Source organism: Scardinius erythrophthalmus (genome assembly GCF_964197995.2).
Source record: "Scardinius erythrophthalmus genome assembly, chromosome: 2".
Classification (NCBI taxonomy): domain Eukaryota; kingdom Metazoa; phylum Chordata; class Actinopteri; order Cypriniformes; family Leuciscidae; genus Scardinius; species Scardinius erythrophthalmus.
The window spans coordinates 32,247,708-32,319,796 of record NC_138222.1 but is presented as its reverse complement, the minus strand read 5'-3'; the positions used below and the strand labels follow the sequence as shown (position 1 = coordinate 32,319,796).

Sequence of the window (72,089 nt, the reverse complement as noted above, 5' to 3'; positions counted from 1 at the left end):
AACGGAACGAAGACATGAGGTGTAGCCGGTGGTAAGTAATCGGGAACAAGAGGCGCTGCGGCGGACGGTGACGCTGGGACAGGACCCACAGTCTCCTCCACAGATTCGAAATCCTCCGAAACAGATTCGGAATCCACACACTCCATCATTGGCTCAGAAACAGACTTCTCTGTAGTAACTATGGAGACCGCTCCTTCTGCAGCTGACTTGAAACCCGCACTCTCCTCTGCTGTGGACGCAGGACTTGAGGGTAAAACAGGTCTGACAGGAAGTTCCATAATCTTTACAAGACTAGACAAGTAGTTAGACAAAGTCTTGGCCGTAACTGCAATCGGCATGTCCTGAGGAGCTGATACTGCCCGGAGGAGTGCTTCTGCAGCTGTGTCAGCCTCCGCCCTCTCTGAAACTGACTCTGAGATATCGTTAGTGGCAACAGACTCGAAAACCATCTTTACTGCTGCAGGATCCGGAACAATCCTCTCTGCAGCAGCCTCAGGAACAACTCTCACCAGTGCTGACTGGGGACCTGCACTCTCTGCAGCAGCCTCAGGAACAACTCTCACCAGTGCTGACTGGGGACCTGCACTCTCTGCAGCAGGTTCGAGAGTCCTCGTGGACTCAGGCAAAGACAGAGAACAGAAAGTTCCCCTCTTCCTCCTCTTTCTTCTCGGCCGCGGAGCAGAGGCCAAAACCGGACTTGAGACCGGTTGGAAAGACTCAGAGGGAACCACAGCAGGAACTGTCGTCTCTGTGGAGGATGACTCTGAAGCCGACTCCCAAGACAGCCGTCTCTCTCGTTTTCCACGAAGACTTGTAGCTGTGGAGGATGCTTCAGAAGTCACGCTGGGACAAATCTGGCTCACCAACGTGGCCACGGTGAGAACGCGACCCTCCGGAATCACGGGCAGCATACCAGGTGATGACGGTCTGATGGAAGTCCGTGATTCCTTCTGTGCCAAACAGGTAATCATCTCCTGGAACGGATAACGAACCAGTTTCTCTCATTCAGCCAGAGGAGGCGGCTCATTTAGGCCCGCGATGAGATAACATTTTAGTAGTGCGTCAGGCAAGAAACCCCTCCTCTCGTCCACAACCTGGGCGTACTCTCTCAGGGACCACTCACCCTGGGGAGGGAAGGGAAGTTTGCCCCTCCTACTATCGGCAATCGTCTCCTGCCACCATTGTACCAGAGGGTCCGAATGCTGATCAAGACGTGGTGGCGTACTGTTTGCTGGGTTCTGGTAGGGTCAGTTCATTCTGTCATGATAAATACGGATGAACCCAAATGCAAACAGGATATATAACAAATAGTTTATTTACTAACAAACAGGGAAAACAAAACCCACGAGGGGGCAAAACGTAGACAAAACACAAAGAGACTAAACTAGACTATAACTAACAATAACTAGACAATACTCTGGAACAGGAAACTCACAAGATATCACAAGGTCTCAAAAACTCACAATGATCACACAGAGGTAAAGATCACAATGAACCGACACAAGACAGCAAACACAAGGAGACTAAATAGGAGAACCAATAAGGGGAACAGGTGATGCTAACTAGACAATCATGACAAACGAGGATAACAAGGGGGCGGGATAAGGTAACGAGACACACAAGCACATGGCCCAAACCAAGGACTATGTGTTGTACACAAACATGGGTCTGCCATGATCCTGTCTCAGAACTAGAGAACTCAAGGAGAGAATCATGACAGTATCTTTTTAAATATTACTAATAAGTATTCATTAGATAGTACTTATTTATTGAACACAATTACTTTTTATTCAATACTAGTACCTATTTAATAGATAGTAGTTATTCGTTAGGTAGTACTTATTTATTAGACACTAGTATCTTTTTTTAATTGTAACTAACATTTCTTATCTTAGTCACAACTGTTTTTTTTACTCGTCTTATGTTATGACTAGTCAGAACGACCACTGTAGAGTTCAATTAAAAATCTTACTAGTAAAATAAAAAATCTTACTAGTAACATTTGGAATACATATTAGTACATAGTAAATAGTTACTAGTATCTTTTGAATAAGTAGGAGCTAATGAATAAGTACTAGTATCTATTTAATAGGTACTAGTATCTAATGACTAAGTACTAGTATCTAAAAAATAAGTACTAGTACCTAATGAATAACTACTAATATCTAATATATAGTCACAATTGGAATATATACTAGTCAGAACTGAATAATGGATATCTGAATGACCGATCCCCATAGAAGTCAATGGCAAAAATTTTAAATTTGTTACTAGTAACAAAATAATGGTTACTAGTCACTATCGAAATAAGCACTAGTTTCTAATGAATAAGAACTAGTATCTATTTAATAGGTACTAGTATCTAATGAATAAGTACTAGAATCTAATGAATAAGAACTAGTATCTATTTAATAGGTACTAGTATCTAATGAATAAGTACTAGTATCTAATAAATAAGTACTAGTGTCTGTTTAATAGGTACTAGTATCTAATGAATGAGTACCAGTCTCTAAAAAAATAAGAACTTGTATCTAATGAATAACTAGAATATTTTAAAAAGGTACTAGTATCTAAAGAATAGGCACTAGTACCTAAAGAATAATTGCAATAGACATTAGTATCTAAAAAACAAGTACTATGATAGATACTAGTAGGTTTGTTAAAACGGCTTGCCATATCCAGCTCTCTCGTCAACCGTAGCTTTAGATTTGTAGGCAATATAATCCATTTTTCAAGTTTCCAGAGAGTTTGCCACCAAAAAATAGGCCACCATCTTATCACCTGCTTATTTGGCAGCCGAGCTAACGTAGGATAGACACAGGATAGCCTACATGGCAGTTTCCACCAGGTGAAATCAAGGGGACTGAGAAGGGTTACTCCTGGCTCTTATTCTGTTTTTAGACTCCAGTGTTTTCTTGGTAATGGCTGAAATAAACAGGAGACCTGAAACCAGTCTATGCATGGCCAATCAAAGGTATTATATGGGATTATTTGTAACACAGCTGATCTCAAAGAAGACAAACACAGCCTATTTAACCTCCTGAGAACCAGAACAAAATCAGTTCGCGATTGCGTTCCAAACGATTTTTAGGTTTCAGGCTAAAAACCAAACTTTAATGACTCTCAACTATGTTATGTAAGGGATAATGTATAGAGAGGCGGTCGTTATAGCGAATAACAACCCCGACAGGCTGAACAGGACCCCGACGCGAAGCGGATGGGTCTTGAATCAGCCTGAAGGGGTTGTTATTCGCTATAACGACCGCCTCTCTATACATTATCCCGCTTATTACATGGCTACCTACAAAATAAATAAATAATTTGACACGAATTATTGATTTAAAAAGGAGTTTATTGATTTAAAAACGATTGTATTGCTTCCGCCAAAGAAAATAGTCCGTTCCGCGTCCATAGCAACGCGCTGTTTTTCATGGCAACGGTCTATTATACTTCGCAGCGGTCTGTTATCAAGAAATAACAGACCGCATTCTACATTGGAATTCAGCCGAGCCATGTAATAAGAAGGATATAACATAATGATTTGATATACTATTTTACTTTATACAACATGTGTGTAAAAATGTCCATAAATGGGTTTACCCATTCTTTACGTAACTACAATGCTCTTGGTGCAACATGTGATGAAAAAAGAAGTGTAATGATTCTCCTTAGATGTTTATTTACAACAAGCTATTTGCAAATTAGTCCAATTTAGATAATAATTAAAAATAGTTCTGAATTTAATTATTCTGTCAATGTCGATCATTAAAGACCTAACTTTAGGTGAGGAGGTTGTCATGGTGAAACCTCAAAACATTTGGTATCTCTGAAAAGCCCATAGTACAGTATCTCTGAAGGACATGACATGGTCTCTGAGAAATTCACAAAAATATAACGTCATCTACAGAGGACAAAAGTCTATGCCTGGGTCTACCAATCAAAATTATGAATCCATGGGAGCCTATTTGTGCCACTAGTGATGAAACTCAACTGAGAAATTGATAAAATCAACTAAGAAATAAATCTAGTATTTATTTGCTGGTTGCAAGTAATCATTAATAAATGTGGATAAATAAGTCAATTCATAAAAACAAATACCTAATACATTATTGTTTTTGTTTTTAGGAATTGATTACAAAAAAAAATTTTTTTTTTTTGTTTTTGAATATATTATGAAGTTGAGTGGATAAATAAGTCAATTAATAAAAACAAATACCTAAACAGAAAATGCATTATTGGTTTTTTAGGAATTGATAGTTAACATAAAAATAATAGTTGTTGTTGTTGTTTTTAAATATATATGAAGTTGAGTTAATACCTGCATTTGCATTTTTTTTCTATTATCTATGACCCTATTGATTTTGTACTAAACCAGGAGGGGTAATCAATCTGTGGTCATTGTTTTTTTTTTTTTTAAAGAAGATGTAATTCAACAACTACTGTAAAGCTCAAAAGAGGACAAATTATTATAATAGTCCATATTACTTGTGCTATATAATTTCTAACATTGTAGATTTACTTTTAGGTTTATAGAAGATTAAACTTATTAACAGTGGAAGTTACATGACGGATTTAGCTCCATACAGTTTGGATTCAGCAACTACACCACCATTTAAAAATATTATACAGTATGTGTGTATGTAGGTATGTATGTAATACACACTGCTGCCCCTGAAGTTTAGAAAATTTCACTGCTGTCCATGTCGACCAGCAGCAACTTTCATAGATGACAGCAGGACGTCTGCTGGTCTCCAGGGTTTAGGGGGGAAAGGCAGGGGTCGGGCAGGCTTTCCAGGAGATCTAAGCAGAGCAGCTGTCTCACTGGCCTGTCTAAACTTTAATGCGGCCATATCGGGGCTGTTGTTCCTGGAAGAGCACAGCAAGATTAAAACCACTGATAGTTCCCTCACAGTGGGAGACAAAACAAAACGTTCAAATTGGGCTCTCTGCCTGCCTGCATGTAAAAGAAAGGGTCAGAGGTTAACTGTTTAAAGGGAGGGCCTGAGCAAATGGAAAAACTTCAAGCCCTACTTGTCACATTTAAGATCCATAAGGTTCGAAGCCTCTCAAAGGGGACAGAGAGGTGATCATTAAAAATGTGCGTTTCTGACCAAAATTATTCTTAGTAATTTTTAATAATTTTATTAAACTTATTCTTGTTTTTACCTATTATTTATATTTCATTTTATTTCAGCTGTATTTCAATTAATGAAAATTATTTTAAATCGTTAAATATTCACTTTTTTTTTTTTTTTAAAGTTGTCAGCCACCGCCAGCGTTTTTGATCATTTTCACAAAGTTTTCATGGCCCCCAGATTATTTTGTTGTATGGATATCTGAACATGCAATATATCAAAACAAAGAACAGATACTCTGCTTTAAAAAAAAAAAAAGATGTTTTATTCTAGCTTCATGCATCCTTTTTTAATCAACACTTTGAAAAAAGCAACATTTTGAGCAAGTAGCTGAAAAAAATGTGTTTTTGTCTAAGACTACGTCTGAATGTACGGAGCCCCTAAAGGGACGTGGTGGTGGAAAAAATTTGGGATGGGAAAATTTGCGTTCCCTCGCAAAACTTTTGCGTTCCCTCGCAAAGTTATTTGAGTTCCCACGCAAAACCTGTTGTGAGCTCGGACAGACACCTCATGTTCAAAGCTGCAGTCCGTAGTTTTCCTCTTTGTCGCCATCTCTGTTCAAAATCTGCTATTGCAGTTATTCACGGAATTATCAACTTTACGTGGGTTGTGCCTCGGCACGGCACAGTGCGGATGAATCCAGTGTTTTGAGGAGAATGTGCAGCTGTCAGTCACCGCGCCGGTGTGGAGACTGTCATTTGGAATCACAGCTTCTACTTTTTGGAAGTATGGCCAACATAAGAATTTTCACCGGAAAATGTCGTCTGAACAAGTAACATCCACTTTTGTTCTGATCAACTAAGGGAAAAAAAGCATTGCAGTAAAACACGCTGATTAACGATCGCTTATCATATCACGTCAAACTGTGCAAATTATACTTTGTTCTCAAATTGTTAATGTTAACAACATCAGCATTGCGTGACTAAATTTAATGCCCTTCCGATATTTGTCCCTGTTTTCGCATGGGCCCGGTTGCAGTCTCTTTTTTTCTTTAGCCACTCCGAAGTTGCATTTTACACTGGTGATTGTCGTTTGAACCTTTCTGGATTCGCCATCAAATTGATGTTTAATTATATCAAGTGCTGTGAGAAAAGGCTATAAATCTCCACCTCCAACATCCTCACACGCAATGTAGCCTACTAGCCGAGACGTCTTCTTTATGTGTACAGATGTGACGTAATGACGCAAAGACATGCTTGAATGTCCCGCAGAATTCCACCAGTACCACTGGAATTAAAAACATTATTACAAGCTTACCGTTTTGAATTGAAGGCAAGTAGATAGTTTTGAACACTGGCTGGTTATGTACTTGCTCAAAAAATTATTTTGGATAATTTTAACCCAAAAAAGTTACGGACTGCAGCTTTAATGTCCCGCTGGCAGTGATTCAGAGCTCCGTATGTTAATGGAGCATTTCATAGTGTTTGAACTTGGACTCGACTGTAAAGAAATGCGGTCAGTGCTTAGCTCAAGGAGTTATTTAGCTATCACTGATTCAAACTTTCCGGATCAATAACTTGTGAGCTAAACGTTGTTAAAACACAAATTACAATTATTTACAATCACAGTAAAATAGGCAACGGGCTTCATCCAAATTTCCCTCAAAACGAGCTTTATATTATAAATTAATCTCTATGAGCAGGCGGCTGAGAGACAAGTCTGAAGGAACCGTCTACAAGGCCTATAACCCCAAAAAATGTGACAACAAAAATAGTCATTAACTTCAATGTTACACACTGTAGTGTCACCGTTTACACATCAATGGTCTCCCACTGGTCATACTACACTGCTTTTGCACATTTTATATTATGAAAAATATTCAATAACACTGTAACACACCAAATTGCAGTTCAGCAAACTAAGTATTGTAGTATAACCAGCAGGAGAGCAGTGATGTGTGAACTGAATTTGGTGACAGTACAGTGTCACAGTGAAGCTATTGAATATGTTTAATAATATAAAATGTGCAAAAGGGCTTTGGGTTTTGCACTTTGCAGACGGTCCCTTATTCAGACTTGTCAATCGCCTGGTTAGAGACAAATAAATATTAAAGCTTTTTTTGAGGACAATTGGGTTGTAGCTTGTTGTTTGTGTTTTAACAACGTTTAGCTCACGAATATTGATCCGGGAAGTTCGAATATGTGAATATATTGCCAACTTCACTGAACTCCGCACAGACCGCATTTCTTTATATTTGAGTCCAAGTTCAAACACTATGAAACACTCCATTAACGTACGGAGCTCTGAAACACTGCCATCGGGACATAAACATGAGGTGTCTGTCCGAGCTCACAACAGGTTTTGCGAGGGAACGCAAATATCTTTGTGTGGGAACGCAAATAACTTTGCGAGAGAACGCAAAAGTTTTGCGAGGGAAAATTTCTCCCAAATTTTTTCCACCAGCACATCCCTTTAGGCCGAGGCTCCGTATGAATGGGATTCAGAACGATGATCAAAACACAGATGGAGTAGATCGAGTCCATCAGCTCGTCCTGGGTTCAACATTTCATTCTGTAACATTAGGCAGTTTTGATTTATATGCTGTTTAATGTTGGTGATTGCGTAATTTTACATATGCATACGATTACATACGCTATCGCTTGTTTCTGCCGCTTCTTAGCCTGTGTTTTGATCAGGAGAAGATTCTCTTTCAGGAGATGTGTAATAGCGCCCCCTACCCCATAACAGTGAAAACACGGAAAGCCGGAAATTCAGAGTTAACAATAACAGCACTGTTGTGTTATACAACACCATGATGTTGTGTTAGAATTAAAGCAAGAGTTGTACATTTTCTCATCATTTACTCACGATCACGTCATTTCAGACCTGGCTTTATTTCCTCTTTGAAACACAAAAGAAGATATTATGGAGAATAAACTGTCTTTGTCCATACAGTCTGTGTGGTCCAAAACAACATTTGTCCCCATTGACATTGTGACACGAAGGTTGGTAAATTATACCATTTTAAAGGTACAGTTTTTGGTGAACTATTCCTTTATTTTTTCTATTTGCTATTTAAATGTATGCAGTAGCTATGGCATAATTAACTGTAAATGGACAGCATTATACTGCTCCATTTTGAATCATTTATAAAGCCAAATCACACAGAATAATAAAGAGTGAATCATTGTGGTGTCGGCACGCAGTAGTCGGTGTGGAAAATATCACAATGATAATGCACATGGCCCACATGGGTTCATAGTAGTGGATGTAGGCTAATCCCACACATAATGCCTACAAGTCTGCTCGTGATGGCCTGCGTTCACACCACCTAGTGAAGACTCAGACAGTGGGCGGCTCGTGTGGGCGAATGGGCATATGACTGTAGTAAGACTGAGTTCAGTGAGCTTCACTACCACCAGCAAGACAGAGTGGCCAGTATGTGTAGGTGGGTCATGCTGTAATGTTAAAAGTGAAAAATACACATTGATCTGAGGACAGACAGAGCTGTATTTGAACTGAACATTTTCTGTCACATGGTGCATGTAATAATTGAGCTGTAGCTCTTCATGTCTGGCTTCATCTGGAATAAATCTTTTCATTTTGCAGAAGGACGCTTTGTGAGCGCACTGTCAAAGGTGTGGATAAACGCAGTTATTTAAGTGCTAGTTTTGCTCAGCAGGATATCGTCGACACAAAAGAGAATGACGTACAGAATTGTTTGTCGTTCAAAAGGGAAAAGAAAGAGAATCAATCTGAATTAAAGGCTCAGAATTGGGCTGTTTCTATGACAACCGAGACAATGCAGCGGATGTGTCCACAGACAAATCAAACTTCCTATTCAAGGTACAGAAGTATAGCATAATTTTATAACATTAAGATAACCCCTTGAGTAGGGGTATTCACTGTGCAGTACTGCCTATAAAAAGGTTTAAACTAAAATAATGTCTGTCTCCTTATGTGGAATATAACATGTAATGAGGCTATTATGATTGGGCAGTATTGTGCTCTCACATTTATACTTGATTCACTGCTTTCATTCTGGCTATGAATCACGGTGAACTATTTCTCCAGCTGTGTGATCATGTCTCTATGTTAGAATCAAACCAATCTCAACAGCCACACTGTCTTTGGCACTTATGTCATCAGTCTTATAGGAAGAGAATAAACCGCATGCTTTTAACTAAAGCTGAATGTCACTGAGTTAGACTGAAGTTTTGTTCTGTGAATAATTTTTACTTTGATTATCCATTAAAGAGTAAATCTCTGACATATTTTGATGATGCATTAGAGAGAAGACGCTTTAGTGGCATACAAGCATTGACCATAAAGTTAAGGGTCACACTTTTTAGATTATGGTCCAATTCTCACTATTAACTATGACTTTTACCTAAATAAACTCCTAATTACTGCTTATCAATAGTTGTTAAATCTAGGTATTAGGCAGGATTAAATGATGTAGAAAATAGTCATGCAGTATAAGGCATTAATATGTGCTTTAATAAACAGCCAAACCCCTAGTAATATGCTTGTTAAAATGTGGTTAATAGTGAGAATTAGACCCTAAACTGATGTGTTACCAAGATAACAGTATGTACAGTCAGCTGGTCAACACAAAATAGAGACAGACAGGGTGATGATCCGCAGTGTTATTTTAGTATTATTTATATAGTATTATAGTACCAATCAGAATGAAGTATTCCAGAGAGCTGTGTAATAGTAAACAACAACTTTCAAAGACTGTATGAATGTTATAAAGTAGGTACGGTTGCTGTAGGCGGTACTGTTATACAGTCAACCCTTCTGTTCAACATGCTGGTATTTAGAGATCTTGACAAAGACAGACCATCTGATATGTAAAGCATGTTGCATTCTCCACAGTGTAAAAATCGCTTTAATGCAGTTAGCATGGCCAGGCACCATTTTCACTGAGAAGCAACTAGCCGACATCATAATGCAATAACAGAAAGGTCTATTCTATTAGCCCCAAGTCTGTAGCTTTCTTTGAGAGATAACTAGGGCCATTAGCTTTCAGGCATTTTTAAGCAACAGGACCTCTTTCTGAAAATAGCAAATCACGCGGCCATCTAAATCACAGTAAATGCCAACTACAATCTGATCATTTTAATGACAAAGTCTGCTGTGTTGTTATGACACAAATAATAATAGAGGTGCACATACTGAAGACCAAGCTGACGAGACAAGAAAATGTCATTTTATTTTTAAAACAGGGAAAAGGAAATTACAAACCAATGCAGAAGTTGATAGTCATGGCTCTTGACCTATAATGTCCCTCAAACCCTCAAAGCACTTGCACCTGTGGCTAAACAAATAATGGCTGACGTGGCTCTGGAAGTGAGTCTTTTTAACTGTGGTATATTAAAAGGTCACTAAGGACCTCTGTGCAATATCAGAAGTTAGTCAACACCCGATAGCTGCAAAATCAATCTGCCTGGTGTATATACATACATACATATACATATATATACATATATATATATATATATATATATATATATATATATATATATATATATATATATATATATATATATATATATATATATATATATATTTATATATATATATACACATTGCATGGACTGTAATTTATGCAACCATCTAAAATCTTTGGAAAAATTAGTGCTTTAGCCACTTATCAGTGTGTAGGCCTACCATATTCTATAGTGGCTGGCAATCAGCTGTGCTGGTATTTAGACACGTTTATAACACCTTAATTTGCAACGTGGTAGTATATTTTCTGGGAATGTGCAAGACTTCCAGTTCATTAGCCACTATAATAACTAAGAATAACAAAGTACAACTATTTTTGCTACAAACACGTGTTTATAATTACGGCAATACATTAAAATTATTTGGTAAGAAATACCAGTTTACAATATAAAGCAGCATAACGAGCTGTTTTGTACAGGGAAAAGGACACAGAAAGCTAGCTGAACACATTCAATTTACAAATGGCTGCGCCCGCTTATACGTTAAAGGCACACTATGCAGTTTCCGTTTTTGTCAAACAGCGACCCCTAGAGTCGCTGTGGACTTGTATTTAACGTTACTGTAGTAAATAGTTTCTCGGTTTCTTTTCCTTGACTCTTCCGACCGTGCTTTCTTCGTTTTCTTCGTCGACTCTGCCATGATTCACATCTGCAATGTGTGCTATAGAGGCTGCTTCATATGTTGTTGATGTATGTGACGTTGTGCCGTAAAGCAAGTTGTGATTCTTGCGAGATTTGTCGGGGCGCCGCTCTCAAACCTGCATTGCTGGTTTTGGGAGCGGCGTCCCCACCTGCTTTGCTATCGGGATGATTCGCCCTACTATAAGTTTGTTTACCATCGAAATGACTTCGAAGCTGTTATATTAAGGTACAAATCTTGCACAGTGTGCCTTTAAAAATAACGTGGATACAACAAGAAGTTTAATAAACATGATGTTAATATTGAGTAACTTACATTTAGATAAATTTAAGTTAGTTTGTGTATTCTTGCTCGGCCAACAAATATAGTTCCAAGCGATGCCACAGCCAAATGAAAAACGCAGTAGCTGTGTTTTTGTATAACAAATAATTTTGAGCAAGTCGGTTAAAGGGGTCATATAATGGTTCTAAAAAGATTTTTTTTTTTTGGGGGGGGGGGGGGGGGGGTATTTGGTTCAATACAATGTGTTTACGCAGTTTTAGTTAAAAGTTAAAAAGTCATTATTTTACACACATTATTGTTGCTCCTCTATGCCCTGCCTTTCTGAAATGTGTAGATTTTTACAAAGCTCATCGTTCTGAAAAGCGTCGTTCTGATTGGCCAGTGACCCAGTGCATTGTGATTGCCGCAAATACCTTAATCGTGTGACGGAAATGTCACGCTCCTTACTATATTTGGAACATCAGCTCCCAAAGCAAGAATGACAAGTGATAATGTCGGTTCTACCTTATCAATTCGAGCCCGAATCTGGTCCGGAAAATGCAGATGACCAAGCTTATTGATCAAATTTGCCAGCGCAACTGGACCAGATTGTATCAGATTGGTAAGGTTTAATTTCATTGGGGACATTATAATGCTCTGATTATAATGATTTATACTGTCTTTTTACGCGTTTCTATGGGTGTGAGAAGACTATGTAAACATAAAACTATGTCTGCATTTGTGATTGTAGAAACCACAAGCAAGTGTTACTCTATACTGCTCAAAACTCGCGTTTGAATAGTCAGTTGCTAATTCTTAAACTATGAAAACATACTTATAGGCTGTGTGAGTCAGAAGCGCCAGAATGTACATGCAAAGATGGAATTGCCCCACTTTTTAGAATCAGCCTTTGTGCACAGCCGGCCTTGTACTCTCCCAGGTTCTGGAAACAGTCCTCCAAAAAATGCGCAGCACACAGTCAAAAAATTTAGTTGTACTGTTCTGGAACAGTGTTGTAAATCAAGCTTAAACATTGTTTTATTATTGTGTCCTCTTTTGGAAGGTCAAACAAACTACAGGGTGGGCCATTTATATGGATACACCGTAATAACATGGGAATGGTTGGTGATATTAAAGTCCTGTTTGTGGCACATTAGTATATGTGAGGGGGCAAACTCCTCAAGATGGGCGGTGACCATGGTGGCCATTTAGAAGTCGGCCATCTTGGATACAACTTTTGTTTTTTCAATAGGAAGAGGGCCATGTGACACATCAAACTTATTGGTAATGTCACAAGAAAAACAATGGTGTCAACGTAACTTTATTCGTTCATGAGTTATTTACAAGTTTCTGACCACTTATAAAATGTGTTCAATGTGCTGCCCATTGTGTTGGATTGTCAATGCAACCCTGTTCTCCCACTCTTCACACACTGAATGGCCCCCAAGGTCTCCCGATCTGACCCCCTTAGACTTTTATCTTTGGGGTCATCTGAAGGCAATTGTCTATGGTGTGAAGATACGAGATGTGCAGCACCTGAAACTACGGATACTGGATGCCTGTGCTGGCATTTCTCCTGCGTTGTTGCTATCATTGTGTGAAGAGTGGGAGAACAGGGTTGCTATTATGTTTGTACACTTACCCGTGACAGCTTGCTGTACCATCAAAAAGTTCAGGGAGAAGTAAATTTTTAATCTCAAAACAAATTTCTTATTTTTTTTTTCATATTTCAGTATTGTCTTTTGATGACGAAAACATGTTCTATCATAGTAGCTCAAAATTGATCAGAAATTACTACTCTGCTTTGCACTTTGCATTTTTTTTGTTCTTCCTCCTCCTAGTACCCCTATTTTTACAGTACTGTACCCTGCATCTCACAAACTTGTCCTTTGTCTCTGTGATACTGTAATTCTTGTTCTTTGTTGACATGAACCTGCAACCAGTCAAAATCTATTGAGCAGTCAGTACTGTTAACAAATGGAAAGCACAATGGTCAGGGCCATACAATTTGTTCATTGTACAGTATATAGCCTACAATGCATTGTACTACAGTATACACTACTAAAATCAAAGGAGTAAACATGTGATCAGTGTGCTTCTTCTTGTCTTTGGGCATCATTTGAAACAGGTTAAATCAGTTTTGAGTGGTTGTGTTCAATCAATGACGTGTGTTCTCTATTTGTATTTGATCGTTGCCACTTGTGTCTACCAGTATGGATGACATGTGCAATAGGCAGAATGTGTTTGGAGAGTAAGAATGTGTTTAGCATTTTGCTGAAAAGTCTAAGTGAGATCTGCAAATTGTGTTTTACCATGCGAAATGGTTTAAGGTATTGACAACAGACTGCACAATTAGCTAAATGAGTTCAGGCAACTGAGAACTTTATTCAGCCAATGGGTTTTAGTGTTTTAGCAATTGAGAAAAACTGTAAAAAGAAATGCCTCAAATTGCCTCACATTTATGCTTCCATTTTGTAAAAAGGATGTGTTATAGTTACAGTAATCAGTACTTCTATTTTTCTACACAGAGACGATGAAATGGAAGAAGTCTGCCAAATATTTCAGTTGATACGTGCCAGCGGGGAACAGGTATGTAAGTGGATTTAGGGCCTGGTTAGGGCCATTATAGCCAGGGATGTTGATGAGATGCTGGTTGACGAGATGCTGGGGCAGAGTACTTATTTTTGTTTGTTAGTTTGGTGTATTATACAGTACAGCAAGCAACGTAACTTACCAGTTTTGGAAATGTTGTTTTGAATTTACTGCACCAGTGTGTTAGACTATGTTGTAGTGGTTGTGTTTGTGAGGGCTTGTATGTGACAAAGTTTGGTTTTTCAGCAAGAGTGAATGGTTTTGTGTTTAGAGCTTCATTCTGACCAGAAAATAGGATCTTTGGGGAATTGGGTTAGACGTTATGGATTTGTGTTTACTGTTTTGAGAATACGAGGCATAGTTTCAAGAAACGTGTTTAAGCAATCGAGAAAAACTGTAAAAACGGTCACATTTCTATAGTAGCCACGCAATTACAATGATCATTCAGTGCAAGGTTGGAGTCAGAATTGTGTGTAGTTCAGTTGTAGTGTAACACAATACAGTTTGACCCATATTTATGATTAGGACCCACAACTCCTACAGTGAGCAAATGCCAGTAATGAGTTGTATCACTGCTGCCCGGTAAGGTGGTTAAATTTAGATCTGGTATTCTCGTAGTTGCGAAGTCTAACAGTCTGGAAACTCAAAAGTACATGCCTCACAGCATGTCGAAGATCAAATTTATCATGTGCTTGACTGATGCAGAACGGACAAAGCAGAAATGTGATACTGTTCTCCACATACTATGTTAAAGTACCATAAGAAAAACATGTGAGATAAAGGAGTCTTCAAAAATGAGTCTTCCAACAGAGATAATGTTTGTTTAGACCAACAGAGGGCGCTATCAATTTCCTAACTGTACTAATTACTTGTTCACACTAGACTATTGTTAATCACCATGGATTAATCAGATATCATCATCATGTTGCCATGTGTAGCGTGCTGTTTTTTAAACATTATCTAAAAAACGTGGTGCTCATGGCGCGAGATGCTAATAAGAAACATACACAAATACCTTTACAATGGTACAGTAGTTCATCAGTATTACACTTGACAATGGTCAAAATACAGAAAGTCGTAATTGACCTAACTTTTTAAATTCATGGATAATAACATAAAACATGTAATTAATATTTTGACTATACTGAAATAGAAATGATAGTTTTCAGTTCAGAAATCGGAATATGTACAGCTCAATTATAGCTACCTATGCATGTAAGTATTAAAAAAAAACCAGTAACAAAAAGTGACATGAAGTCCTGCCAACAACAGTCATGCAAAAAGTGCACCTAACAAATGTGAAAACGGTATGTTTGACAAGAGTGTATGGAAGTAACAGATGTAAGCACAATGTGTTCCCAAAGAATAACACTATTATTGGGTAATGAAAATGTGAATGTTGAAGAGAACAACTGGATGAATACGCCACACTACAGGGTAGGGTGATCTGATTCTGAATCACTGACTAAATTGGATTTCATGCTTGTCCTTCTCCAAAAAGCTCAATAGGAGATTGCATCACTCAATGTGGTGAGATTAAATTAGCATCGGATAAAGAAAATGACAGGTTTTTCTGGTTGAAGAAGGCCTCTTCGATTTAGATGGCTAACCTTCATTCACCTTTTCCAATCTCAGCTACGGTAAACAAGACAGGTCAACAGGCAGAAGTGGAGAGAGGCTAAGTGGCAGAGGTCCTATTAAATTAATCAGGTAGGCGAACACTTGGCTCATTTTGGATAGATTAAAAAGGACTATAAATAGAAAGATTCAGAGTGTTGCCAATATTGAATCCTGACCAAAAGTGTGAATGCACTGCCTGTGTGGTTGCTGAAACTGGCAGGAGCAAGGATGGCCAATCTCTTATGCTGGCCTGTGGCATCACTTTCAGGTCACCAGTCCCTGCCTCCACATGTGTAAACAGCAAACGATAAGAGCTGCTGATGCGCTGCAAACATTATGTTGTCTGGAAAAGCAGTGAAGAGTGAAGAGACAGTTAACAGAAAGAGGACAGTGTCCAGCTTTGGAAATGACGAATATTTTCCAGAAAGTCATTTTCACCAAACCAACAGCATCATGGGTACTTAATCACCCTGAAACTTGTTTATCGCACATAGAGTTCACGTCTGCACTCTTCCTGGCCAAGAATAGAAACAGGACTTATATCTGACATTTGGCAAATCACTCAAGACATATTTTAACCCAGACTCATTGGAAAATTATTTTCTGCAGAATTATACAGTACAACTTTATTGTCAACCAAAGCTGAAATTTCTCTTTGACCACACCAGCAATAAAAAACTAAAAACACATACTACACAACACAAAAGTTAAAATAATCAATCAATCAATCAATCAATCAATCAATCAATCAATCAATCAATCAATCAATCAATCAATCAATCAATCAATCAATCAAAATAAACCATCTCAGGTCATTTAACCTTATTATTATGATTAATATGTCCAATCACAGGTAAAAATGTTATTTTCTGATCTGGCAATGTTTAATATGTTGGTAGTTGTACTATATGTATCGTAGCAGTTTGGAAATGAAATGCTAGTGGGACTAAAATGTTAATGCTATATCACTTTTGAAAATAACGTACCACACTTGACCCTACACTTAACCTAATCAATAGTTAACAAAAGCAGTGAATTGTATGTATAGGTATATTTTTGGACTGAGTTTTGCAAAAATGTAGATAGTCTTTCCAATGAGCATTTATTTTCTCTTTTATAATACAAAATGTACATACCATCGACAGAGGTTAAGAGCGAAAGCTCACAGTTACAGCTTGTTGATAGTTTAATCTGCCCTGTTATCCAGCTGTACCGATCTAATCCTAAGAGAACTAAAACAAGGCCAGAGAATCTAAATATATTCACTGTATTTTTAGGCTTGACCTATGAATGACTCAGGCTTTTTTGTAAATATTCTTTTGGGCTACTGCCATTCAAAAACACACAACCATGACCAATCATATCCCTCATGGGGTTGCTAATAGCAAAATAATGTTTTGACAGTTCCAAAAGCAATTCATGTTTTGTAATATTTGCGCAAATGTTTTATTTTAAGATTCCATAAGGGAACGTCTTGAAAACGTCTGTATTGGGAACTCTACTTGAAGGTAAATAATCAGCATGTTGTTTTTGGACATTACGAATCTCCCTTTCTATTTCGAAGGATGAACAACCCCGGATGTGATATTATGATCCTACGCTTAAATAGCTGAATACTCATGAAAGAGACATTAGGAGAACAGACTTTATCTGCTGCCTGAGAATTATTGGCTCGTGGCAAGAATCAGCAGCAACATGACAGGAATTGCATGGGGCAATTTTAAAAAAGCAGGGGACACGACAACAGTGAGAGCTTTACATTCAATGCCAAACAGGCTTCATTTACAGTCGTAGCGGGAAGGCTGATGTTTGGCGTCACTCAGCGGCATGTCTATTTTTGGCGCACTGAATGTCTATATATAGCATACTTGTAAGGTCATCTGGGTCACGTTCGCCAGTGTCATCTCACCATAAAAAGGATATGGCTGGCTAAAAGGGTTTGTGGTTAATCTTCTTGTCTCACTAAATGTGAAACTGTTTTAGGCTGATTATTATCCCAGGGGATGGGATTATTATTCTATATCTCTAAAACCTGAAGATGGCCTGAAAAAAAATAATGTGGTTAAGCACTCTTTTGCTTTCTCAATGTCATTCTATCTTCTTCTCTATTTATATGAGAGACCAAACAAAGCTTGTTTATTTCAGTTAAACAAAATCAATAATACAGCATACACAATGTTTTAATCACCACTACCGTGTTTAATCGCAAACAAGACATTCTAATCGGATTGCATTAAAATAACAGAAATATAGAAAATAATTTTCAAAATTCATTAACCAAAATCATGAGGTAGTTGTCAATTCACCAAAAACTCTCAATGAGTCAAATTAGCTGCTTCCATTATTATAGACTATACATTATTACTACATTTAAATTCATTTTTTAAGTGATATTATAATAATTGTAAGTTATTGTTGTTCCTAATTTTTCCTTTATGAGTGACCAAACAGAGGTTGTTTTTTAATTGTCTTTATTTCAGTTCATTGATCACACAACTCGGCGGGGAAACAAAATGCATATTTATCAATCAAAATCTCTACTCTCTACTTTTAATCTCTACTAATTATAATAGATTACGATTGCAAAAAAGATAATGCAACTCCATAGCATAAAAACAAATAAATAACATAGAAATATCTCATGTAGACACAATTATTGAATGCTTCACAGTGGTGCTAATATTTTTTTGCCTAATATTTTGCTTTTCGCTAAAACCACAAAAAAGTAAGCTAATTGTTCTTTAAAACAAAGAAATCCCTCAGTGATCTGATGTTAGTTTCAAGACTGTAGTGACCAAAGCTCAGGTGTTAGAGAGAGACTTTAAGTGGCACTCGTTCCTGGCAGTCCTTGTTTGGTGGCGTTGAATTCTGGTAGGACAGCCTCACAAATATAACAATAAGTATAACGCCTGTAAACAAAAACATAAAATGTGATTGCATGAACCACAAATTGTGTTATCCTCTTCCGTTTCCAATCATTTCAGGATGTTTTGAATGAGCTGTGTACGTGTCTCACCTATAAATCCCAGAGTCCCAAGCAGGATGCCCACTGTTGACTGAATAGTGGGCATGCCCTGAAGCTGTTTTGGTGCAGTTCTACAGTTCCCCCTCACGTTGCACGGGCAAACCGTCACTGTGAGAGAGACAATGACCATTGAGCTCTTTTTAAATGCATTAGAAGGGGCAATGGTTGCACACAGGGAAATAGGACATATTTATGGAGCACTAGGTGAGGGTGATTGCAATGGAGAGGTCTCGTGGGAAAATAGAATGAGAGTCAGACAAGATGAGAGCATGAGAGAGAGAGAGAGAGAGAGAGAGAGAGAGAGAGAGCGAGAGAGAGAGAGAGAGAGAGAGAGAGAGGTGCCATTGCCCTGTGGCCATGCTATGCATCACTGGAGACTGTGTGAACAAGATGTTTCAGGAGAGAATCTATTAAACCAATGGATGTGAATGCATGACAAAGGAGACACAAAAACACACAGCATTTGTTCTCAACCTTTTTGATCAGGTGGTCACCCCAAAGATAATTCCTCTTGTATTTCTGCTGTAATTGTGACAATGCTGCTTGTTTTTAGATTTGTAGATAATAGATATTGTATTTTTAGCATTCAGTTTTTATTTATTTTTAATAAGTCATCCTGTGGCCCCTTGAGAACCACTGACTTAGAGGCCACATGCACACTGTAAAAAAAGTCCAGTGAAATGTTAAAACGGTTCCTTCAACATCGAAGTCACAACACCAACTGGTTTTATTTATTTTTTAATCAACCTGTACACTATGTATGTATGTATGTTTGTAAGTTTTATTTACTTTTAAATTAAATTAAATTAAATTAAATTATGAAGCAGAAATTGTACCCTCAACTGCATGTACTCCATATTTTACTGTGTACCTTACAGAGAAAATGTAAAAGAATGCAAAATGTCTAAAATGTTAAAATGTCAGACATCAATTAAACAAGAACAAAAAGTCTAACCTATTGCTCACATTCTTACATCAGTGAGCTTTATGAGGAACAAGACTCAATATTATGACAGATACCGACTACATTAGAGCTAAATTGTTTCACAAAAATCCTCTGACTGAACAGTAATTAAGCTCATTTGTACATTTAAATAACACGAATGACGTGAATGCTTGTTTATCATTGACGTGGCTGAATTGTGTTTTTACTGTGTCGGGGAAAATTTGTTAGAGATCTAAAATTAAACATGCCATTTGTGACCTCCAATGAATATTAGTCTCCAGTGAGCCCATTAAACATTGTGTTCAGACAGCTGATAAATGCAAAGCATGAATGTAATCAAATTACGTACATGATTTTCCTCTTTATGCAAACATGCTCTCTTCAATCATTCAGTTTAATTTTAGTCCATGTATGTTACCTGGCAGATTGATGAATGTGCTTCTGGGAGGAGAACTGCTGTCTGAGATGGTAAAAGGTACGATATAAACCTCTGGAGGCAGGTACGGGACATTTAAAGACAGGTTGGTGTGAGTATCTGTGGAAACAATAGAATTCCTGTTTACATTTCTATAGGGTGTAACTTTATCATCCACTTTAGACATTCTAACTATAAGTAACTTACTTCAACTACCAGTCATTAGAGTATCAATAGACTGTCTTCTTACACTTTATTTTGATGCTCTCCCCTCTACGGACTATAAGTAACTTTGCAAGTAGATGTCAACTTATTCTACTAACCCTAACCTAACAGTCTACTAATACTCTATAATGAGAGTTAGTTGACATGTTGTTGCAAATTAATCAAGCATAGCGTCAGTTCTGGCTGGTCACGTTAGCCAAGCTTGCATCAGCTGACTCTCAGCTGATCCACGTCTACCTATAGGAATACAATGCCTATCACTTTATACATATATAAGCTCCTTCAGTATTATCAGCAGCTATCGCATTATCAGGAGCGAATTACCCTCCTCCATCCATAGCTCCTCCTGTCTCCAGTCAGGATTTGGCATTCTGAATCCCCTCTGAATCAGACTAAATTCTAAAAAAATGTTGTACATTAAAATATTGAATTAATGATATCTGCAATACATTCATGTTGGTTCTGTTCTGTTTACCCAAAGGGGGGTTATTGCTGCTCTCCCCGCTCTTATCCATGCTAGGCTGCATGGGTGCGCAGGGAGTTCTTGCCCTGAACAGAACCATACCGCCAATCCAAACTATATGCTAATTGTCAATCGTATTTGACGATAGTGGTCCTGACAGAAATGAGAATTAGTTGACATGTACAGTATTTGTAAAGTTACTTTAAGTTAGCAGAATGTCTAAAGTGGGCTATCAACATAAAGGGCCCTATTTTAACGATCTGAAACGCAAGTGTCAAAGCGCAAAGCGCAAGTAACTTTGTGGGCGGGTCTCGGCGCAGTTGCAATCTTAATCTCTATCGTTTGTAATAATATGATTTGCAAAAATTAAAACTGCTGCTTCTGTGTAGATTAGAATACATATAGAATACATATATGCGCCCTTAAAATAGCATAATGAACAACGTGCAACGCGCCACTGACTTTAGACTAGGTTTTTTCTGGCCAGTGGCGCAATTGTTTTATGGAACAGTAAAATAGTACCAGGGGTTGTTTGCGCTGGAACACGCCTCCTTTTTTGCGCTGAACCGCCCAGGGAGCGCAAGTTCATTCCTTAGTTTAGCGACGTGCTTCTGTGGAGGGAAAAGCACGCTTTGCGCGGGTGCAAAATAGGAATGAAACATGCGTCGGTGTACGTCAATTGCGCTGGGTGCAAGATAGGGCCCAAAGTGTTACTAAGGTTAGTCATAACGAACAATGTTATTGCTCTTACCACTTGCTATTTTGCCTTGACAGCATAAACATATTAGCAATGTGCCAAAACATGTTGGCAACATGCTAAACATAGCCTATTAGCTAAATTTTAAATATACCAACGGTGTGATAAAACATTCTAGCAACATGCAAAATCATAATATCACTGTCTAGCTAGCTAGTTGTAGGCTATAACCATCTTTATAATCATCAGACTTTAAATTTTCAGATAAGGCTTTCTTACCCTTGATATTAACAATAAATAAATTAGGTGACCCAACATTAAGCGGTTGAGTAATGCTGCTGAGAAAATCTTATGGAAAAACTCCTGACTGGGCCTAATCAGGACTTGGCTGTGTGACGCAGAAGCATGAACTCAGTCCAGTAAACAAGGGGGTGTTATCAGTCTCTGCTCACTCTTATCAATGGTCCAAGAAGCCCCACTAGTATCCTTTGACACCAGTCCTTTAATGTGCTAGTCAACAGGGTCACCAGTGCTGAACTAACACAGAATTATCTCTCATCAGAGGTGACCAATATGTTGCCCATGGCCTCCACATCAGTGCAGTTAATTCTACACAATAGAACAACTGATTCAGGCCATGAATATTTAGATCCCTCTCAAAAGAAGAAAAACTAAAATATATGATCAAGACCAAACTTCACATTTGTGCACTTGCAATTCCTTAACGTGGCTTACTAAGAAGACAGTGATTTGAATAGATCAAGTTCAGTTTACACTTTATTTATGATCAGTGGCATTTCCTCCATGGAGGCAAGGAAGGCAGTGCCTCAAAAAATTGGATGAGAAAATAATCCATATTACAAAAATAAAACAGCAGCAGGAGTTCGCGTCTTTCTTGCCTCCCCTGAGCCCTTTGACTTTTAACAGACCCCCTAAAGCGTGCGGTGGGTTTAATGGGGGGCAACTGAGAATGAATGGGGAAAGTCATGTGAGAGGAGGCAATACCTCCATCGTGCTATGATCAGTGGTTTTGATTGGCTATGACTGGTTCACATGATAAATCCTGCCTCTTATTTCTGTGCACATTCCGCGTTCGTGCATCAGTTATTAACCCTCTATGGTACGGTGTTGCCTCCAGGCAACATAGTCTATTTTAGCTTTTTATAATAATAACTTAATAAAATTTAATTGGTCAATGCTCTCTAAGGGGAGGGGAACTCAAATACTAACCGTTGAAAATACAAAAGAGTGGTCACATGACCCACAGGGGTCCATTTTGGTCCCTCTTTCAGCACACGTGCACATGTCACATGGCTCCATATTTTCTCCACTGAAAAGGGCATTTTTCACTAATTTCTCTCCAGATAATCAGTTACAAAAAATCTGAGTCGCCTTCATTGGTAAGTAAAGAAGTATTTTCAAAAACTTTACATTATATATCATCAAATGTTTCATAGGAAATGACATAAAACTGCATGTTGCCTCGAGGCAACATTGTACCATAATGGAATCACATAAGGCCATACCAGGCATACTAGGTTTGAATACTTGAAAGTATATTTTATTTGTAAGGAAAGAAGTTTGAATTATCTAAATGTATTTGCATTTTTGCAAACTGAAAACTGGACATTTGGCCACTATAGTGGGAAATCGGACAAATAGTGGGTTCGTGGGACGAGGGCGTGGCTTGTGAGTGGTCAGTGGGGGCCGACTGGTCATTTGGCCACTATAGTGGGTAATCGGACAAATAGTGGGCTCGTGGGACAGGGCATGGCTTGGGACCGGTCGGGGGGTCAACAGGACATTTGGCCACTATAGTGGGCAATTGGACAAATAGTTGGTTTGTGGGACGGGGGCGTGGCTTGGGGAGAGACAGCAGAGTTAGGATGAGGTTATGGTGATTGTTAATGTTTTAACCTTGAAACAACACCGATTGTAATGTTTTGATATGATAACTTGATGATATGATGGTTTGTAGTACTTGCGTTCCACGATGGTACAATGTTGCCTGAGGGCAACAGTTGGATAATAAATGTTACTTTTTATTAAATATGAAATGTGTAATTCATTAAAAACTTGATAAATATGTTTGTTCAAGTGTTTAGTTAAAGAAATTGATGTTTTCAATAAATATATACATTTTTTCTTCATGAAAATGTCAAAAGTTTAAATTTGTCCATTGTGGTACAATGTTGCCTTGAGGCTACAAACTTTTAATTAATAAATAAATTAAGAAAATAATGATAATGTTTATTGATATTGTTATAGTGTCCATTTTTAAGCAGGAAAAACATAACAAACAATTTTTTCCTCACTGATATCATATTGCGTACCATAGAGGGTTAAGTTATTATTTTGGAATCTATTTTAAAATACTTAAAACAGTTTTCTTTATAATGGTTTATGATGGGAAAATGCTTAATGTGAAACTTTGTGCATTGAATTCATATGTTGGGTTCATCTGCTTGCTTGTACATACAGTACATATAGTAGTAGGCTATGTTTTTGGTCCTCCAATATCACTTTCTTAGTGCATTAAGACACATTAAGCATTTTCTTTATTATGATTTTCTATTGGAGAATGCTTCACATGCAATTTAGTGTATTGCGTTCATATTCTAAGAATTCCTGTATATATTATGCATCACAAATAGGGTGTATCCTGAATTTGGTCTTTTAATATCAGTCTTACAACATTAGTACACATCTGGTAAAAAAAATAAATAAATAACTGTAGGAAAGCATTGTTCTGCCCTCCAGATGGGTGTCCAATTGTCAACTAGTGAAAACTATGAATAGACCTTCAAACTTAAAAATACTTTTTAAATTCTTTAAAAAACATTTACATTTAGTTCAGTCAAGCCAACATTCAAAGTTTGACTATTGACAAACTTGCTGTACAATTGAATTTATGGATTTCTTTGAGCTTTAATTCATTAAAAATGTTCTTCCTTAAATGTCAATTCTTAGGGTAATTCTGAGTGAGTCCTGTTTTTTTGGAATTGGAATTTAAAAGATATTTTCAGCTCTAAATGGTGCACAGCAAGGTTAAATATCCATAAGACATTTAAGAGGATGTGCTCGTGTATCATGAGTGGATAAACAGCATTACACGCACAGACAGGGTTAAATTTAAATTAAGACCTACAGATGCCATACTACGTCATCCCTCCCCATCATTCTTGACACACTTTCATTGTAGAGCAGGAAAAGCTGGACGAGAGAGAGAGAGAGAGAGAGAGAGAGAGAGAGAGAGAGAGAGAGAGAGAGAGAGAGAGAGAGAGAGAGAGAGAGAGAGAGAGTGGGGAAAAAAGGAAACTCTCTGTTGGATGTCAAAAGGTCAATTAGATTAAAAGTCAATGGAAGTACACATTTAGCTCCTTAACCAGTCGACACTAGCTGTGAGATCATATAAATTAAAGGCAACATAATTACCCATGTTACTAGAGGAGGCCTTTTTATCAATTAACAATGAAGAAAAAAAAAAAACTCTGAGAAATACTGAGACAGACCAAGAAGTGTGTGCAAAAAACAATAATAAGTGAACAAAATCTATTTGATTCTGGTCCATGACTCAGAAGCTACAACTAAGTCAACTTGCTCACCGGCATCAGCTTGGCACATTAATGATGCCTAAAGCTATCAGGAAGAGAAACATTATGCTTATTACATCCAAGACAGATTCATCTGAAGACACCAGACTTGGAGGGCAATTTCCTTCTTTGTCAGCACACTCTTTTCCCTAGACCTGCACTGTGTCTGTGATTCAGCAGGTGGTAAACATTATACCCTTTTCTGATGACGTCTCAATCTGACTGCACAGACTCTACAGCAATTTTTTTTCCCATTTCAAATCTCTAATTTTATCCACATTGACGTCATTGCTAGAGGAGGTCAGTGTAACTGGGTATGTCAATGCTATTGCAGTTATACAACGGTTTAGAACATTAAGGGAACTATAAAGTGAGTGAAGCTTGTCTGACATGTAATTTTGAAATGACTGACAGAAAAATAGATATTCAGAGATGGCTCATGTAGTTCTTTGGCGACAGGCACGATTTGTCACTTCACATTCAACCCTGGTATTACTCAATAGATAGAGTGTCTGGAAATGGGTGAGAGGACTAGACAAACCATTGATGGGAGTGAGCTTCCAGTTGCTACGAACAGTGGTGTCACTGCGGAGGGAGAAGTTGAGCCTTCCTCCATGCTGGGGCCCATCGCTGTCTCGAGAGGCCAGAACCAGAGCCTGATCCTCCCAGCGAGGTGTGCACAGGTACTTCCAGGAGTAATCACCCACCAGAACTGGGCTATTGTCATTTACATCGAGAATGTGGACTGTCACTAGCGTGGAGGCAGACAAGGAGGAATTACCTGAAGGAGAAAATAGATGACAAAATATGAATAACTTTCATCTTGAACTCTGTTTAGTGTGCATTTAGTCCGTGTATTTCAGCAATGTTGGTAACCAAATAGTTTTGGTGATTATTGACTACTATTGTACAGACACTACCATTGTTCACACACCACACCACAAAAGCTTTATTATACAGTAGATCAAGCTGCTGGTATGATAAAGCTGCTGCTTGAGCTGCTTCTTTGCTCTCTTCACAGCAGTACACATTTAACCTAGCCTGGGTTTCCCCATGCTGCCTTGAGCGCAGCGCGATTTTATTCACGCTGCTAGGCAGCCTGGAGACCATGGACCAGATTTTCCTCCCAAAAAGGGAACCAAACACAGAACGGGGAGGGAGCAGCAAGACGATGACGACGTCTATGCGACACACCGAAGCAGTTTGTTTATATCTATGGATCCAACATGGCATCAGACGCGAAGTTACCTTTCGATGCAGCCTTAGATAGTGTTCTAAGTAGTTTAGAGCGCACGTTTATTTCGTCTTCTTCCTCGTCAAATTTCTGTCGCTCTACATACGTCATTGGTATAATTGAAACGATTGGCTATGAGCTACATGCAGGCGCATTTGATAGACATTAGTAGCGCCCAATAAACGGCATTCGTAAACCACGCCTCAAATACGAGAAAATGAACATGTGGTTCCCGCACCACGTCTCAATGAGACGAGGTCTGACGTTAGACAGGCTACATTTAACCCTTAAAGGGGGGGTGAAATGCTATTTCATGCATACTGAGTTTTTTACACTGTTAAAGAGTTGGATTCCCATGCTAAACATGGACAAAGTTTCAAAAATTAAATTGTACGTTTGAAGGAGTGTTTCTGTGCCAAAAATTGTCCTTCCGGTTTGTCACAAGTTTCGGAAAGTTTTTTTCGAGTATAGGTATGTGTGACGTCAGATGTAACGGAATTTCCTTATATGGGTCCTAAGGGCACTTCTCCGGTAAGATCGCGGGACCAGAGCGAGAGAGCGAAAGCAGTTCGCCATCAAAGCGCCCTGCCCGGCTTTTGGGAAGCCAATGTCACCAAAGAAGTGTGTTTTTGGTTGCCAGGGCAAGACAACCCTGCACAGATTCCCAAAGAACCCGGCGTTAAGGAACCAGTGGATGGAGTTTGTTTTTCCTGAGCATAAACGGAGTTGTGTAGACTGTTTGTTCCCTGCATTTCGACGATGATTGTTTTATAAACAAAGCCCAGATCGACGGATTTGCAGATCGTCTAATGCTTAAGGATCGAGCAGTCACAATGATAAGTTCGGTGAGTAAAACTGCTTCTATTGTCTCAGTGTGTTGTTACTAGCTCGGCGCGTTAGCACAGCTTTAGCTTCGCCCACAGGGCCTGCCTCCAGCCGCTCGTTTTTTTCCGGAAAGACTCGGTACAGCCTATCTTTCTTTAATAAATATAATAAAACTAAAGACTTTTTGGAGATATGAAGGATGCAATACTACTCTATAGGTACTCAAGATTAACAGGAGATTGAGTAAAAATGAGCATTTCACCCCCCCCCCCCCCCCCCCCTTTAAATGCACGTATGCTTCGCCAAGCATTATTACATATTCTGGTCTTTAGCGACCTGGAACTATATCCAACAGTGATGGATGATATTAGAGTAATAATTACAGAAGAATAAAATAAAACATATTTTGTTACTTTTGGGATCTTGGAAGGGTTCAGTTTGAGCAGATGTTTTATACCATCATCACTGTCCTCATCAGAGCTCATTTCCCAGTCCATTCAGCATCTATCACATATTCATGATCTCAAACATATTCTTAAAACTATAATTTTTCAACATCATCAAAATCAATATTTCAATCGCTGACAGCTTCTTCACCAGATCCACCATCAAGTTACAGTGACACTTATATTTGACTGTGTTCAGTACTTGCTCTAAAGTAAATTGCTGAGCCATTTCAAGTTTTGCTGATGATTCTTCCTATTCTTTTGTTTTCTGCCTGAGTAACTATGAGTGAAACGTCACTTCATCATTGTATATCAGACATTGCCACATTGTGGAATAAAGATGAATTGCACTTATTCAGTTATCAAAGATTCAATTATTGTTGTGCAGAAAAAAAAATACTTACACTGTTACACACCTTGGGTCATTAGTGACCCTATACAATTTTTACAAAACATGAATGAGAAAACAGGCATTATTTTATAAGTTTATATATGTTTTTCTTGTTAAATTGTTTATAATGAATTTATTGAGGAATACTAAGAAGGCTGATATATATAAAAAAAAAAAAATGAATGAGGAGGAGGGTTGTGAATGAGGTATGAATGAGGTATGTGTTTAAGGGTTATAACAGATGTTTTAAAGCAGGCATTAAACTGATGCTAAATATTGGTCAGGAGATACATTAAAGGCTGTGCATATTGATATTAATGCTACAAAGCTCAATGGCACAAGTCTTGTTTTACAGAGAGAGATATTATTATAAATCATAAAAACTGATTTGAAAAGGAATTTCTAACTTTATAATATTATACTGTATCTAGAAAAGAACAGCTCTTACTGCCTGAATCACATTAAGTGAAAACGTAGCCTACATACAACCTGCATGCAAGAGGGAGAAAAAAAACCTCAAAATAAAACAATAACAAAAACCACCAAAGAAAAAGAAAACAAAAACCTAATTTTCTTAAAGGTCTTGAAAAATCATAACTCTCATTAGAAACAATAAACAATAAACAAATATATAATAAAAAAACAGTAAATTAAATAAAGATCATTCACACAGTGAATGTGCAGGTGGAAGAGCAAACATACTGTACATACTGTAATGTATTTTTCCCATATTTTCTCTGCCACCTGCACCTGAAATATTTATTAATTTATTTCAACATCATACTCACTTAAAAATGTTGGGTTAAAAATAACCCAACGAATAACCCAACTGTGGATTGGTATAGCACCTTCCCAACTGTGGGTTATTTTAACACAATGCATTGGGTTAAACTCCAGTTGGGTTAAAATAACCCAACAGTTGAGTTAAATATTAATTTTAACCAATAACCAATAAGTCAATAACCCAACATATTGACCCAATATGTGTAACCCAACGGTTGGGTTACACAAATAACCCAACGTTTTTTACTGTGTAGGTATTGATAAGGCGTGACCATCTTTATAAGATTTCCTTGGCCATCTTTCAAAGAAAGCCCTGAAAAAGAAATAAAAAAAGAGCTAAATAGCTTAAATCATCCTCAACCACACACTCCTTGGGTGTGAGGAGAGATTCCCTGATATGACTGTAAAGCGCTTTGGGTGTACAGTAGTACACATGAAAGCGCTATATAAATGCCTCATTCATTCATTCATTCATTCATTCATTCATTCATTCATTCATTCATTCATTCATTCATTCATTCATTCATTCATTCATTCATTCATTCACTAATGCAACTCATTTCAGACAAACCTTTTAAATCGAGTGTTTGTATTTAAAGCCTAGCCTACAATAACATGCATATAGTCACACATTTACATACTTTGTTAAGACATTATTATATTTAACTTCATTTTGGCTTCTTAACTTTGGGAAAGGTTGAAGTTAACTTAAAATAGTATTTTTGTTAACATTTTGTAAACAGATTTGAATATTTGACACAAAAATGTATCTATAGTTTCTTAATTTCTCTCTCCTCGTATCCCCTTCCTCTCATTTTAGACCCTGGTTCACCACTCAAGACCACACAGGACCGGGAGTCTCATTTCTCACCCCGTAAACATTTGTTACTGAGCATTTTGGACTGGACTGATTTCACATCTGAGAGCATTGATGGGGAGAAAGAAGGTAATTGGAGGGTGAACCATGTGACCTTCACACCTCAAGACTTTGATCTGCGCCCCTCCGTTCAGGTGCAGAGGAACAATGTGGAATTCTGTTCCACACACACATGCTGCAACATCTCAGCTGGTGACTCACTCACCGCTAGTTAAAATGTCTGAGATTTCACTCATGGCGTGTGGATGTGGCCCAGAATTTCCAATGAGATTTGATACTGAATAGAGCCTGTCACAGCATTTTGAAATGTCAAGTGTCTCAGCAGCACTGATGATTTTGAAAAAGAGAAAGCAGAGGAATACTGATTTTCCCAGATGTCTTGCATTTGATAGCCTCTTTTTCTTGCACTTGCTCTGTATAATAACTTCAGTTTGATAGACATGTTTATTCAAACAAACAACATGAATTGACAGCCCTCCACAGTGGATGTACAGCTTGAGGAGCGAGAAAAATATTTCTTACGCCCATCTTCAGCCAGTTTTCACACCTAATTTGTTTGAGTGTATATGTGAACAAACCAAGTGATCTCAGTGAATGTACAGCATTAGGAGGGAGAAAAATATTTCTTACGCCCATCTTCAGCCACCACCTCCATGGTGTAGGTGCTGTTCTCCTCTCTGTCTAAAGCCTGGACTGTCTTGAGCTCTCCTGAGTACTTTCCAATGGAGAAATATTTCTTAGTGTCTCCTCTCAGCGAATACCTGAGAAAAGAACAGTCCAATACTGAATTTAAAAAATAAAATAAAAATAAATTTGTTAGGTGTGCTTATCAAAGCATTTCAAAATTTATAGTGTTTCCTGATGTTCATTCAGAGCACATGCACATATTTTTATACTTTGAACCCAACATATTCCCAAATACAATCACAATTTTACTATGAATATTTTAACACAGTTTATTATTAGAGACAAAGGACAATATCAATTCATAAACAGTGAAAGCAAGTGGAAATATTTAGATTAAGCATTGAATTTATGAGTGGTCCGAGGCTCTCTTTAGTATACTAATGAATGCGACAGATGGAAATTGTTTCAAGGCATGAATCGATGTATAGATACCATTTGCATTGTGACCAAACTACTTATTTAAATGAGTAAAATATCACTTTACCTGATTGGATGAGAGTCAGGGTCATAACCTCTGATTGTGGCAATAACACGTCCTGGCTCCTCCCCTTCTCTGACAGTGACTTCATAGTGGCTTTGAGACAAAACGGGTCCTTCGTTGATGTCATCGATGAAAATGGTGACAGTGGCTGTGGATGCTGGTCCGTATCTGCCTCGCACCAGAGCAACTGGGTTCTGAGCGCTCAGTACCAGTATGTACTCATTCTCCCGCTCAAAGTCCAGCACCTACATGCACATGACCAATGAAGTGTTAGTATATCACTTTTGTTTTTCATGCTTGGAGGATGGTTTTAAGAAAAAAATAATGCCACTATGTGTTATTAAAAAAAATAATAAAAAAAAGCAGTGCTCTGATTTTCACAAGCAGCTCTCCTAATCTGTACCAGCCCAATGTAGTCCAGGACAAAAGAACAAAATCGGAGAGTGTCTCACAAGCCATCACAATGTGTCACAGTCAAACTATATTTCTGAAGGAAAAATGTGTTCAAATCAGGTTCTGAGTGACCCATCATTGTATGCTGTGATGTCATTCATCAGACTGAAGGTCAGACATTTCTCTGGACGTCAACCTGCTGTCGTCACTCTGACTGTATGCTATACACTGGGCTGTCTTCCAGGAAAACATAGCTGTGATGCAAAAGGTAACAGAGTTCAAATAAATGTCGATTTAGAAGAGGGTGGTAATGACATGTCATTATTGATGTCAAAGCACTTTTTTTATCCCTACCGGTAATTTTGATCTTTTCATTTTCATTTCTCATTTAACTTAATTCTCAACACTTGCACCTCTAATGTGTGTTTGTTGAAAAATCAACAACAAAAATCATCCTTTCTATAAGTGAGAATAACTGATGATGTCAGTGATGATGCAAATGTTAAATCTGTGTGTGTTTCCAGAAAACAGAAAATGAGAGAGAAAGACAGAGACAGAGAGAAAAAGACTAATGCTACTGACGGGAAGTGAACAGCATTGCTGTTTTTCCCCACTAGTAATATTACAACCAAATTTCACTTAATTTAATTCATTAAGTCACTTTATCCACTTGTATTTTTAAGAGCAGACAGCATTCTGACCAGACCCTGCTGTTCTGTCATTCTTTGCCTATATTACATTTTGTCATCCCAGCCAACCCATCAGTTGACCAGTGTACAGCTGGGATTTACAAATCAAACGCAGCCAAGAACCAGGTGCCAGAATTCGATGAAAAAAGACACAGTCTTGCAGGTTCATGCTTTATGAAATCAAGAAAATCAGACCCTTCCTGTCTTAATAAAGCCTTTGCAAAACACAAAAATAAACAAAGTTATAAAAGGTTATGAAATAAATACAAAACCACTTTCCAGAAGTCTTGTTCTCTCTGTTCTTGTGTGGTGGAATGAATTTCCCAAGTTACTCATCAAAATCTTCAGGAAACAACTCAACTTGTTGTTTATTTTCACAACATTTTATCTGAAACTTTGCATTGTGGTACTGTGAGTGTTGTTGGTGCTTATATGACACATTGCTTGTGACGTTCCTCATCTGTAAGTCGCTTTGGATAAAAGTGTCTGCTAAATGATTAAATGTAATACTACATTTATCTTTTTTTCAAAACTCAATCATTTGAATTTACAATAATGAATTTCTAAAATTGTTACATAAAGCTTTGGACCCTTTCCATGCAATAATAAGTTGTTCTTTTGCTGCACTCAGAATACACCTGAGAGTTCAGCACACCCGTCATCATGGACAAGAAATGAGCTGTTCTCAAATCCTCAGGCAATCCCTGCATAAAATTGGACACAAAAACATTGTTTATAGCTCCTGACAACTGTTAAAACATCAGCCCACTGCTCTAACATGCTTCAAGGCAACAGCAAATTACATTTATTGTTGTTTCCTTAAAAACAGTCCTTCTACTATTTGTGGTCTCCAGCGTTGACTGTGCATGCTGAAAACTTGACATTCTGTAATTAGCGCTAACTAAGAATACAATACAATTACTTAATCACTGACACACAGATCACCATCCAAGAGAGTTAACCAGGAAACAGATAAACACAATGTAAAACAAATTGCTTAGCTCCTTGACATACAAATATATATCAGTTGAAATGTCACCACCTCCCAGCCTGCTGTCTGATGAAAAGCTATTAGCACATGAATAAAATGTCAGAAATGGATCAAACGGGTTGTATATCACAGACAGGGTGGACAGAGTTCAAGATCAAGGGAACCAGTGACACTAATCATGTGTTTGTGGTGACCCTCACCCTGCAGTGGAACAACTGCATCACCTGAAGGGAATGTAGGTCACAGCGAGGATCAGGCCTTGAGCTCTGGCTGAAAGGCCAGCTAAACAAAGACTTAACTGTTTGTTTTTATTTAACGGCCTCAAAAATGTATTTGAAAACCTAAAGCCCCACTTAAAAATTTATTAAATTCATTGCGCTATCAAACCAAGTGGCATTTGGAAACAAATTATACTATACATTTTTCTGAGCCATTACTTTTAACCAACTGGGCCCAAAGGCATTTCTAGTTCACACAGGTGCCAAGTTTTGTCTTACAGTAATTTTTAAAAGAAAGTAAATACACAATTTAAAACAACAACAACAACAACAACATATTTTCATGAAATATGTTGCTTGAAAAGTGTATAAACTCTTGGGGGTTGAGTGGTCAACAACTTAACTTTTAAACCTCATCCATGCACTTAACGTTACCTATAATAAATGTAACTGTTCAGCGAAGGTAAACACAGAGATAATTTTAGAAACTCAAGAATATGAGCAATCATACATTTTGACAATTTGACAATGAGCATATGCAGTGTCAGTCCCATTGTGAATGTGGCTCACTTCAGTGAAAAAGAACAGACCAATGAAAGTTACTTTAAAGCTCCTTCTTTAAAACAAGTGCAATTTGGTTTAATGTCTATCTACGCATCTATGAATGGCAGTAGTATAGTCAGGCAGAGATAATACCTTATCAAGGATGAGGGCAGCTTCATTGGTCTGTCTGTCTGTCACTAGAGTAAAAACCTCCTCCTCATTCCCAGATTCAAGTCTGTAGTCCACCTGCCAGCTGTCTCCACCCCATTCATCCGCATCCCATGCTGACACTACAGTAACTGTGGTGCCCACTGAGGAGTCCTCAGCCAGGTGGAAGGGTCCGTACTGGAGAGACAGAAACAAATGAAAGATTTCAAAGATACTATACACTCTTAAAAATAAAGGTTCTTTATTGGCATTGATGATTCCATGAAGAACCTTTAACATCCATGTAACCTTTCCATTATACAAAAGGTTCTTTATAGCAGAAAAAGGTTCTTTAGATTATTAAATGTTCTTCACACTAAGAAAAAATGGTTTTGTTTCGTTCAGTCACTCCGAGTTACGTCAGTGACTGACGAATGGGGGTTTCGCTTAGAAGCCTATCACCTTCAAGTTCTTACAAAACGAGCCAATGGCAAAACAATGCCATGGGTCTGCGGAATTTGCATAGCGCAACTCCGCCCCACCGCGTGGATATAAAAGGAGCAGCGCGGCAATCTCGCATTATGTTTTGTTTCTTCAATTCTCTCCACTGCAAGCTGTCTACGAGTTCTAGATACGAGATGAGCGACTCTTCATTTGTGTTGGTGTGACGCCATGTTCCAGCGAGATCTCATTCCTGCTGCTGGTCTGTGCAGTGATCTGCCAACAGTGTGTGTTTTCTCCCTGGGCGCTTCAGCACTGCCGTTGAGTTTTATCCTCTCTAAAAGAGCTGCCCACGGTGCATCTTTTTAAAGATGTCTCGCCCGTGTATTTCTGGGTGCGGTAGACAGATTAATTCTGCTGATGGGCACGAACGCTGTCTGGCGTGTTTGGGCTTAAATCACGCTCAGGCAGCATTCGTGGATGCGTCATGTTCTCATTGCGGGAACATGACCATTGCAATGTTGCAATCGAGACTCAATGACCTCGTTAGAGGTAGAGTCCCTTCTGCCACACCCCAATCTATTCTCTCCACGAGAGGGGATACTTTGGCTGGTGGCCAGGGTGATCTGAGGCTGCCGGTGTGGAACAATCCGACAAATCCTTGGGCCACACCCCCCTCTCCCACCCGTGAGGTTTCCGGATGGGGTCGCTGGCCAGTCTTATGGTGAGCCCAGCATTTCATTTGGCGCCCTGGCAGATGACATCATGTCTATCTCCGCATCACAAGGTGGGTTTGAGTCATCTGGAGATGAAGACTCAGCTGTGCTGTCTCCTTCAGGGGTGCCAGCATTGCCCGAGTCTGATCCAGAACTGACTGCCATGCTTTCCCGGGCTGCCGCGAGCATCGGGCTTGTGTGGACGACTGGCTGATTCTAGCTCACTCTCGAGAGCAGGTTTGCGAACACAGGGACTTGGTGCTCCGGCACCTCGCCCGTCTGGGCCTTCAGGTCAACTGGGAAAATAACGAACTCTCCCCTGTGCAGAGGATCTCTTTTCTCGGTATGGAAATTGACTCGACTGCTGAATTGCCTGAGTCAATTCAAGGGCATTAATGCGGTTCCACTGAAGTTATTTCAGAAGCTCCTGGGGCATATGGCTTCAGCAGCGGCAGCCACGCCACTCGGACTGATTCATATGCGACTGCTTCAGCACTGGCTTTGTGATCGGTTCCTGAGATTGGCATGGCAACAGGGCATGCTCCGAGTACCAGTTATTCGGGCCTGCCATCAGACCTTCACCCCATGGTCGAACCTCTCCTTTCTACGGGCCGGAGTGCCCTTAGAACGAGTTTCCAGGCATGTTGTTGTCTCAACAGATGCCTCTGCCACGGGCTGGCTTGGAATGTTGCCGTGGGCTCCTGGACAGAAACCCAACGCCTTTGGCATGTCAATTGCCTTGAGTTGCTGGTTCTCCAAATTGGTGCTCCTCATGACAGCCCCTCCCTGGCCAATTCCAGGGAGGACCTCCTTCACCCATGTCCCGATCTATGGAACCTGCATGTGTGGGTTCTGGACGGGAAGTGGTTTACCACCTCAGGTGGTGGCTACCATCACTTCTGCTAAGACCTTGTCCACGAGAAACGCCTATGCTCTGAAGTGGAACCTCTTCATCATCGAAAGTGCTCGATCGGCTCGGTGCGTTAAGCCTAGCCCTTCGTCCGTGCTAGTCTTATGACAGGGAGCTCAGACTTGCGCAGGGCACTGGAAGACAGCCGCTGTGGCATGATTGAATTGGTACCCCCATATGTCAGTCACTGACATAACTCGGAGTGACTGAATGAAAGGGAACGTTTTGGTTCCGTATGTAACCCTTGCTCCCTGAGGAGGAAATGGAGACATTACAGCCGGGAACAGCCGGGAGTTCAGTCTCGGCTCTTCAGCATAACATAATGCAAGATTGCAGCGCTGCTCCTTTTATACCCACGTGGTGGGGCGGAGTTGCGCTATGCATTGTTTTGCCATTGGCTCATTCTGTAAGAACTCGAAGGTGATAGGCTTCTAAGCGAAACCCCCATTTGTCAGTCACTGACGTAACATCTCCATTCCCTCCTCAGGGAACGAGGGTTACATACGTAACCGAGATGTGCCTTTAAGACCTGTTTACTGAAAGGATTTTGGGGGAACCCAAAAATGGTTCTTCTATGGAATCATGGAAAAACACACCATTTATAACCTTTATTTTTAAGTGTGTATGCAATTATGATAAAATGGAGAATAAATTAACCATGAAGATGTGTGTGATTAGAAAACATATTGAACAAATGGATGCATCAAAAATGTTCCATTTATGAATGATCTCCAGTTAAGAGAAGAGCTCTATCAAATGGAAAATTAAAAAATTCAGTAAGATAGTAAAGACTTTTATAATGTTAAAATGGAGAATATTATAATTATTTATATTGTTGTCGATGGAGCTAACCACACTATGCTAACTAGACAACCTTGACCGCTTGCTATATTGTTGTTGACCTTCAGAACTACTTAACTCCTGACATACAGGCATAACCCTCTCAAAAATGTACCTCCAGGGAGAGAGAAAAATAGAAAAAAGAGGTAAAAAGGAACCAGAATATTAGCTGAATATGTGGGCATGACCGGAGAGTGCCTATCAGGAGAGTAGAAATGTATGTGTGTCCATTTCTGCAAACAATGCTGTTCATTAATGTAAGTACAGCACAATTTATCCAAACATCATCCATCTAAGTTGAGGCTGCTTCATAATGACTGAACTTCATTGTCAACGAAATGGGGGACACATAATAAAAATGAAAAGGCACACAGCCAGTGAGGTGAGATTTATGGTTGTTTCCAGAATGCAGAACAGAGCTTATTTCAAAGAGGATCTATATATACCTCTTGAATTCAAGCCAGCACTGCTTTTTTACCCCTCCACTGCAGCTGCCCTCCATCTTTACACCGGCACTCTGTCTGCACCCACATACATCTCCTGTATTATTCACAACACGTAGGCGTAAACACGCAGGGTGTTTTCCAGAAATCAGGGACCATTGCCTGCCTCCATCCTGCATCCGCTCTGTTCTGTATCCGCTCTCCATCCCTCATTTTTCTCACCTCTTCCAGTCATTTTAGTCAGCGATCATAATCTCACTGTTTATTATTCAACTCAGACACATCAATGAACAAAGATGATGACATAAGAAAGGCGCTCAGGGCTGTTCTGCATAAGTGAATGCGCTCATGTACCATAAATAGACAGCGCTACAAATTAGTAAGTGGTCATATTTAGAACATCACCTCAGGGTAAGAAACTCTTCCAAAAATAGCAGAATCAGACATGTTCTTTAAAAATGCTCATCACAGATTTATATATTACATTTGCTCACTGAATGTAATTATGGATGCACTAATGTTAATATTCTGGCCAATGCAGATAAGGTGATAATTTACTTAAATGTATTAGTTGAAAACTGAAAAATGGCTCATATTAAAATTCTACAATAATCTGTAAAAAAAAAAAAAAAAAAAAAAAATCAAATTATCTAAAATCTAAAATCAATTATTTAAATGCTACAAGCGATTTTAGGCTTCACAACATTACAAAGTACAGTCAAAATTGGATATCCATTTTGAGATTTGCTTAAATACAGCAGCTACATTAAATACACTACATTAAATTGCAAACAACTAACACACATAATCTAAATGTAAAAAAAAGCCATTAGAATGTACAATTAAGTTTCTAATATCAACTGATACAAATAAATTAAACATGTAAAACTAATAACTGATGTGGTTGTTAGCCTACCTTGAATATAACATAATTTCTGGTAAAATGCAGAATTAATATGAATAAACTGTCATAATTGGTGTCATCCAATTATAGCTGTGAGCATTGTCCATTTATAGTGCTCAAAACTAAAAAAGAAACACTCACAGCTAAATTATTATATGTCCATAAGCCTAAGATTAAAGCATGGATTCCCCCTGAAAGCTCTTTATCTCATCTGACTCTGTAAATCACATTTTCTAGAACACAGGACTTGTACACACACACACACACACACACACACACACACACACACACACACACACACACACACACACACACACACACACACACACACACACACACACACACACACACACACACAAACTGTATATGTGGTTTACGGTGACTAATGGTTTATGGGGCATAATAGTTTTTATTCTGTACAAGCTGTATATTCTATCCTCTTACACTAACTCTATCCATAAACCTACCAATCACAGAAAACTTTCTGCATTTTCTTTTATTTCAAAAAACACCTTTTAGTAAGTTTTTTAAGCCTTTTGGTTTACGAGGACACATGAAGTGTCCTCATAAACCATGTTTACGTTATAACTATATAATACCCATTTAGTTATAAATATTTGTGAAGAAAGTGAGAGAGAGGCTGAGATGACAGCAACAACATCAAGAGTCCAAAAGAAAATTTTCACTCACAAAACTGAAAATAATATATAACAGAGACATAGTGGTACCCATAGTGCACAGCCCTTACCTCATGATGGGAGAAGATAGGTGAGTTGTTATTTTCATCCAAAACTTTGACAATGACAGTGCATGAGCTGTTCAGCCCTGAGGAACAATTCAGAAAACATATTAATTATCTATTTATAACAATATCACTGCATTAGAGACTGCCATTTAATATCAAGTGTGATAATATATCATGTCTGACAGCATATCAGATTCTACATGGCATATTATTTATTCTATCTGTAGTCATACTATGTATGTGGAAAGAAATGACATTTTAAGAGCCATAAAGTGACTGAGATTGTGCTGCATAACTACACTAACTACCACAGGTGTTATAGGAAATTATGTTGGAGCATCACAATGTGAAATCTGAAAAAAAAAAAAAATGTCTTTAATCACGCAAACCAATCAGAGAAAATTGCACAAAATGACAATGTTTAATTACGTGGTGCCATTCTAACTAGACTAGTTTTGCATTGTGTCGACCTTTAGCGTCCTCTGCTGTGATGGTGAGTGTGTACTGTGGAGCGGTGCCCTCCATGCTGTCCGCCTGCACTGTGATCACTCCCGAGTCCCGATCCACACGGAACAAATTTCGAGGAGTCTCAGGCATCTGGCCCACCAGCCGATAAAATATTCGCACGTTATCGGTTTTTGGATCGTCGTTGTCCGCTGCTTGGACAGTGAGAATCTCTGTACCTGTGAGCAGAAGATCATACCACTCACTAAATTAGCTTTTTTTTAGTATTTACATAGGATTTTGTGTTTCTATTGTGCATGTGTGTGTGTGTGTGTGTGTGTGTGTGTGTGTGTGTGTGTGTAACCTTTAGTCGCAAGCTCCTTGACTACAGTGTGGTACTGCATCTGTGGGAATGTGGGCCTGTTGTCATTGGCGTCCCCCACCATCACTCTCAGCTCCACGGGCTTAGCTATCTCTCTGCCATCTGGCCTCTCCACTACTATGTCAATATGAAACTAAAATGGAAAAACATAGAAATTAGTGTTAATCTCAATCATTCTTGTGAATTATAATTTGCAAAGACATCAGAACTGTATGTCATCTGTCTACTGATGTATAATAGATCATGCTCACTTGAATCCCAAATGTTCTACAGATTGACTATTAAAATGTATCAAAAATAAAATTAGAATAAACTATTACAACAAACTGGCAAGTGAACTTAGTTATAAATTTGAAGACGTTCTGTCAAAGTGGCTAGTTATCTGACGGCGGAGATGTACGTACGTAGACCTATTTACAGAAACATCATGAGAATTATGATGCTATGTGAGTTACATACTGTAGCTGGAAGAGTGAAGTCTTGTTACAGTCTTCTTAGTAAAAAATGATTGGGATTTCCCTATGCTACTGATGAAGACAGATACAAAGTTCCAGCTTCCTTTGATTAAATGACCTCCACAGGCATATGTACCTCCAAATGGACACCGTAGCAATGCTGGCCTACTCTTAAGTGATTAAAAGCCATGGAATTGTTGATATTTGGCTCTTGATTGAGAATGTTGAGAAAATTTCATTATTCTGTGATCCATTGGGATATTTATTTAGGACTTTTTTTTCACCCAACAATTGAATAGTTGGGTGAGTATTTTATTATCCAACAGTTAATATAAGAGGAACTGAACTGGATTTTTTGGGCATAACTTGGGCAAGCTGATTAAAAAAGTTTGGAGTAAGATATATTTTTTTAAACTCATCTATTCAAAACTCCTGGAGTAATGATGCTGAATGATTGCCATCACAGGAATAAAATTAATTTTAAAATATATTAAAATAGTAAATATTTAAAGTTATGTTTTAATGTTTCACAATAATTACTGTATTTTTGATCAAATAAATGCAGACTTGGTGAGCATAAGAAACTCCTTTCAAAACCATTAAAACATTTTATCAATCCTAAACTTTTGAATAGTAGTGTAAAGTCACTACATAATCCTCAAGCGTGGCACTGATTTGTTCAAAACGGGCTTGAGTGCAAAACTTGGCTCGAGCTTGATCCCTGCTGGACTACTTGTTTAAAGAAATATAAATGGATAGAAAAATAGCAGCAATAAATGATATTGGGGTTAAAATTGGAGTTAGAGGAACATCAGAGTGAACAATATTATTCTCTTATTATTTAAACATTATACAGAAAAACTGTTGTAAACAATGAAATTTAGACAGAATTTACCACATTTAGCACTAATGTAAATCCATAAAAGTATGAATGAGTTGTTTATCTTTCACCTGATCCTGTGTTTCTCTGTCCAGAGGAGCATTCAGGTAAATGATTCCTTCCCTGTTGATAGTGAACAACATTTCCGGAAACTCTCCCTCAAGACTGTATTCAACTGGGCTGCCACTCCACTTCACCTGCAAAGACACACACCCAAAATACATAACATAACCAATCAATACTATTGACAACATTAACTTGAGTGAAAGTGTATACCCAAAGGCTGATCTTAAAATCAAGCCTGCTTTATTATACAGTGTTCACAAGGCACCTGTGAGGGCACCATCCAAATGGCTTGGACATCAGATTTAAACAACGATGAGATACAGTGTTTGAGGAAAACCCTGCATGTTTAGGCACTGCTGAGAGTTAGCTGATAAGTGCGGTGAGGCCGGGAACCTGCCAAAACAAACCAGCTGCCTTTGCGATGGAGGGATTTTCCACTGCGCTGCCACAAATGATGCAAACTGTCCTGGAAAGGGTGTGGAAACGCACCGAAGAAGGAGAGGACCCTGCAGAGGGGAGAGCGAGGGGGACATGTGTATCTCCTCAATACCTCGCCCTCCAACCGTTTGTTATGGAGATGGCTCTCCAAACTCAAGCACTCTGTATACATCAGCGGGCCTCTCTAAAGGTGACCTGCCCACACTGTTATGAACCGTCAAGGAAGCACAGCTTTGAAGAGATTAGTGTCGTCCTGCTGTTCTAAAAATGGTGAGCACCAACTAAGGTGATGTCATCTATTTAGTTTCCATGGCCTGTTTTTGATAGAAGTGATAGAATCCTCTTAGGACGAGTCAGTTCATGCCTTTGATGCTTAGTGCTGTGGATTGACAAGAGAGAGTGTTAACAGTTTGATGCTGAAAATGTATTCTTGTGATAAGGAGAATGATGCTTTAGCAGTCTATCAATGCCCAAGTTTCACTGTTGAGATGGGAGAGGCTATTTTTATTTTAGTTAAGTTTTGTTTTCTTGTTATCATGAGAGAGAAAAAATAATCTGATCAGCTGAAAATCATTTCATTTCATCTGTCAAATATTATTCTATTATCATGCAGTTGTCCTGGGTCCTCGAGCTGGCTGGCAATAAAATTTGACCACATGTTTAGAGTCACTATTATGTAACTGTTAGATAAAGTTGTTGCCTCCTCCTCCTTGAGTATACAGATTTGGAAATGCTCAATCACTCATAAGTGAATATCTGATCAAAATGACGAGGTAATTTGCTCATGATGCACCCTTTTATATTTATTGTGCTTATAAAATGTAAAAAAATTAGATATAACTTTTACTGTAATTTGAGATCTTGATAAACAGTATTTGTTGTGTTGAGATCGTGAGACAATTTGTCAAAAAACAACAAAAAAAATATAAAAATTAAGGATTACTATAACTACTGTATAACTTAACTAAAGTTTTAATAATCATAATTATATAAGAATATGGAGGTTCAGAACACAACTGTAACAACAACGAACAATATTGTTGGAATCACTTTCAGAACTATTGTTTTCTGGCTAATAATAACTTTAAAGAGCTCTTGAAATCTCTGAAAAGATTTCACCTGCGAAAATTAGCTGAACAGCGGTAAATGTGGCCACACCTTAAGTGTGAATGCACCTTTAGGGCTTCTGTATGTTTCAAATCTAAAAGAAAGTGTTAGGAAAGGTTCACACAGTGATTTATATATTGTTTTTTCTTAGTAAACATGAGCTGCATCTTTGGCTGTTTCGCCTAGTGATCCACATCTCACTGCCTGTTCAGCGTCTTGCCCATGAGTGCCACTGTTTTCAATAAAGGAAAAGAACGGAAAGGAAAAGAAAGGTCTCTAGAGGAGTTTTACTTCATTTAACATGAAGCAGCGTCTTCAAAAAAATTGGCACAATGATCAAATATGTCTGTGTAGCTCACAAAGCTAGAAAAGCAATTTCACAACAAAATATTAATAAATTCAATTGGAAAGGGATTGAACCTTGCAATAAGGCCCCTAACTGGATATGAGTAGGCGGTTTCTTACAGATGCTTGTGTGATGATTGACAGGACAGATTGACCAGGCTTCTCCTGAACTTGTGTTTAGAACTTTATTAAAATGTAGCGCAGTGAAATCCAAGAGCATGTAGAAAATTAAGCAAGCCAAAATAAAGCACACCAGCATCTTGTAAAATAAACTATGGAGTGCATGGATCACAGATTTACAGGGACAATGTTGACATTTTCAGCCTCAATCTTCATCATGACAACGTCCACAGACTTGATTTAAACATGACAATTTAAAATGCTTCTGCTGTCACCCCATCAGTCTAATACACACTCATTCACAAGCAAATTGTGACTCTTGAGCAGTTATTTGTCATCTAGGGTCAGTTTGCTAAAAAAAAAAAAAAGTGGATTGCACTATTGTGGCATCAGCTAAATGGGGATCAAGAATGGGCAGCTGCTGATTTTAGCTGCTCTTCTGAATTGTGGCACCCCTGTACTTGGTGGATTTGAGTGAGAGCAAACAAACAAAGCTGACACCCTAAGCTCAAGTCATCCACTAAGCATTATGATCGAATAAAGCTCTTTATCTGAAATACCAAAAGTGTTTTGTAGGAACACATGGAGTTAAGAGGATTGAGATACAATTTTTTTTAGGTTTATATCTATATCATTTTAAAAATAGAAGAATTGAGAAGGATGAAATGAGGAGTACTGTACTGCAGTGTTGCTATGAGAGACACACAGAGTCCTTCATGACCACTAATCTGTTTCATAACTCCAGCCACCCACATGCACATCACAGCACACATGAGTGGGTGGGAAAAGGCTTTTCCCATAAAAAAAAAAAAAAAAAAAAAATTCCAGACAGATCCAGCTCACATAGCACACGTACAGTATTATTGTTCCTTATCTGACTCCCTTACATCAAGAGTTATTTTGTGTAAATTAATTAAAATATAATACAATGCAATGTCGATGCAATACTATATTATTGTATTAATATAAAAAGGTATTTGTTAAAATTCTATTGCATACATCAAAACCAGTACTATAATATAAAACAGTGTCTCACCATTTCTGTCATTTGTAGCTCCTAACTTTAAAACAATATTCACTCAGAAATTGCAAGAAATTTTCACAAATAATCACAAAGAAATGCCAAGTAACTCTTGGAATTAAATATGAAATTATGAAATAGAAAGACTGAAACAGTATTTTATATTAAAGTGTCCTCCAATAATCTTTTTTATTTAAAAACTTTGAAAAATCACTTTTATCCAGAGAGAGAGAGAGAAGTACTTTTTAATAAACAGGAACCATATAACACTACACATAGGAACTAGGGATGTCACGAGACCAAAAATCTAGTAGTCGGTATCAATACCACAATTTTTATACATATATTTTTTTTAAATAAATTACAATTATCTTACCAAAATGTTAGCTCACTTAATGTATTTGTGTATTTATGAGGTAATTTGTTGCAATAGTCAGTAATAAAACAAGAATGAATAAACACATTAGAAGCAGTAAATACAATAGAATAAAGATACAAATTAAACAATGCTGTATATTTTTTTCAGTTAGGTCTAACAGTGGCATTCAAGTAAAAATACCACAGAAATTGAAGAATCAAATATAAAATAACTGTGCATAGTCATAACTGTATAAGTAAAATATAGATTAATCCTTATTAAAGCTTTTCTTTTGTTGTTTGATTATCATTAATAATGCAATAGTAGACAGTAGCAGATTTTAAAGGGGTCCTTGATGATGATTTCACTTTTTTAACTTTAGTTAGTGTGTAATGTTGCTATTTGAGCATAAACAACATCTGCAAAGATACGGCGCTCAAAGTTCAATGCAAAGGAAGATATTTTATTTTCCAGAAATCGCTTTTTAAGGACTACAACAAACAGCTGGTAGGGACTACAACAAACTTCTTCCCATGTTGGTGACATCACAAACCCTAAAATGTACATAAACCCTGCCCCCGGCAACACACAACGAAGGGGGTGAGGCCATGTGAGGCTGCTTTAGAGAAGAGGAAGAGTTATTGCCGCTGTTTTTTACACCCCAGAAAAAGTTTGTCCTAAGTCTGACACTGTTCCTGAACATTGTAACCTCAACATTTGTCTGTGCGCTGCACATTTTATGGAGAACAGCTTCCAGAAGAGAGAACAATGCAGGCTATACGCACAAAAGCTTCTCCTGAAAGACGTAGCCATTCCCATTTTGTCGGGACAAACTGTTGTTTATGGATCCCAACTTGCATGTCTTATTATTTGTAGTTGTGTTTTCTATTAACAGTCACAATTATAAGCTTTTTGTAGTTGCAAAATGATGTAAACGAAGGGCAAAGCTTTGTCTCCGCTAGCCCGCTAACTAACATTACAGTATTGATAAAGTGTTTACTTTAGCTTTTGCAAGTTCTTGCTTTTATCAGACTGCTCACCACCACTTAGGAAAATTAACCATGATTTTGTGATCGATTTCTGTTTGGATTACCATAGTTTTCCGATATGACACGTTATAAATATGATTAAATGGTGGATAACAACATATCTGTAAGAAAAAAGAAAAGAAAAAAAAAACCTTCCCACTCTGAAACGTCCTGTGAAATCCATACTTGAAGTCTGTTCAGCACAATCCTCTTGTTCGTTAACATTGTCAGGGTCTGAATCAGACTTGAATTGGTTTGAAACTGACACTAATCATTAATATTTACATCTGAGTAGAGCTTGCGGTTATAAAGGGGTGGGACATTTTGGTGCCAATCACAACACACTGGGCCAGCTAACCAATTACAGCACATTTCGTATTTCGGAAGGAGGGGCTTCATTGAAAACGACGCGCTCAACCATACTGAGGAGAGAGGAGCTGTAATAATGTAAAATATGTGAAAAATAATGATTTTTTTAACAATCAAGCATGAAAACATATTCAAGACTTCGAAAACAAAATCAAGACTTTGTAAAAGGGCATAATAGGACCCCTTTAAAGGCTGCTGTCACTAAGACCTAATCGACGGAGACAATATGCTGTTCACATTCACATAACCAACGCAAATATTCACCAAGATGGGCATTTGGACATAACTCTGTGTGTATATTTGAACGTTTATGTAAAATAAGCCGCAAAAATCGGACACTCGCGAAAGGCAGCTATGAGTGTGCGCTATGGTTGAGGGTGCAGCGACTGAAGACCGTCTCTCAGAGAGTGCGCAAGTACTTTATAGTTCAAAATCGCTTTTATTTATAAATTGCCATGATATAAAACGATGTGAGCTAAAAGTCTTGTATTGTACTGTGTAGCTCAATGTGGATACTATTGAAAATTACTGATTTGCTCTGATAATCTGTTTGGGTTCAACCACATGCTATAGTGCATAAATGTTCAGTACAATTGGTACCTGCGGTACTGTAGAAAAACAAGTATCGTCAGGATTTTCAAATGTTGATATCGACTTGGTACCGAAGTATCGGTTCTCATGATATTTCTAATAGGAGAATTAAGGGCTTAAATACATCAGGAGGCTAATCAATAGAACTATTAGACAGGTGTGTAATAATCAGAAAACAAACAAGGATCGGGAACACAGGCAAACAGGAACAGAAGAGAACCACACCAAAACACAATTAAAGAGACACCAAGCCAAACCCACCCCCCTGGATGCGTCCTCATGCCGTAACTAAATAAAGTTCAACAGAGGAGGTAGGGTGGGGGCTCTGGAGGAGGACGAGGAGTCAGAACAGACTACAACTGGGAGGAGCTGGCAGATGAGGGGAAAAAAAAACTACAAATGAGCACATATATTCTGCAACAAATGTCACTCACTTCGATGTTTTCTTTCCTTAAAATATCATGACTATTTCTTGTAATCAGTAACATCAAAACCTTTCCACGCTACTTTAGTACCCCTGGAGTAGCCCAGGCTGGGAAAGAAAAGCATTTTTGTGATCCAGAAATTTAAGTGGGTGGAAATGTGTTGGTGTGTGTGTAGGAGGCATCCATAAAGGAGAGAGAGGAGGATCTTTTGCCACAAACCCACAAACAACTTGTGATGGTAATAAATATCATTCTGCAAACACAACTTACATATTTTCCACTTCACATAGCACAATTGTACTCTGATTTCGCTGACTGTATTCAAGCATTTTCTGATGTTACACATTAATTGTCAAGCTAGATTTAACCCTTGCTGTGGAGTTAAATGTAAAGTAAAGTAAATATAAGTGCTTAGAGGTTGGAAGTAGACGCCCCATATCAACTATCACAATACCAGGTGTTTCAGACTGTATGTTAAGAAGGCAGTGAGTCATGATTAATATCATAAAATCAGAAGCAAAAGGTCATGTCATGATGAAAGCCATGTGCAATTGAGGGATGCTGCCACACTTCCCTTTGAACGCAATATAACATACTCACCTATAATATATACACACAGGATATCTATCTCATGCCGCCAGCGCCTAGAGCCCTCTGCTTTCATCTTACCTGTGAAATTGGGATGGGATATGGTCCAGGCAGATTCTCCTGCAATCTCACTGGATCAGGTGAGGCCCACGCATTCCCAGTCACCTCCACCAACACAGTTCCAGTCGAGAAGAAAGCGTTGGCCTTGCCGGCCATGTCCTGCACCATCACCGAGAGCTTGTAGCGGCCACACATCTCTGGATCTAGTGTTGAGGCACCTGGACATATAGACACATTTAAGGAAAAACCCCACAAACGGCTGATATAAAAAGATCCCCATAACATCAACAACAGCTAAAAAGTCTTATACTGTATGTAAAATCCAATATTAAATCCAATTCTATCATGTTACTCTAGATGGCGCAGGCTGATGGGTCCTTAACTGAACCTGCTAACAATTACATCAACTACATGGCACAAGCTGATTGGATCCTGTTGCATCTCCAGCCAATGAGCTTGCTGCTCAAATTTAAAATAGTTGGTTAGAGTTTTCTGTTGCAGTTTAAGTTCCACCTGTATAGATCTGCTACGGGTAATTTCATATATGTTATTTTTTATACAGCAGTATGTCTTACATGCTCACAGCAGCGTGTCTGTGTATGTATTGACAGTAGCAGCAGCACTGTAGCAGATATATATTCTGCCAAGACCAAATACATTAACATTGTCATATCTATTACCATGCAAAACTGAGAGTTGTCATAATAGAATTGATTTTATTTACTCTACCATTCTAAGGATTTTTAAATGTTGATAAAACTCTCTTGCTCACCAAGGCTACAAGGCTATGCCACTGTTTATACAGTAAAACAGTAATATTGTGAAATATTATTACAATTGAAAATGACTGTTTTCTATTTCAATATGTAATTTATCCCTGTGGTGACAAAGCTGAATTTTCAGCATCAGTGACACGTGATTCTTTAGAAATCCTTTTAATACGCTGATTTGGTGCTCAATAAACATTTCTTATTATTATCAATGCTTTTCATAGCACTTATTTTAAATATAAATCTTAGTCAACAACGCAAATTTCCTTACTGTCACTTTTGATCAACTTAATGCATCCCTGCTAAATATAAAATCTTACCCTAAACTTTTAAAAGACGGTAGTGTAAATCAAATAATTTTTTTGTTAATTGGACAAAATCAACCTAACTAGTAAGAACATTAGATTACTCCACAAAGTAATGTAATGCATCTAATCTAATGTATCTAATGTACTCCACAAAATAATCTTATGTATCTAATGTATTGTTAACACAAGGTATATCACTCTGGGAGCAAATCAAATGCAGCAGTAAAGACCTACAAAACCATCTATTGTCTGCACAGCCAAATAAAAACACAGTGTACAAACTGTAAGCGTATTAAGCCTCTGTTTTTAGCCCTCTCTCTGAGCTAATGCCAGGCTGCTCTCATTGCATTTGAACCAGAATCGTCTGAGCTGACCTGATAGGGACGGGGTCTTGATGACTCATTCAAATAGTGGCCGTGTTTAAAAAAAACAAAAAAACAATGTTGTTAACAGCCGAGTTAACAATTCAGTAAGCAGAGCATGTTGGACTGGCTGAGCGAAAGAGAAAGTTATTAGCTGATGTCATGGTGGAATTGGGCTGAGAGGAGTGACAGATGAGGAAGGCAGTTTACACCAAGATGCTTAAAAAAGCATGAGTGCACTAGTCCAAAATTTACAAGGAAAGAGGTATTATTCTATGCCTTTTCAAGATTTGATTGGTCAATGCAATGGTATTGTGATTAGGACATGCACTGACTTACTCTTTACCGAATATATCAGTCAGGCTATTCATTCAGTTTATCCTAATCTTAGTCACAGAGAAGCATGAGTAGTTTATTACCATCCTCTGTAAGAGACACTTCTCCGGTGATAGAATCAATGGAGAACATGTGGCTGGCAGGGATGCGTGGTATCTGGTCCAGAAGACTGAAGCGCAGGTCCGCGTGGGCGGTGTTTCGGTCGTCTCGGTCCAGCGCTTCCACCTGCATGAACGGGATTCCTGTGACAATGACACGTACACACAGACACACATCAGAATGATTTATCACAATCTACATGAACTGACGCATTTAGATTGATGAGCAAATGGTGGTTATTTGCATATTAACAGAACGGAATTTCAAAAATAGTTATTTTTTTCACAATTATATTTTTGCCCATTTTATTAACTGTGAAAGGAGAGCGAAAATGACATGGAGAAGAGGGAGGAATTGGATTGGCCATAAGATAAAATCTCTCAAAGCAAAGTCGTTGATTACCACAGAAAATAATTCACAGTTTTTTACTAAATGGGGTATTAGTCAAAATCATTATTAACAGCTGTGTATAGAGCTTTGGTTGAAACCGGAATACATTTAAATTTCTGTAATTGTTCTGTTCTTAATGTTTGATTGCAATCAAGTGATTGTGAAACTAGCCTGACATTCAACACAGGTCATTATTGATGTTCTATATTCAAATAATTGGCAATGCGTATTCAAGAGGATGACTTCACTGCACTGATAAAAAAAGGTGAATCAGTTTGTTCGTTTGTTCTTCAATTAATTTTCTTCCTCAGCATGAAGCCTCTGAGGTCAGAGTACATGAGTCTCTCTTTTCTGATGTTCTTAAAGATGAGATGAGTAATCTCTGAACATTAATGACAAAAACATTCTTGTTATTCACTCCAATCTCTACAAGCAAACAAGAGTTTCTGAGAAAATTAAGAAATTCAATTCACAATTGGTAGCACTTCAAGTACATTTCATCTATTATCACAGTGATGGTGTACAGGTAAAACAGCTTGTCTGCATGTCAAACAGACATAAAATGCTCTTCATGTGTCTTGAAAAAAAAGCTACAGTCCCATTCAACTATGGCACAATAAGCTTTTTCTAACTGCACTACTAGGCTACTCTAATTTATGGTGTGGTGAAGGAAATGTGGGACATTCAAACTAACAATTTATCTCATTTAGCATCACACGCCTATATAATTTAAGAAAAAGTCAAGGCAATTAGGATAAGCATCAAGCAAATGAAGTTCTCTGATGCAGGCCTGCTGTGCACTGCCCACCCACCTTTGAGAAGCCCCAGCTGCACGCTGCCTCTCATGCTCTCAACCAAGAACACCGGCACGTTGTCGTTCTTATCGATGACGCACACTTCGACAGTAAAGCTCTGAGTGTGCATGGACTTTGTGAAGGACACCTGGGAAAAATCACTCAGTTCAAAACACTTATCAAATGTCTTATAAGAGCTCAAATCTTTATGCTTCACGATTCATTGGCCAGCAATTTTCCGCAGCATTTGTTATTTTGGGCTGCCTCCAGATGTACTGAACACTGATTTTACTAAAATTTGTATCAAATGATCTGAGTGGCATAGGTTTAATTTGAACATTCGTGATCCAGGAAGCTGTGTAGTAGTCAATGCCGAATTGACATGCATCTCAAAGTAACTTATGCATTTTACAAAGAACTTCTGTAACAATTAATGTTAAAAAAACAAATCTTCTTGAAATGGAATTGATACATATGTAAGGTTATCCTGATATCTTCAATGTATCTTGAAAAAATGACATTAAATACAAGTCAAAGACAAAGGAACATTACTTATTGAATGATTTTTAAATGTTCTTTATGATTGTGCACCTGTAAGGAGTAGGATGGCTGCTTCTCTCTGTCCAGAGGTTTAAGGGCATACAGGAAGCCTGACTCCACCCCAAAAATCCCTTCATCATCACCACTCACAGTCAGATCAGAATAGGTCAGGGGGAGATCCAGCAACTGGAATATCAAAATATGGTAAATATATAAAAAACTGTAGGCTACTAAAAGGCTTAACAGCTATTTATTTATTTTGTAACCAGTTTGTTTTGACATACATCATTATGTACAGTATGAGGCTCTAGTGAGTACTGACTCAGTTCACACTTGACATTAAAATGCACTGAAAAACAAGTGTAAAAGCTTTTGTTACAGGCAACTGCTTGATATCGAGAGAGTTGGGGATATGATTTCAATGTAATCTAAATGCTATCTTGTCATCATATCTGCATTCAAATCACACAAACCCTGCCCATTCCACCTTGGGCTCTACCAGGTCTAATACGCTCAGCCACGTAATTTATTTTTAGAAGAATCACATGAAAACTGCTTTGCTTTGGGGTCATTTATGCAGTTGTCACTCCTGAAACTTTGCAGTGTGTAGGTGACCTCTTGTCTTCTTAGCAGCATGAATAAATATATATATTTTTTCAAATAGTTAATAGATTATACACGGAATGCAAGCAAAGAAAGCTTTATCAGACAGGGTACGTTTACACCATGTTTTTGATTTTAATTTTGTGGTGTTTTATTGTTATTTATTGTGTGATTTTCAGACTGTTTTTAACCTCTTGTTACTGTAGCACTTTGAGATTTCGCTGAAATGTAAAGTGCATTATAAATAAAATGTATTATTATTATTTATTACACGACAACGAGTTTTTCCTTTGAGTTTTCCACGTACAGACGACACCCTTTTCAAAACGATCCCCATTCACAAGGATCCGCGAAAACGACTAAAAACCCTGTATTCTGCTGCCAGGCCATTAGATGGCGATGAAACACTAGAGGCCGAACACGTAATATGCATGTGCACGACGTCATCGTCTTCAGAGATTCACGTTTTTTTGTTGGTTACGGAAACCGTTTTAAAAAACCTGCACTTTGAAACCGTTTTCAAAAGTTTGCGTTTTTCGGCACCTAAAAGGTCGTTGTTGTGTAAACGAACAGCCAAAGTGCATAAAACGTTTTACGTATCTTCTTGTTCGATTTTTACAATTGAGTCACACATTCAAGTTGTAAAATTAACACAGAAGTAGTTTAAACAAAACAAGATAGTTTGTGAACATAAACCCATATAACTACATCTGAACTCAAAAAGATGAATATTTTTCCAAATCTATAATGTATTTATAGTATCAAAACTAAATGTCTAACAAAGTTTTTACAATGATTTCACTTTTGGTGTGAAAGGGTATTTACTTTTGCCAAAAACATAACTTTAGATTTTCAATCAAGTCCAATCAACAATCAAGTCCAGCTCAGGTGAGAAAAAGTAACATAAAAGTAACTTAACATGACTTTCCATAAAAAGTAACTAAGTAACACAATTAGTTACTTTTTTAGGGAGTAACAAAATATTGTAATGCATTATTTTTAAAAAGTAACTTAACCCAACACTGCTGATCTCTCAATCTGATCTATCAGTGTTTCAAGTTGACATGCGATCCGAACTTGTCAACTCATGTATTATCTAGAATTCAGTTTCCCACTTGTAAATACAACTTGGACAGATTCATGAGCTCGAAACTAATAATTATGAAATTCCAACCCCATTTGAAGGGCACATTAAAAAACACACCGCCTGTTAGTGTAAACAGGGCCACTGGTTGTGCAGTTGGAGCGGTCAGTGAGACTGATGTTTGGCTGACCACCCCTTCTCTAAATTTCTGTGAGTGTGAACAAACATGGCAGCTGCTGTTGACAGCAGGTATGTGACTCAGTGGTTGACACCAATTCGCACGGATATTCTGAATTAAGCTGAGCATGAGGCTACACATTGTAAATGCTTTGTGTTCAATGGCACATCCAATGCTAGGTACAGTATGATCACATGTCTTAAATAGCACACAAACCAGAATAGCCCGTGTCATACCAATAATTCCCATGCAGTGAATTTTAATTCTTTGATTTGGTTCCTGGAATGTAACTCTGAATAGTGTTTTTCCATGCTAGCCCTGCTTATTTAGAATAGCATGCCAGTGAGTGTTTATTTGGGAAAGCTAAAGATTGATTGAAGCGCTAATTGCACACAGCATGACTCGTGTGGCACTTTGTAGCTCGCCTTTCCCCCTGTCTGTTCAATCTGATATGCAGCTTACGCACCTGCACAGGATATCCAGGGAACAGTCTTTAAAACCCATGCTTGCTTGTTTTGATTGACTTTTAAAAAAAAGCTAGCTTAAAATTGATCAGTTCTATCTGGTGGCCTTGCAGCAAGAACACAACACTTCTGTGAGAGCTAAATGAAATAAAAATAAAATACATGAATGCGTCAGCCCTCATTTGTCACTTATTTGTAAAGCCTAAACAAATATTCTGTAGCCATTATCCTGTCCCTTCAGTGTCACACAGGGTGTGGGTAATTATCCACCCACTCACATGTAGGCCATTATACTTGATTTGGAAAATGCACAGAGACTGTTTTGATAGCATGCCATACAGTCAAATTCAGAAAATGGTGAGCAAGAAGGAATAGGACCCAAACAGTCCTTCAGAAATGCAGCCAATTACAGTGTCTAAGCAAAAAGCTTTTTGGAGAGCAACTGGGCTATTACTAAAGACATCTGGTAAAGATTTCTGACACAAGGCTTGAAGTAAAGCCTTGTACAGGAGCTCCATATTTAGTTTGGTGATGACTGTTTTTTGCGTGAATGCCTGCTCATAATTACACCTTGAGTTCTGAGTGTTCTGAGGAGTGGGATGTAGGATTTATTGAATGGCATGTTCAATGCTCTGCTTTTTCAGTCCTTTCTCTACATTTCTCTTAGAAGCAGTCATTAATACATTCCCAGAGCTCTTTAGTCATTCTGAACACAGCACAAGGACAGTCCATTTTAACCAACTAAATCCAGTCTATAAATAACACGCAGGACAATTTCTTTCACTCAGTAATCTTTGTGGTATTTTAGTCACCAGATCTGACAATATGTTGCTTAGTCTGTCAGAACTGCTTATTACAACTTTTAACCAACTAAAATGTTCAGAACCTTGGTGTTACATCTTCTCACACTTTAAGATTACATCACTTCTTTGGTCTGGACTGCAAAATGGCACACCTCCGCACCATATGTAATATGTGAATGAGAGAGTCTGACATTCTGCTTGCCACTTGCCTTCATAATTTCCCATCTTGATTACTGCAATGCCCTTTTCATCAGCCTAGTCAACAAAACCATTGCAAGACAGATTGGCAACCTATATCATCCTGTATTAAGTGCAAATAAAACCTCTTAACCTTCACAGCTCTTTATGGCCCTTACCCTTCATCTATTTGAGCTACACTCAGTCTACACACACTTCCGCAGTCAGTTCTTCTTATTATACATATTTTATTTATTATTTTCTTGTATATATTTATTTTTACAGTGGACAAATATACCCAATATAAGCCAAGCTAAATCTTCCACTAATATGTAAAATTTCCAAAAATATTTTGCCCTCCAAATAGAAAAAACTCACCTTGGTGAGGTACCATGGGAAAATACCATCATAGTTTTCAGGAACACCAATTTTAAGATGAGCGGTCTCAGAAAGCAAAATGTTCTGAGTCAGCACCTAAAATAGAAAGCAATTAATTGCAGAAGTTAAATCATGGTGAGTGATGAAAATGTATATATTCCAGAAAAAAGGGTCAAGAGAACTTACGCTCAATGCAATAAAGCAAGCACTCAGAGATTCCATCGAGCCAACAGCGGCCTTCATGCCTGAGACAAAAACAACAACATCATTTTATTTGCTTCAAGTTCAAGCTTAAGTTGTGTTCAGTTTTTAACACAGAGAATAGACAAATTGACTACTGGATTTGCTTTTAAGGTGCACTCAGTAGCTGTCTAAGTTTGTGTTGATATATATATATTTTTTAAGAAGAGCAATGTGTAGGCCTGTTCCTGAACACTTAGAATCTTATGTGAATGTACTGTAGTGTTTTTCTCCAATCGTTTAAAAAAAAGTTAACTAAACTAAACTAAAAACCATTGGGTACACCCTTAAGAGAATGTAATTGGCTGAGTGAACGAATCAAGCGTGCCATCATACTTTTTCTCCAGTTAATGTTCAACTCGAGTACATCTCATTAATGTAACATCACGTAAGTGTCGAGTTACTTCTGTGTCCTTTTTTTCAGGGACAGCTACACGATTTAGGCTAACTTATTTTTTAATACAATACATAAAACAAGAATATCCGGCAGGTACCGGTTTCAGAAAAGGGTAAATCGTACACAGCGATTACATCAATGAAAAAGAAAATTACGTCAGTAAAGAAAAAACAAAACAAAAAAAAAACATATATGCCACGTGACACAGAACTAAATAGATATAGGCTACTCGCACTTTAATAAAATAAATAAAATATAGCCTAAATAAAGTTACGATAGTCTACAAGTAAAATGCGGATGTTTTATGATGAAATAATAATAAGTGTAGCCTATTAAAAACAACGCAAATAATTAAAAAACGACAACAAAAATCTCCAAATTAATGTCAGGGTGAACTGTGACAGATACAGCAAAAACTTCCACGCTTTTTTCTTCTGTTTATCTGATCATAGGCCTATGTTGTTTAATAAAAGCAGCTCTTACCTCCAGTCCACACTTGCCGATAGCGAAATTGAGAATGGCTAAAGCGTTAGAAGAGCATTGCATCTGCCTTATCTGATTAATGATTAGCTTTCTTAATTTGTCTGAGAAAACCTTTAACTACCTTGTTTCCTCCAATTATACTACCGTCCTTGGCTTGCATATGTATGGGGGAATAAATTACATGGTATTATAGCCTCAAGTTTGAATCATGTATTTTGTGTTTGTAGAAAGAGTAAACTCAGATTGTTTCTTTATATATATTTATTATAAAACCAATTGTAAACATGTAACAAAATTAACAACTCAATAATATTAAATGCCTTTAAGTGCAAATCAAATGTTGTTAAAAACAGCTCACAAAACATAATTTATTGCTTCTATGTCGTCATTTGCACACGGAGCATAGATGTCGAAGTAGCCATATGTCAGACCTCTTATATTGAAACTTCTTAATTATATTGCCTCTTGCCCTCCCCTCCCCTCCCCCACCCAAAAACCCCCAAACCTTCTAGTTTGGTGTCTTGGCTGAGTTACGAACCTGCGCACTCAGTTTCAAGTAACATTAGATTCCATATGTTATTTCAACAAGAAAAATGACTTGTGCTCATCTATATGCACACATGTGCATTCCACACCTGATACAGCTGTAGTGCACATCAGGAAAAGAACCAATTTCTTTTGCCTCCGTGCAAACATAACCATGGCTCTCCGAAGGGAACATTGTGATTAGTGGATTTACCTCCTATTTACATGCGTAGAATTTGACAGCTATACATATTAAGGCAACGAAACAAAAAAAAGTAACGTAACAATAAAAAAGCCTCATGCCGGCCAACATAATCAACATGATTTTGTCAGTTTTGTTTCATACATAATCTCTTTTTCAGTTTACAAAACAAGTTCATATTTGTCTGTACAGCTAAATAGTCCTTATATTAGCATTAAAAACACACAGCTTCTGGTCGTGGGTATCAGAGGGCATATTAGTCCAGTTTTTCAGAGCACTGACAGGTCGTGACAGGATTTGGACTTCTGTCTAAAGGCCATCTTCTTGTTCTTCCGGGCCACCATACGGCCCAGGAAACGTTTGGCCTTTTTGCTGATGCTCTCGCGGCGCTTGCAGTTGGCCATGCGGCGGGCGTTCTCTTCCTTGCTGTCCTTGCGAAGGCGAATTTGCCGTAAGATGCCCTCGAAGAGGTCGCGCACATTGTGATGCAGGGAAGCTGAGGTCTCAATGAACTTGCAGTCAAACACAACGGCACAGGCACTGCCCTCTAGAGAGACACGGAAAAAGAGATGCAGGTGAGCAATAACTCCATTACCAGAGGGACTGAGGCTACAGTGTCATCATTACTATATGCCTCCTGGCTGTTCCTCAAAGCTCAGGAGAGATGAGTACTTTATCCAAAACATGAGGCTGCAAAGTCTGTGTTTCTACATGCCATATTTAAAATAGAGAAGGAGATGGGTGAACTCTTACCATCTACAGAAACTTCTCGGGACCGCACCAAGTCACTCTTGTTTCCCACCAGGATGATGGGGATGTTTTCCGACTGCCGAGCTCTGCGCAGCTGGATTCGTAGCTCTGAAGCTTTCTCAAAACTGGACTTGTCTGTCACCGAGTACACAATGATATAGGCATCTCCCATACGCATGCACTGATCTTTCAGCCACTGGCTGTTATCCTGTAGGAATAAAATGAACGGTTATACAGTGCAAAGTTGATGGAGATCATAAATTTAAATCTATTTTTTATTTATTTATTTTAATTCATTTAAAATATTTAATTGTTTTATTTGTAATTAATTTTAAATAGTTTTATTATTATTAATTTTAAATAAATTCGTGGATAAATATTACTCTTAATGTTGATTGCTTACCTGTTCCCATATATCATAGAGAAGGATTGATGTCTCCTCGTCATCAACCACAAGCGATCTGTCATATGTGTTTCCTGAAATGAAAGTGCAATAGGTAAGTACAAGATAATATTACACAGGTTTTTAAAACAAAAAAAGCACCACGTCACTTAAGACAGATGCTGCCCAAAGACTGACTGTGTCCTAAAATCTTCTGAAATTATAGGTCAGGTCTGTAGGGTAAAGATGCAATATAGATATTTACCCGTTTCCTCGCAGTCGCTACTGTCTTCAACTCCACCGAATATTCTCGCCAAACTCGACTTCCCAACGCCGTGCTCTCCCAGGAGGACCACCTTGTAGACCTGTCCGTCTGAGTCGCTGCCGGAGGAGATGACCGAGTCGGAGGAGTCGGACACGCAGCTGTTCCGGTGCTGCTCTCCCGGACTGAAGCGCATGAGGCTGGACAGCTCGGTGGGTTGAGCCTCGGGCATCGAGTGCAGCTCTCGGTCGTCCACCGGCATGCTCCTTCTGTGCAAGTTCTGCAGGTGAAGGGGAAACGGCATGCTACCTCTCCTCTTATCCATGTTCCTCAACTTGTCTCCTTTGTTCAAAGTCATGACTCCAAACCTGTCTGTGTAGAACTATATTATAACAGCTGTAATATACTTATACACTTGTAGGCTACCTAAAACTAACAAGAGATATGAAGATACGAAAACATGTCAAAATTCTACTTACATGTGAGTGCGGCTATAACGTCTTCCGTTCAATGTCAAAATTCCAGTTGTTCCGTTGTAACTCCGTTATTCTTCCACTGAGGGTTTCGCTTATAATCTCTGACGATACGGATGCCTTATTTATGCGAGTGAGTGACGTCAGCCGAGCCGAGGGAGGGCTTGCCTCGGAGAATCGCTCGTCTCTCTTCTAGTAGTAACATGATTTTGAGGGAGGGGCGTGTGATTCACAATCTTGCGAGGGCGTCCATCAGAGAGGGACTTCCCTCCCCTGCTCGTGTAGTGCGTGGACGATGGGCTTAATCAGGTTCCGGCAAATGCGTTCTTTGTCTGTAAAGGCGTATAGCCAGTCGTCAATGCTTCAAGAAAATAAAGCAGGGTACAACATTTTTTTTTCTTTTTTTCCCATGACACTGCTGGAACAAATATCTTGCTGGTTTTACCTGGTTTAATGGTCGTATAGCCGGAGAACAGCTGCAATGTAAAAATCGTATTTTTTTTATAGGTCAAACAATGTGAAAATATTGTAAATTAGTAGCTATAAGATAGATGCCTAACCATGTATGGTGAATATATCTCAATAGACAACGTCTATGTAATTTCGCTGTCAAATGTTTTAGAAGTATGAATTACAGAATGTATTTTAAACTCTCTCTCTCTCTCTCTCTCTCTCTCTCTCTCTCTCTCTCTCTCTCTCTCTCTCTCTCTCTCTCTCTGGGGTGTTTTCTGTAGCATTTATGTTTAATTAGTATTTATAGTCTATTTATATTTTTTAAGTCATCATTATGCTTTTGATTGTACCACCTTTTTATTATCATCAGTATTTTACTGTAACAAAATTAAAATACTTGAACAGTTTGGTACATTAACATTAAATTATTTCATGATAAATTGTAAAGTCACCAAAATGTCATTACGTAGGCTACGTCTTGAAACATCATCACATTTTTTTTTTATATTTTTTTTTTATATCCAGTAATTCTGAAGGGCAAAACGACCCTTTCATTACGTTGCCGGAGTGCATTTATAGGTAGTTCAATGTTGCCATCTAGTGGCAAGAATCGGTACATATGACCATTTCTTCATGTTTTATTAGATCTGATTGTTTTTCTATTCATTTGCTCTCATGTGTAGAGACTGACTATCTGACTTTGAATACATTTGGCAAGTAGGCTTCACTCAGTTCTATTACGCACAGACTTATTATGTGGAGGATGTTTATGCATTGCAATGACTTGCCAAAGTAATGGGATTTTTTTTTATAGCCTGCACTAGCTTCTAAAATTCACCTAATATGCCAAGGCCTGGAATATAACAGCTTAACCATGAAGAAACACTTTACAGAGCAATAGACATAACCAAGTCTTGGACATAAGCATAATCAGAATAAATGTATAGATCACAGTTAGTTGATGCACTGCATCATTTACAATGTACTGTTTTATTCAGACAATGAGATTGTGAGACACAAAGATGTGACCTGACATTTGTCCTTTCTACTTATAGATGCACGATAACAAAAATGAATATTTGAAAGTTCGGTATTTTATGACTGGACCGAAAAAGACTTGCAACGTTAGCTAGTCTGGTCATTTATAAAAAGACTATTGAATAAGAGTTCTGTTACATGAAATAATATCTATCATGCATTTTTAATGCATGCCAGAGAAAGCACTTTTTATGACTTGAAAGCCAAGCAAGTGTAATCTAAATCGACTCTGCTTAGTAGCCTACCTATTGTGCTTATTATAGTGTCTGTATATCATCACTGTCTTCTGGATTATCTTCAAACCTTTAGATGACAAAAAAGTTTCAATTATAACTTAATTATAACACAGGTCAGTAACTTGTTAAATTGCAATAACATAGAGTGTAAGGTCAATGGTCTGTGATGAAGGTTAATAATAGCTAGTTTTACAGAAGTTACATGCCTCTTTTGTTAAGTGTCTAGTGTAAAGTTAAGGGGTTACCTTAAATAACCTGAAGGGGTTTATTTTGAGAGAACCACCGGCTGGATGTACATTATCCCGCGTATTACACGACTACTTGCCACATAAGTAAATAATTAGACACAAAATATTGATATGAGTTGAAATATTTTATTAGGTCTTTAAACGCAAAGCTTCCACGGTGAGAGCAGTTGAAGCGCGGCAAGTTCAAACTAAACGGCAGTCATTCATACCACACAGCATTTCGCCACATAACTAATTATGGGGATAACATATATTGATTTCAGATTAAACTGTTTTAAAATCATACCTGTTTGTATCTCATAACAGTGTACAAAACAATAGTCACAAAATGGTGGCAGCTGCGCTTGTATGAAACAAGAGAGAGCGAGTCCACGATACTGGATGGCATAATTAAATAACTGTACACAAAATATTGATTCGACTGAGTTTTAATATTTTCTCACCAAATGCAAAACTTGCACGAAGAAAAAACGTTCCTAGCAAGCATATAATCACAGCTGACTTCAGTAACCGAGATGAGCCCCATGCGTTAAGGCCTATTTAAGGCCTATTTATACTTCTGTGTCGAACTCACGCCGTAGCTACGTCGTAGGCTGTGTAGCGCGCATACCCTTCGGCGTACCCTGACGTGCACCTCTCCAAAAATGTAACAACGCGTCAACTCTACGCGGACGCAAGCGCTGTGATTGGTCTGCTAGGACCGCTCCCTCGGGTTTCACATGCTCCCGATGCGCGCGTCAACGCGGACAACGACGCAAAGGCCTCATTATACTTCTGCGTCGGAGCTACGCCGGAGCCTATACGCCGTAGGCAACGTGTTGGTTTTAATTTATACTTCTGTGTCGTTGTCCGCGTTGACGCGCACCTAGGGAGCATGTGAAACCCCGAGGGAGGGGTTCTGGCAGACCAATCACCGCGCTTGTGTCCGCGTAGAATTGACGCGTTGTTACATTTTTGGAGAGGTGCACGTCAGGGTACGCCGTAGGGTACGTGCGCTTCACACAGCCTACGACGTAGCTACGGCGGCAGTTCGACGCAGAAGTATAAAACAGGCTTTAGTTTAAATGAAAACCAACACGTTGCCTACAGCGTAGAGGCTACGCCGTGAGTTCGACGCAGAAGTGCCTATCTGTTTTGAGCGGTTGTTATCTGGGAATAATTTACCGCTGGATGGCACTATATTGACCAATCAGAATCAAGAAGTGATGGGGACGAGACCGCCTATGCCGAGTCCGAGTCAAGACCGAGTCTTTGAAGGGTCGAGTCCGAGTCGAGACCGAGTCCGTTGGTTTTCAAATTGTCGAGTCCGAGTCGAGACCGAGTCTTTAGGAGTCGAGACCAAGACCATAAAAACATGTCAGTTTTCATATTCATGATTTAATATCACCCCAGTTAATAATCAACAGTTAGGCCTACAGACTAAGCTAGATTGGGAATTGTTTAGAGGAGCAGTCTTAACGTCTTAATATGGACTATGCTTTTACTATCATTAAAAAAATCCCTACCACATACATCATCTTCTGCCTATTTTTCTAAACTGCTTCAACAGTGCTGCTCTGTCATCAACATGTTAAGCCCACCCTGACTTTTTTAATCATAGTTAGGACATGCAGAGCAAATTAAAATTTTCTAGTGGTATGTATTCTAGTGGACTAGTGATGGGGACGAGACCGCCTATGCCGAGTCCGAGTCAAGACCGAGTCTTTGAAGGGTCGAGTCCGAGTCAAGACCGAGTCTTTGAAGGGTCGAGTCCGAGTCAAGACCGAGTCTTTGAAGGAACAAGTCCGAGTCAAGACCGAGTCTTTGAAGGGTCGAGTCCGAGTCAAGACCGAGTCTTTGAAGGGTCGAGTCCGAGTCAAGACCGAGTCTTTGAAGGAACAAGTCCGAGTCGAGTCTGAGAAAGCAGAAAACGGTCTCGAGACCGGACTCGAGTACTACATCACTAGAATCAAGTATTCCACAAAGCCGTGAAATAATAATGTATAATGCTATATCCATGTACCAGTAAATACGTATTTGATTTATCTGAAGAAATGAAATATTTATACCACAGCATACAAATTAGGCCTATGTTTTATTTTATTTATTTATTTTTAGCCTTTTTTTTTTTTTACTGTTACCTTCCAAACAAGCTTATGCAAGAAAAAATATCAGATTACAGTAAATAGCTGTAACATCAACTGACCTTGGGAAAATATTGTTTGCTTATGGGTAATTGCTTGAACTTTTTCTTAAAATCTTTAAAAAACTTTCACACAAAATTCATTTTAAATTTTTTATTGGCAAAAACAAGAGGTACAAAACAAAGCAGTCCAAACTATTTCTGCTGTACACATGCTCCATTTTGATCAATAAGAAATGTCTTTGAAAACAACTCTAAAATGATGCTATGTCAAAATGAGACTACTATTAAAAGTAATTTTGTGCATATTCACAAATATAATATTCGGAAATATAATAACATTTCATTCTGTATCCATGTAACATAAAAACGAATTCTGTTTCCACATACGTTCTCTACTACTGTGGTTTCCTTTCTTGACACCTTTTTAGCTCAACTCTCACTTTATAAGTACTAACCAGTCTTCCTGATCTGGTACTGTGAGTGTAGCAATAGAATTACAAAAGAATCAAAACAATAACAATAATGATCAAGGCGCTCACATTATTATTATCATCGTCACACAACTCTAGCTTGCCTTTAGGAGTTCAATCAAGAAAACGTGTCAAAGGAGCACACTCGAGCGGCAGGCTTCTTCTGATCACATGCTTCTGGTGTACAGACACTGGTTGACCACCTCCAGAAGCTGAGAGTTCTCCAGAGCTGCTGCCACTCTCTCTTTGTCAGCGAGCTGCTTATTGACTGGAGGAGAAAAAAACACAACATATTATCAAACTCAACAGGGTGCTGTATGATAAAAATATAATGTTACATTAACTCATAAAGCCTACTGTACCATTTTTGATACATTGATTTCTAAGGCCTATATATTATCAACACTTTGCTGAAAAAGACGATGCACACAATCTACTACATGCCTTCTGCACACTGACTGATGGTTCAAGTAAAAGGCCTTTAGTATAATTCTAAAAAAGTCCACCTTCAGGTCGTAGTACACATGTAAACATAAGAATAACTTTTATATTCTAAGTAATATTTCAAAATGAACATTTCCTAGACTGAGGGAACTTTCTTTTTATTTGATTATGCACGTGTAACGGAGGCCAGCTAGTAGTGGCTGTGCGAGTAAACCTCACTCCTCTGATCTCAACAGACTTGTTAGAGCGCCTGACTCTCACGCCGGAAACCAGTGTTCGAGGCCTGCACAGAGCGGGGCGAGTAGGACTCGGGTGAGGGGTTACACATGCATATTTAAAAAAAAAATAATAATAATAATTAGGGCTGGGCGATATGGCCAAAATTTCATATCCCGATATAGCTCATTTGATATCCCGATAACGATATACATAACGATATAGCAATTTTTCTGTTAATTCAGTTCATGAATAGTCTACCGTAAATCCTCTAATATTGGCCTGTATTCCATTACCGGCCGGGTCTCTAACATTGGCCGGTCTCGCTGTTGCAACATTATGCTTGTGATAGTAATATGCAAATACCACAGGGGGGCAATGTTTGCTAACGAATCCAAGCCATAGCTACGGTAGCCTGGTCATGTCAATCACTTCGCTCTTGACTCGCACGTGACGTGAGACTTCAGTCGGCTAACGTTGTTTACCATGGCAGCCGCGGAGCCAAAGAGGATTTTTGGCGAAAATCTATTTTTTTAACCCCCTGGGTTCGACAATCGCGCCGGCGCGATAGGTTTTTTTTTATTATTATAAGTGCAAAAGAGATTAAAAATATTCTGTTGACTTTGATCTTACGGAGAGTGCGCGCTATTCAAACGGAAATAATCTGAGGCGATTCACGCAAACATGTGAACAGAACACCTACAATCAGTTGGATATGTTCACTTTCAGGTTCACCTCGTTTTCATTTCGAGGAGCAACGGATCCGGTTGAGGAATAGGTCAGTTCTATATTTGCTTTGTTCTAATCGCAATAGTGTCTGTACACGCAAAAAGACTGATTAAATATGAATCGCGTTTCTCTCTGTGTGTGTGTGTGTGTGTGTGTGTGTGTGTGTGTGTGTGTGTGTGTGTGAATGAATGAATGCACAGATGCGCGCTGTTGTGGAGCTACTAACGGGTTGGGTTGGCTGGTCATCTAGTTGAGAATTAACTTACCCTGGTCTGAACCGCGTCTACTACCGTCTTCCTCCATGTTTGTTTATGTATTGCAGCGTGCATGGGCATGCCGTGAGGTTAATTCTGCCGTAAAACGCCTTATCGTGGCGTAAACGATAGAGCCTTATATAAAACGATAGACATTTTCTATCGTCCAGACGATATATTTCGTCATATCGCCCAGCCCTAATAATAATGTTAATGTATGAATCAAATATGATATAACAGGCTGTAGGGGAATGTTTATTTTTACATTTCTTGATCATCATTGCAGTGCATTGCATTTATATGTTTTGCCACCCACAATTAAAACTACACAGCTTTGATCATAAAACAAAGCATTTTAACATCTTAATATTTATACTTATATAACATTACCTTGGATCTTACTAAGACATTATTGGGAGATGAGTAACAAATCATGTGTATAAGCATTTTAGGAAAGTGGTCTGCCATACTGTTATAAAAATCTCATAATTTATATTACAAGCTATCAGAAATGTATCTTATGTTTTGGACGTATAAAGATAACAATATCTGCACAAAATTACAGTTTTGCTCAGTGGACTGAATAATATGGATGTATATTTTTTTGTCATCCTAAATGGGCCATAAAAGCCTGATGTATGAAATAGATAATATCAAACGCATATCACATGTGTAATATATAATATATATATATATATATATATATATATATATATATATATATATATATATATATATATATATATATATATATGCAAAGCTGACTTTTCATCAGCCATTACTCCAGTCTTCAGAGTCACATGATCTTTCAGAAATCGTTCTAATATGCAGATTTATTATCAATGTTGGAAATAGTTGTGCTGCCAAATGTATTTACATTTTTCTCTTTAGTTAAAAAAGAACATCATCTATTTAAAATATAAATACTTTGTACCAATATACACTCCCTTTCAAAAGTTTGGGGTCAGAAATGTAATTGTTAAAAGAAGTTAAATTGATAAACAGTGATAGTAAAGATTTCTATTGTTATAAAAGATTTCTATTTTGAATAAATTCTGTTCTTTTTTTAAACTTTTTATTCATCAACGAATCCTGAAACCCCCACCCCAATTCAGCAGCACAACTGTTTCCAAAATTGATAATAACGGAGCAGCAAATCAGCATATCATAATGATTTCTGAAGGATCATGTGACACTAAGGAATGGAGTAACAATGCTGAAAATTCAGCTTTGCATCACAGAAATAAATTTTATTTTAAAGTATATTCAAATAGAAACCCATTATTTAAACTGTAATAACATTTCACAATACTACTGCCAATACTAATACATGTCATTTTATAATAAACGTTTACCTGCATCCTCTGAGGCATGTGTGCCAGGTGTGATGTGAACGTCAATCTAACAACAAAAAGGCAAAAATGAATGACTTGTAGATGTGAAATCCCAAAGCCTAATGCAAGCCTGTGTTTGGCAGCTCACTAAAATGCACCTTAAACCTGTCAGGCAGGGAGCGCAGAAGCTTGACTTTGATAGACAGGCCAATGAGAGTGGCCATACTGCAGTGTGGGATAGTCGGTGTGAACTCCACAGACACTGTGCTCTCCTCATCACTCACCTACTCGGAGAGAAGAACGTGACATACAGACAGACAGAGAGAGAGAATATTGTATCCATTTCATTAATGTGTAAAGGTCTGTTCCTCTTCAAACTGCTCGCAGACCGGACTCACATTGACGCGCATTTGTTCCACGACATTCAGTTCTTCGAGGGACAGTGGGTGCTCAGGATCGTTGATCGATCTGATTAGATGTGATCATTTAGTTAAGGTCTGACTCAAAGTATTCAAAATGCTTTAAATTGAGGCTTCTAAACTATTGCAGTTGCTAAGAGTAGCCTAACTTTCAACATGGCAGATAATTCAAAGAAACAAGGCTGACTTTACACAGCATTTGTGTAGCGAGAGCCAAATGATGTAACGTATTTTGAAAGGATATCGAAGATTTCCCTGTCATCGATGGGGTCCGCTACATCCTCATCTTCATCAGTGGCAGTTAGGAGTCTTTCCCCTGATCGCTGAAAAATCAGAGGATTGGCGTTTTCTAGTCGAGTTCCCCCTGACATTATTATCTACTCAACGATAAAACAATAACCAACGCTGTCAGATGTCAGATCACTTCGCAAACTCTGCGAATCCAAAACAAGCCAGCCGGAAGTTATACAATAAAACCCGGAAACAGTATAAACGCTTTTTAAAATAAAAGTTTTATTTAAAAAAGTCCGGCAGTTTTCTTGCAATTTTTGCCTTTGAAGACATATAATAATAATAATAATAATAATAATAATAATAATAATAACAAGAAGAAGAAGAAGAAGAAGAAGAAGAAGAAGAAGAAGAAGAAGAAGAAGAAAAAAAAGAAGATTATAGATTTCCATGCAGTTATTTTACCAAAATAAATTTTTCCAAGTTTATTTAAACTTGGGAGTTAAAAAAAAATCTAATCCCAAATCTATCCTTTTTACTTGTTCAAAAGATGCTGAAAAAGGGTTGTTCTGATCAACACAAATAGGCCTGTATGCAATACTTTGAGCATTTCTCATTATATACATCTGCAACATTTTATCTCAGATTTATGGCAACAATTTAAACTATTATCATTGCACAGAATGACCTCGTGGATCAAGACAATTTTCCAGTTTAAAGTGATTTTGTCTTTGAAAGGGGGAAACAAAAATGAATTTGTCTTTAACTAAGAGGGGTGATAAAAGTTCTGTGATATACAGTAGACTGAGACATGGGCATTCAGTATTATGCATTTACATACACCTATTTCGCTAACTAACACACATGACGCAGATGTGAGCAAAACATTTCCAAAACATCTGTTGTGCCAAGGTGGCCACTGTCATCAGTACACTCCAGAATAACATAACAGGTAGAAGAAAGCAAAGCTTTGTCTTCCCTGAACTGAAATGGTTATTTTTTCAGGTTTAGCATATGCTCACATCAAAGCAGTGTTCATCAACCATGAAAGCATGACCTTGATTTAACAGTGAGGTTAGGTTATTTGTGAGCCAACCAATGCTTATTCCAGTTATAAAGAGCCTTTTGACCTAATTGTTAGGCATCTGTATGCATAGATCTTGAGTACCACAGACAGCACACAAGGTCTAGCAATCCTATAAACCAATACAATCACAGTGACAGAGTGTGCTATAAATCTTCTTTATTTCATTTAATGACAACAATCATTGCGAGGCAGCCAGCATTTGCTTGTACATTTCCTTGCACAATAATAATAACTTTCAGATACAGTCCAAACAATGTAAAAAAAGTTTAATTTTAGTAGGCTATTTGAAGATTTGTACATAACTTTTTTTGTATTTTTTTTTTTTTTTGTATGAATCATCCCTATCAATCAATTGAAAAACTCAGACTCTGGCTATGTTTTCTCACACGATCCTTGCTATTTGTTTTTGCTCTCATTAAAATTATTGTATTGTGTCACATTAGTATGGTGTTATTTGCAAGACGGCATATCTGCATTAGCTGCCATAGAGAATTCATGTGTTAGCGTTACACATTTGCTCTGTCTCTTATAGTGTCTTGAAATAAATGTGCTATTTCATAGCATTCATAACATTTGCTTTCTTCTTAGAAGCTCTGGCATTTCAAGAATGCAATGTGTGCTTTATTAAATTACACAATTTGGCTACTGCTTCAGTGTTCAGTTCATAATGAGTCTCTTCCTGAGACTCACACAAAGGATTTATAGACAAAGAGATTATCAAGAGAGTCACATGTTATATTTAATGGACAAGTGCTTTTATTGCAGGCTCTTTTCCAACCAATGAGACTATAAATCTGGCATCACTGCTCTGCATAGGCCTGTTAAAAGATTACCATTATTCCGCTGACTGCTTCTATGTGCTAATGTGAAGGTCAAAGGTTAACTGTATAAAAACTTAAGTAACAAAGGAATTTATTGAAGTGCCACAACCTCCGTCTCCTTTCCAGTAAGACATTTGTGCACTCCTAAAATCAGAGGAGCTGGTATTGTTCAAAGCCTTTTCTTTACAATGTTAATGAGTCAGAAATGTATTCCCACTTCTCATTTTTTCATTATTTTCCCTTTAATTGACTATTTAATAACTTTAATAAGCACAATGTTTATAAATCCCTTGATCTGTTGGGTTTTTCAGGACCAACCATAATTAATATTCCAACCAAACAAATTGAGAAGTTAAAATAACAACTAAATTGCCACCACATCCCTCTTACCACTCTCTGATATTCTCCCACTTGTCTCAAAAACACTACCAAATATACTTTTTTATATGCTGCACATTTTCTTAACTGTTAGTGCTCCTCTTTCTCAGCAATTTAACATCACACCTGTCTACTCGTGTAATTTTCACAGACACAGGATAGTCTCATGTCAAGTGGAAAACTTTTACTAGTGGTTTGATGGCTAGAGCAGGGGAGGTATAAGAGGGGTGCGATGAAGCACAATGAGCTCTACATTCAAATACATATGGAGAGATTCAAGAGTGGAAGGTCTGCTAGTATGTCTGAAGAACTTTAGCTGTCTCCAAACAGCAAATTACTCATTTTATCCAGAGTGAATGATTAAACCAAACGGCCACTCTTAAAAATGCCCTTAAATGTAAAAAAAGAGGCTTTTGTGATTAAAATTTGATCTTAGCATCTCGGTTTATCTCAAGGCAAAGCAACCACAGAAATGATTTTTCTGCCACAAGGGTGCAGTCTTAGCACATGCTAATATCTGCCATGTATTCATAATGACAAAAACTGCAGTAATCTGCACTGGGTTAATGCCAGTTGATAGGGAAGGCAGATAATCTCTGACATCCTTCTTTCTTTCTTCCCTCATTGGTTGAACACAAATAAGAGGATTATTTAAGGTGCTGTGAAAACAAACTCCAATTCTTTCCTCAATACCAGAATCAGATCCACTGGTTCCCTGAAAAAAAAAAAACTTAAAATTATTACATTATTTGCTCCACAGGACCTTCAAGAAGGTCACCTGACTGCATCCCGACCCTCGTAAAAGGGCCAGGAATGACACTTGAATCTGGGTGTCTTGGTCCTGTTGAGTGCTTTTGACATTTTCAGTGCAAGTAGGGCTGTCATTCTGTTTAATATAATAACAGAAGTTGTTCAAATGTTTATATGAAGAGTGATTGGCCTGGTTGTGATGAATAAAGAATGAACATTATGATATAACAGGTAAGTACCAACAGAGTAAGTGGGGGACACACACAGTTTTGAAATGAGGGCATATAGGTAGGAAACAAGTCATAGATTACAATATCATTGTCAGGGTTGGTGAGCATGAGGGGGAGGTATATTAGTGTAGAAATGTGTGCCACACAGATATACCCACCCAACAGTACTGACCTATTTAGTGTGAACGCTGCCATAATGGGTTTCTCTGTAGCATCCGTTCATTTAGTCAGAAAGTCAAATGCCTCTTAACTAACGTCACAGCTGTTCACAAGTTCACGGTTTTGTCTGGGATTTATGTTTTTGCAAATGACTTTGACAGAGATTTTAGACAGCATTTGGCGGGCCATGCTCTCTCAGGGTGCCAGGGTTAACCACAGGTTTTGTGGAGGGTGTTACAGATATTCAGTCTTGCAGTAGATTCATTTGTTTACTCTGGATTTCAGCCATACTGCTGATTAAAGACTCAGATGGCTGGTGGAAATCCAACTTGATTCACACTCTTTGGAGCTCGGTAGGCCTATGTATCTGTTCCACTTGAAGAGGTAATAATGCAGAAGACCACAATAAGCTACAAATAAACAGTTTAAGAAAGGGATGTGGTTGGTCATTACCGCAAAAATAAACCCTCAAAGGGTGATCAGGACACAGATTGGAGGCCACTCACCCAACTAAAATAATCAATATTTTAGTTGATTATTTGATCATTTCACATGTATATTGTCTTAAAGAGTCCACTACAATCACAGTTCTGCCTAGGTGTATATGAAAAGTAGTGGTTATGTACGTATACTTAAATATATATATTTAAAACTTGTGCACTTTTTGACAATTACGTGCAAAATATGCTGACTGCCAGGCAGACTTTGGATTGAAATGTGTTTGATGTAAGGGTTTTCAGGGAGAGGTAAAATGCTGAGGTTGTTGGCTTTTGGGGATGTCACTGTTTTTGGTTCTTTCTCCAGTGGGATTGACAGGCTGAATCACTGGGTTTAGGCAGCTGCAGCCATTTTCTTCGGCAGTTCAGCTGACTGGGCACAGAGGGGTGAAGAGAGCAGTCATTGCTTTCTGTCTCAGTTTCGTATTTTCAGAGTCAGACCAAACTGTAATATTTTGCTCTCACTATTTCTCATACTTAGAATATCATAACCATTGAAAGAGGCAAAAAAAGAAAGAAAAATAAGGAGAATCTCTACAAGGCTGTAAATGTCACGTTTTGCCTTTTTGTTTTTGTTTTCTGTCAGTATGTTTAGTCATCTGTTTTCCTATATTCCTTTGTTCTCCTTTTCCTGCCACTAGTCAGTTGTCATGGACACTCATTTAGAATCACACCTGTTAGTCTTTGAGTTAATCATCATTGTGTATTTAAGTTCCTCCTTTCCTTTCATTCATTGTAGGGTATTGTTTGTGCTATGCACATTGTTTGTTATGTTACCTCTTGTTGTTTTATCTGAGCTTGCTTCATTTATTAAGCGATGCCTTTATATCTTGATATGCTTTGTTTATCTTCTTCTTCCTTGGGCTAAACGGCAAGTAACCATTACAGAAACGGTTATAGTTACCATGTCTTGAACGTTGTGGGGACCTTTTTTTTTTTTTAGAAAGCATAAAGAAAAAGAAAAGTGCAGGAAATCCTTGGTTTAATTCTTGTTGGGAAATAATCATTTTGAACTGTTCACACATAATATTTTCATTCATTTACATTAAAATGTATGCCTAATATGTTGAAAACGTAAAACGTTTCTTGTACCATCACACTTAGTAGGATCATTTTCAAAACGGCCATATTTGGGGAAAAAAGTTGAATAGTTTGCATAATTGGATGTTACTGTCAATCGTTTAACATTTATTTCATAAATATATTTTATTGACGTATTAAATGTTTAACTATTTACATCTTACCTCACTCTCTTTCAACGTTAAGTGAAAATGATGCTTTCACGCTGGAATTCACACTCTGCTTCTGTAAACATTAATTTGATTGGCCATCTCAATCATTTTAACATTGACAATTCGGCTATTTCTAATTATAAAATGTATTGTGGCACATTTTTATATGTGGTCTTCTATAGACCTTTATCAGGAATGTGTAGATAAATGGTAGGCTGTATATACTTATGTTATGAAATCTGGACAGTAACTTCTGTAAATGGCAGGCAACAGTGACATTATGTTTGGTGTG

The 72,089-nt window shown here is 38.0% G+C and overlaps 3 protein-coding genes across 5 annotated transcripts; all 3 read right to left on the bottom strand.

The window, feature by feature from the left end:
• Nucleotides 1-18,164: 18,164 nt before the first annotated feature.
• Nucleotides 18,165-55,891, bottom strand: cdh16 (cadherin 16, KSP-cadherin). Its single transcript, XM_081393085.1, has 18 exons — nucleotides 55,853-55,891; nucleotides 54,919-54,977; nucleotides 54,733-54,828; nucleotides 51,097-51,231; nucleotides 50,524-50,653; nucleotides 49,306-49,464; nucleotides 47,468-47,664; nucleotides 41,002-41,127; nucleotides 39,578-39,728; nucleotides 39,240-39,452; nucleotides 38,773-38,849; nucleotides 33,777-33,968; nucleotides 30,793-31,034; nucleotides 30,252-30,382; nucleotides 25,607-25,846; nucleotides 20,091-20,207; nucleotides 18,718-18,834; nucleotides 18,165-18,610 (listed from the first exon to the last, which is right to left on the bottom strand). Exons 2-18 carry the CDS (start codon nucleotides 54,973-54,975, stop codon nucleotides 18,510-18,512), a joined length of 2,481 nt encoding a protein of 826 aa, XP_081249211.1. The 5' UTR covers nucleotides 54,976-54,977; nucleotides 55,853-55,891; the 3' UTR covers nucleotides 18,165-18,509.
• Nucleotides 55,892-56,105: 214 nt separating this feature from the next.
• rrad (Ras-related associated with diabetes) lies at nucleotides 56,106-58,545 on the bottom strand. Of its 3 annotated transcripts, none has more exons than XM_081352562.1 (5): nucleotides 58,453-58,545; nucleotides 57,977-58,345; nucleotides 57,733-57,806; nucleotides 57,333-57,537; nucleotides 56,106-57,126 (listed from the first exon to the last, which is right to left on the bottom strand). In XM_081352562.1, the coding sequence occupies exons 2-5, from the start codon at nucleotides 58,329-58,331 to the stop codon at nucleotides 56,849-56,851; spliced, it is 912 nt and encodes a 303-aa protein (XP_081208688.1). In that variant the 5' UTR covers nucleotides 58,332-58,345; nucleotides 58,453-58,545; the 3' UTR covers nucleotides 56,106-56,848. The 3 variants fall into 3 exon arrangements, with proteins under 3 accessions (XP_081208688.1, XP_081208689.1, XP_081208690.1); XM_081352563.1 differs by having other exon boundaries at nucleotides 57,977-58,355; nucleotides 58,453-58,498; XM_081352564.1 differs by having other exon boundaries at nucleotides 57,977-58,253; nucleotides 58,453-58,496.
• A 4,139-nt stretch (nucleotides 58,546-62,684) lies between these two features.
• On the bottom strand, nucleotides 62,685-66,900 carry ciao2b (cytosolic iron-sulfur assembly component 2B). The gene is made up of 5 exons (XM_081347296.1): nucleotides 66,657-66,900; nucleotides 66,392-66,471; nucleotides 66,152-66,277; nucleotides 66,015-66,060; nucleotides 62,685-63,284 (listed from the first exon to the last, which is right to left on the bottom strand). Exons 1-5 carry the CDS (start codon nucleotides 66,781-66,783, stop codon nucleotides 63,184-63,186), a joined length of 480 nt encoding a protein of 159 aa, XP_081203422.1. The 5' UTR covers nucleotides 66,784-66,900; the 3' UTR covers nucleotides 62,685-63,183.
• Between the last annotated feature and the right edge of the window lie 5,189 nt (nucleotides 66,901-72,089).

What these genes read in the sequence shown, in the direction of transcription:
- cdh16 (XM_081393085.1), bottom strand. Translation starts at nt 54,975, where the DNA reads ATGAAGGCCGCTGTTGGCTCGATGGAATCTCTGAGTGCTTGCTTTATT. An exon ending in GAAGCTCACTCCCATCAATG is followed by an intron (nt 20,208 to 25,606) that starts GTTTGTCTAGTC and finishes TTGTTTCCACAG; the next exon opens with ATACTCACACCAACCTGTCT. An exon ending in TGGGACTCTGGGATTTATAG is followed by an intron (nt 18,611 to 18,717) that starts GTGAGACACGTA and finishes TTTTGTTTACAG; the next exon opens with GCGTTATACTTATTGTTATA.
- rrad (XM_081352562.1), bottom strand. Translation starts at nt 58,331, where the DNA reads ATGACTTTGAACAAAGGAGACAAGTTGAGGAACATGGATAAGAGGAGA. An exon ending in TAGCGACTGCGAGGAAACGG is followed by an intron (nt 57,807 to 57,976) that starts GTAAATATCTAT and finishes CTTTCATTTCAG; the next exon opens with GAAACACATATGACAGATCG. An exon ending in TCTATGATATATGGGAACAG is followed by an intron (nt 57,538 to 57,732) that starts GTAAGCAATCAA and finishes TTATTCCTACAG; the next exon opens with GATAACAGCCAGTGGCTGAA.
- ciao2b (XM_081347296.1), bottom strand. Translation starts at nt 66,783, where the DNA reads ATGTCAGGGGGAACTCGACTAGAAAACGCCAATCCTCTGATTTTTCAG. An exon ending in CCCTGCCTGACAGGTTTAAG is followed by an intron (nt 66,061 to 66,151) that starts GTGCATTTTAGT and finishes TTTTGTTGTTAG; the next exon opens with ATTGACGTTCACATCACACC. An exon ending in ACATGCCTCAGAGGATGCAG is followed by an intron (nt 63,285 to 66,014) that starts GTAAACGTTTAT and finishes TTTCTCCTCCAG; the next exon opens with TCAATAAGCAGCTCGCTGAC.